We start from the raw sequence: 60,688 nt of genomic DNA, 5'->3' as shown, positions 1-60,688 counted from the left end.
ACTTTCTCCCCCATCCATATAGAGTAAGACAGGAAGCATCTCCCTGGGCACTGAGCATTGTTAGTCAAGCTCATGGGTATTTAGGGTTGGATCTAGCTGGGGCGGTGCTATTAAATTAAAAGACAACATGGCTTCCTGATGGCCAACCCTGTGAGAAATAAATCTTTCCACTGAGCTGTAGTCTGCCGGTGTCCACCCGCTCCGTCCACTTTCAGCCCCCATGCATCAGGCCGCTCAACCCTGTACCTTTGGAGTGGTCGACCTCGGGGCTTTGGAACCAAACCAAAGCTTCTGGCAAAGTGGGTTCCTGTTGTAACTGTACAAGTAGGTGAAGTGCCTGACTACATCTTATATGTTCCAGTGTGATCATGCCTGAGCATTTACACAAAACTGACCTATTATTTTATTGCTTTCCTTCAGTTTCTCTTCTATTTAGGACATTATTATTGATGTTTAAAATTATCACCTTGCTGAACGGGTAAACACATTCTGGTACACTCAGATAATGGAATACTACTCAACAACGAAAAGGAATGAGCTACTGGTACACCCAACAACATGGATAAATTTATAAATAATGACAAAAGAAGCCAGACCAAGAAGAGAGACGTATAGACTGCACAGTTCCATTTACAAGAAACTCCAGAAAAACGTAAGCTAATCTAGAATGACAGAGAGCAGATCAGTAGTTGCTTGGGGATGGGGGAGCAGGAAAGGGCAGAGGGAGGAATTACAAGGAAACTTTTAGGAGCGAGGAGATGTTCACTATCTTGATTATGATGGTGGATTCAGGAGTATATACATATGTCAAAAATTATCAAATCATACACCATAAATATGTAGCTTATTATATGTCAATACCTGAATCAGGTAAATTACAGTTACACACAACATAGTTTTATGAAAAGGGGGTTGTAGGTCCGCTATGGTTGAGAAGCCCAGCCTCAGTCTGATTCAGAAAACTGCGTCACTGTCTCCAGGCCAACTCACTGTGCAATCTACCCAGTGGCCACTAGAGGCCAGCAGTGGCCCATACACAGAAAGTGTACATTGCTGGACACCAACATTTTTATTTTTATTTTTATTTTTATTTTTAAGATTTTATTTATTTATTTGACAGATGGAGATTACAAGTAGGCAGAGAGGCAGGCAGAGAGAGAGAGGAGGAAGCAGGCTCCCTGCTGAGCAGAGAGCCCAATGCAGGGCTTGATCCCAGGACCCTGGGATCATGACCTGAGCTGACGGCAGAGGCTTTAACCCACTGAGCCACCCAGGCGCCCCTGGGCACCAACATTTTTAATTTCCTCCTCTGTGCTCCCTAGACAGGGAGGTGGGCCTTAATATCCCCACTTTACACAGAATTAGAGCTGGAGTTTGGGCTGTGGTCTCTTTGGGTCCCGATATCACCTTGTTGGTCCCTCAAGCCAAGACAACTCCTTGTGCTACCATTTCTTGTAAAAGGGGACCCCGTCTCCCTGGGGGGGGGGCGGTGGGGGGAGGCAGCTGGCCATGGCTGCAGGCCAGTTATCAGCAGGGCTGATGGGGAGTAGTTGCAGATGGCACCAATGACTTGTGATTCTCAAGGTGCCTTTGGAAGACCTCTAGGGCCTGGAGTAGCCTCTGTATTGATTCTCCTCCTTTCCTGAAATCCCACCCTTATAAAACAAGGCAAGATTCCATTAACCAACCAAGCTAAAGAACGCACTGGAATAATTTGCATAAGGGAAAGTAGGGAAGGTGCAATTGGGGGAGGGGAGGACATGGTGGGGCACCCAGCGCATGCTACAGTGGAGGCTTCCCAGTAAGATCTGTCGCTAACACATGCTGAGCCCTCCCAGTGTGTGAGGCATGACGCCAAACACTGCCTGCTGGGAGCCATTTTGTCTTCACACTGTTCTCGTGAAATCAACTGCTGAGAGGTTAAGCAACTCCCCCAAGGTCACAGAACTAGTGGGAGATAGAGCAAGGATTTGAACCCAGGTTTGACACCAACATGGTGGGTTCCATTGTCACTCTCTATTGCTCATCTTAACAGCATCATCTTTCTTTCTCTTTGGGGCTGGGGCATTGTTCGGTTCATGTGTCAGACTGGTTGGTGTTGGTAGCAGGTGGTGGGTATTTCAGTTGAACCTTCTGAAGATAAAGCTCCTGATGTTTCAAGAGAATTTTGAGCATCGCTGATGGTCCGGGAAGGAAGTCTTCCCACTTTCTTTGCCAAACATTTACACGGTGTGAGGCTCTGTGTTAAGACTGATGCTTTCATAGTGATGGTACTTGAAGGTCAGGTGGGCAGAGGCCAGCACCAAGGAATCAAGGGGCGGGTGACCTGTGGCCATGCAGTGGCCTTGTCCATCTGTGCCCACAAGAGTGTGTCAGACGCAGCAGTACCCCACCTTCGCTGGAGTCCCTAGCAGATGACCAGATCAGGATGCAGGTCAAGAGAACTCATCAGAACGCCCAGTTCAAAGCAGCCCAGTGAGCAGATAACTCATGCCCATGGTTCATGGGTAAGTGAAGTCCTCCAGAGGTTTCTCTCCTGGAAAAAACATCCCACCTCCCAGCGAGGTGCGTCGAGGAGGTGGCCTCTTCTGTTCTAGGTTCTGCAGGGGCCATCGGCTCTGGGCTTCTGCTCAGCCTGCCACTTTGATGCTCCTGTGGCCACATGGGGGGTGTGGATCCGGTACCAAGTCAAGGCTCTGGGGTTGCACATGTGTAGACAAAGCGAAAAGAGGCCAAAGCAAAACGTTGGGTCCATTGGCTTCATTTCCTAGATGGGGAAACTGAGGCCTGGGGAAGTGAAGTGAAGGGACTCGAGTGAGCCAAATGGCCGAGCTGGGGTAAGACTCCCAGCAATCTCTTCTCCCCACTCCCCAGCTGTATTTCATAATAGGTCCCTGCCGCTGGGTGCTCCTCTGTACTTTGTCAATTGTTATTCACACATTATCTCTCTGTGTCTTTCTTAAAACAATAATCTTTTAATGTCATAACACATTCAGTATTCAAATTTCCAATGATGTCATGTCAAAAAAGCATTTTCAACAGTCTGATTCAATCAAGATGGAAATAAGATGCACCCAGTGGTAACTGGTTGATGTCTCTTGAATATTTTCTTAATCCACAGGTTCCTCTTTCCTCTTTCTCTCTTCCCTCATGACCTAACATTGAAGAAGGCGTCGTGTATCCCATAGATTGTCCCGAGTCTGGGCTTTGACAATTACAAAGCTATGATGTCATTTAGTGTATTGTTCTGTTTTCTATATTTCCCGTATTTGAGTCTAGAGATTTGATCAAATTAGGATTTGGGGTTCATTTTGTTTGTTTGTTTTTTGTTTTCTTCTTAGTATGTGTTTGTGTTCTCCCACAGACAGGACACAATGTTTATTTGGCTCCTTCCTATGACTTTGCAGCCCTTGATGCTCAATGCCTAGCCCCAGTAATTCCCTGGGGGTTAAACATGGTGACATTCTGTCATCTCTTCTTCATTTATTAGCTTGATTGTTTCTGTAAAGAGAAACTTCCCTCATTCATTCGCAGTGACCTAGGGGATTATCTCATGGGTTCTTCGAGGATTCCGGGTACGTGTGATTATCCCCACTTTGATGTGAGCACACTGAAGTCAGAGGGGTAAGGGTGCTGTCACCAGAACTGTCCAGCTGAGCCCCAGTCAACTCATGGAATCATAGTAAGTAAAGGGGAGTCGCTTTATGGCCCCAACTCAGGCAGCAGCCCATGAGTAACAAAGCCAAGCTGAAGAGCTCCAGGGCCCTTTTCTCCTTTCATAGGAGGATAGACCTGTACAGAATCTTAAAAAAAAAAAGATTTTATTTATTTATTTGACAGAGAGAGAGAGAGAGAGCAAGAGGAGGAACACAAGCAGGGGAGTGGGAGAGGGAGAAGCAGGCTTCCTGTCGAGCAGGGAGTCTGACGCGGGGCTCCATCCCAGGACCCTGGGATCATGACCTGAGCCGAAGGCAGACGCTTAATGACTGAGCCATCCAGGTGCCCCTGACCTGCACAGAATCTTAAATGTCATTCAGTTCAGCATTGTCATGTTTAGATGGGAAGCTGAGGACCAAAGAGGTTTAGGGAACCATGCAGGCTTGCACAGGGAGCCAAGGTCATGGGCATATTCTTAAAGGAAACCATTGAAAATTCTTGTGATGAGTTCCAGTGTCTTTGATGGCTACATCTGTTATTCTCATTCTGTAGCCTGTGCCTGTACCCAGTGCACCAGGCTTGCCTCTCCCCTCATCTTACTTACTGTTGTGTCCCCAGTATCTGTTGAATGAATACATGAAGGTAGCTTTGTCTTTATATCTTAGGAAATGGCTGCTCCTTGGCCTGTCCACAGGGGAAGGTATTATAGGCACAGGACCTGTGGTAGATGCCCAGAGAGCACCCAGCCCATCAGGCACCAGGGAGGAGGCAAGGGTCAGGGGATGGGAGGGAAACAAGGCTCATTCTGGGAAAGCAGCTGGATAGGCTCTCCTCCATCCTGGCAAAAGGCAAGCCTAGCAACACAAAATACTGTCAGCAGCATGGATGGGATGCACCAGCAGGTGGCAGGGTTCAGTCCCTGAGCCAGGGTGGGCCGCAGAACCCCAGTCTGTAGGAACAGCAAGCCACACTGGGTGGGAACTCGGGCCAAAGATCAAGTCTGAAACCCTGAGTGTTAGGATTCAGTTGGGTTGACAGGAATGGGGAATCTCCATTACCACTAATTCATATAAGGTAGAAGCTCTTTTCTCCCTCATGTTATAGGCCCCGAGGTAGTCAGTTCACAGCCAACAGGATGCTCCATGGGGAGAAGAAGAGGACAGAGAGAGAAGACCCAGGCTCCCATCATTTTTTTCTCTTATCCTCAAGCATGACTTTTACTCCATGGCACAATATGGCTGCTGGAACTCATCCTTTCCATGCCACATTCCAAGTAGCAGGAAAGACCAGAGGGAAAAGAAAAGCGCTTTTCTTCTTAGGGCAATTCCCAGAATTGTGCAGATTGCTTCACTTACATCCTATTGGCCAGAACGGAGTCACGTGATGACACTTCGTTGCAAAGGACAATGGGAAATAACAGCCTTCATCTCACACACCCGTGGGCTCAGCTAAAAACTGGGGAGTCTATAAGTGAAGACCAGAGAACCTGTAACCAGTGACTTGGATTATGCTACAAGGCAGAAGTGAGCAGAGGACTCATAGCCACTGGGGTGCCACTGCTGACCTCCCTGCTGCTCTAGGTCCTGGGACTTGGGCCTCCTGGGGTTGTATGAATCCAACTGTGGTGGGGGGTGGGGCCGTAGTCCCCATCCATGGGGCCTGCCCGCTGATGAGGGCCGCCACTGCAGCCAACAGTGGGCATTCCAGAACTCAGCATGGCATCAGCCCAGCGAGACGTAGCAGCAGTAAGAAAGCAGGTGAGCTTGTTGCCAAGGACCAGCACACGCTCAAAGGCCAACGATGGCTTGATGCTATGAAAAGCATCCTCAAGGGGAGGAGTCCAGAGCCACAAACTGTGCCTTTTCCCAGGGGACAGGGAAGGAGGTGATGACAACTGCCTTTTAAAATTTCCTTTATTTAATGTTTTTTAAAAGATTTTATTTATTTATTTGACAGACAGAGATCACCAGTAGGCAGAGAGGCAGGCAGAGGGGGGCGGGCGGGAAGCAGGCTCCCTGCTGAGCAGAGAGCCTGATTCAGGACTCGATCTCAGGACCCTGAGATCATGACCTGAACTGAAGGCAAAGGGTTTAACCCACCGAGCCACCCAGGCACCCCAAATTTTTTTAAACTATAGAATAACATACACATAGAAAAGGACACAAATCATAAATGTACAACACAACCATTTTCTCAGAAGCAAACACACCCAAGTCTCCAGCACCCAGATCAGAAAGTTGAACATTACCCCCACCCCGGAAGGCCCTGAGTATCCCCTTCCAGTTATGACCTGTCCCCACCGCGCCCCCCTGCTCCCAACTCCACCCTTCCCACCCCACTGCTGGCATTTAGAAAATCTTTCCAGGTGATTCCATAGTCAAGGCTGAGAACCACCGTATATAACCGTATATAACAACAGACTGCGGGGAGTCTCCTTCTCCCTCTGCCCCTCCCCTGGTTGTGCTCTTTCCCTCTCTCTCCCAAATAAATAGAATCTTTTTTTTTTAAGATTGCATTTATGTATTTGAGAGAGAGAGTGAGAGCGAGAGAGAGAGAAAGGGAGAGTGCATGAGTAGCAGGGAGAAACAGAGGAAGAGGGAGAAACAGGCTCCCCACTGAGCAGGAAGCCTGAAGGCAGATGCTTAACGGACTGAGCCATCCAGGGACCCTTCAAATATCTTTAAAATCTTTAAAAATCTTAAAAAAAAAAACCAGTGGTTATCAAATTTGGCTGCACATTAGAATCACGTGGGAGAACATCTGCCTTTTGAAGTAGAACGTGGGACAGAGCTAGCAAAGCAGGCGGGTGGTACAGGAGAGAAACTTGGAAGACAGACAGGGCTGCCACTCACACTCACCAGCCGGGTGACCTTGAATGGGTTCCTTCGCCTCTCTGAGCCTCACCTGTGGAATGGGAATACTATCACACGGCCTGCAGAGGTGAGGCTGAGAGATAGAGGAGGTAAGCCCAGGCCAACACATGGCAATTTTAATTAAAATTGAGTACCCCCAGGAAGATTGAAAGCCCTTCGTTATACAGAAGGGACGCGATCTGGGGAGAGGGGATGCAGGTTCTATGGAGAAGAGGGTCAACAGGTAGTGTTGATGAGAACCAGGGTCTTTCGGGGGAGCTCGGGAAAATTCCAGGGGGAGCAAGGATTCCAAGCCAGAGCACCAGGGATCAGCAGCTGCGGATGAACCTGGATGGGCCCATTTTGGGCGAAGCCAATCCTTTTCCTTCAGCAGCAACGAGAAGGTTGACTGGCTGCAGGCTGTTTACTCTGGGAGCTGCTTAAGGAGAAAGAAGCAGACTTGGTTGAGCACGTACTTTGTGTCAGAAATTGCACACCCATGCCTTCGATCTCGTGAGGTGGGCACCCTTGCCCCATTCCACACTCGACGGGCTTAACTCGGGCTGCCCGACTTACAGAGCTGTGGGGTCTCCACGAGCCTGGGACCTGCGGTGGCAGCCCCCACAACCCCCCACAAAGGGCGTGCTGTATACACACATGACTCGGGAACGCCTCGCCTGATGAGGGGCTCATCTCCATAGTTTTTTTTGTTTTCAAAACAAGAAGTATACTTTTTAAGCTATCTTGTTTCATACTTGGTACAAGATACCATGTTCATTGTAAAACACATAGAAAATAGGGGCGCCTGGTGGCTCAGATGATAAGCGTCTGGCTTTCTCTCAGGTCATGATCCCAGGGTCCTGGGATGGAGCCCTGCATTGGGCTCTCTGCTCTGCAGGAAGCCTGCTTCTCCCTCTCCCACTCCCCCTGCTCATGTTCCCTCTCTCGCTGTGTCTCTCTCTGTTAAATAAATAAAATCTTTAAAAAAAAACACACATAGAAAATACAAATAACCAAAGAGAAAAAAATTAAGATGTCACATAGCCACTCTGTCCTGAGATGAGCACTGCTGACGTTTCGACATCTCTTGTTCCCACAGGTAAGTGTGGGTGTGAGTGCGTGCAGAAATGACCATAATGGGGTCATAGGGTAGACTGTTAGATTATGTGCTTTTCTTCCCTCAACAATACAGACTGGTCATATTTCTATGTTAGTGAACATTCCCCTCTAACAGCGGCTCTGCCTTAGAACCCCCTGGAAAAGCTGAACAGATATCGATGTCCGTGCCCAGACACGGAATTTTTTTTTTCTTTTGCTCAGGGAAGGGGCTGGACTAGGGAGGGGACTTTGAGACTCCCTGGGGTTCCACTATGGGGCGAGGTTTGAGAGCATCGTTCTTCAACAGGGTCCCGGCATTCTATTTGCTGAAGGGATGTACTCGAGTAATTTGACCAATTCCCTCTTCTTAGACATTTAGGTTGGTTCCAATTTTTCATCATTAAGAACCAGGAGTTAGCAAACGTTTCCTGTTAAGGGCAGATAATGCATGTACTAGCTTTTGTGGGGCCTGAGGTCTCTGTTGCAAGGGTTGAATTCTTCCGTTGTAGTGCGAAAGCAGCCAGGATACATAAAGGAAGTTATTTGTTTGTTTTTTTTTTGTTTAAATAAAACTTTACTACAAAAACAGGGGTGGCCAAATGTAGCCCATGGGGTGTAGTTGGCTGACCCTTGTTACAACAGAGCTGTAGGGAATCTCCTTGAAGCTAAACTTTCCAGAATGAAATGTTTATTTTCTTGGGACAGTGATTCTGTACTGTTTTAGAAGTTGGACCCTTTTTCAATAAAACTTTAACTGGAACTCATACACACAATAGGTCAGAGAAATATTTCATCAGCTACATGTATTTTACAAATGGAAATGTAAGTTGCATATCTCGAAAGTCAACTCAGGGTTGTAGATGATGGTTACAATTTTTTTTTTTTTCCTAATCAGCCTCAGCACCTGTGGCGTTCAAACCAAAGTTTTACAGAACCAACGTAACATCTCTGGGGAACCCAGGTGTTCCACAATGGACACAGTCTGAAAACCACTGCAATAAGATAAATTCCTGGTGCAAGCAACCAAAAGTCAGCTTCGAGGGAGCTTAACTCCTAATGAGGGATTTAATGGCTTCTATTACCAAACCGTGGGAGACCTCGGGGTCCTACCTGCTGGGACTTTCAATCATACCTGCCAAGCTGTTGCTCCCCGTTTCCCTTCTGCCAGCCTCTGGCAACCATCTGTCTTGCGTTTTGTCTCCGTGGACTTACTTATTCTGGTATCTCATGTAAACGGAATCGTAAAAGGTGTGACTTCTGTGTCTGGCTTCTTGCACTTAGCATAACATTTCTGAGGTTCATCCATGTCCCAGCGGGAACCAGGACCTAGTCCCTTGATTGGGAAGAGCCTACTGTACAGAAAGAGCACATTTTGCTTTCCCCCATCCATCTGTTGATAGATCTCTGGGCTGTTTCCTCCTTGTGGCTCTAGCAGATGGTGCTGCCTGAACATGAGCGTACACGTATTTGCATCAGTTTTCCGTCCTTTGGGGGAGACGCCTGTGAGTGGAGCAGCTCATCGTTGCCATTTACCTGCAGTCCTCCAAACTAGCCTCCATGTGGTTGTGAAGGTGATCTTTTTTTTTTTTTTTCCAAAAACATTGTTTTCCTTCACATACGTGAACATGCTTTGTATAAAAGGTATACATGTTCACGGTCAAAATGTTGAAAACTACAGAAAACAGTGAGTGTCGGTGTGTGTAATACAGGAGAATGTAATTGACACATATGGCTGATTTTCATAAAGTCTCTGGGATCCTGGTGCCCACCCCCTCCCGCCCCTCTTTAGCCTCCTCTCCTGAGTGCCCTCTGTATCACCACCTCACCTCTGGGTCCCTGCCCCACCCCAAGGCACTCCCACGGGCTCCTGATCCACAGCAGATGCTGTTTCTCTGTAGATTGCCTTTCCTTGCCTGAATTCTCCTACTTACTTCTTCCAGCTCCCCTCTCCCTGTCACCGCTCCCCCAGCATGTCACACATACCGGAAAGCGGCTGGGATCACTGTGCCCAGGACAGTGGGACAGGGAAGCTGATCCATGCGGGAGAGGCTGTTGCGTTCTCCTGCTTGACTCTAAATCAGCACTGATCCCAGCTCTCCCGGGACTACCTCTGAAATGCGCCCCACACTGGCATCTGAACTCAGCAAGGAGTCCCAGACTCTCCCCAGTCTTGTCGTTAGGGGTTGGCATCTCTCCATGTTCCCCTGTTGTGACAACTGGCAGTGAGGCTGGTGCACAAATGGATGATCCAGAAGGATCTTTCTCTTCCTTTTTTTCCTTCCTCTGGGTTTGCTCTTTCAACTCGGGAAGCCAGATGCTTTAGAGTTTAATTACATGCTGCAGTTGGAAGCCCAGAATGTCAGAGCTGGAAAGGAAGAACCTTATTATAAATAATAGCTACCAGCATTTATTGAACATTTACTCTGTGCCAGGCCCGTTTCCAGGCATTACCCCATTCAGCCTTCCCGACAATTCAGGAGACAGGTGCTATCATCATCCCTGTTTTACAGGGAAGGAAATGAGACTTTGGGGAGATCACAGGCATTTCCCAAGCCAGGCTGAGTGGTACACTGTGCAAAAAAATAATAATAATAATATATTACTTTGAGTTAGTTAAACCCTGAATCCTACATCCTCCCTGGGAAATTCATAATGCACACCAACAGATTATTAAAGGCCCTGAGAAGTCCTGTATTGATCAGACCTCTTTATTAGTCTGTGCCACCTCTGTTGAGCAGTTTGCAGAATGCAGAATTCAGGTATTAGTGTGCTCCTCGTTTTATGGATGGAGTCACGGAGGCCCAGCCAGGCCTTTAGGTGCAGACCAGGCACAGATCTTGGGCCCTATGCTTTCTGAACCCCACAGGAAACGTAAAGCAAAGCAGACTATGGCCCATCTGGTCCACTACCTGTTTCAGTAAATGCAGTTTTATTGAAGATTATCTGATCCAGGTCCCTTGATTTATAGATGAGCGAGCCAGTCAAGACCCAGGGAGGATGGCTGACTTGCTCATGGTCCTATAGTCAATTAGTGGCAGAGGCAGAAACAGATCCTAGATCTCCAAAACCCAGGTATTCTCCAGAACAGAAATCCAATAGGCAGTGGGAGGCGAGCTGGGGGAGGCAGGATGGGAAGCTCCGTGAACCCTGTGATATCGGTCTTGGTTATCTGCTGCGCGCCACCTACACAGGTGCACTGTCCCCTTCTACCCCTGCACAGACACCTCTGAGCGTCTCTCCCTCCAGCTGCTTTGGGTAAATCTCCCAGGGCCTGAGCTGCCTGGGGGCTCTCCACTGCTCTCCACCTGGTGTGGGGGACAAAGGCTGAACCGGGCAACTGTGTTTATTTTAATTCTGTGAGAGATGCAGTAAAACATTACGAACTTGCCCTCTGCCAGCATGAAACATGAGATCATCTGGACAGGAACCTGGCAGAAGGCAACCTTTGCCCGCTCCTGGGAGAGTTTGCCAAATGAATGAATAGTGTAAACAGAATCCTAGGGGGTTGTTCAAGACCGCTTCAGAAAATGAATTACCTCCGAAGGTTCTTAGACTTCCCCTGAAGTACGTTACACAATGGTCATTTATTTACATTTTTCGTCCCTGGGTGTGTGTAGTTTGAAGATGCAAATAAAATCATTCTTATCTCATCATTAAAATGACTCATGCAGGGGGTGCCTGGGTGGCTCAGTCGGTTGGGCATCTGCCCTCAGGTCATGATCTCAGGGGTCCTGGGATAAGCCCCACGACAGGCTTCTTGCTCAGCAGGGAGTCTGCTTCTCCCTCTCCTCCCCCTCCCCCTGCTCTAGCTCACAGTCAGTCTCTCTCTCTCTCTCTCTCTCTCTCTCAAATAAGTGAAATCTTTAAAAAAATGGCTCAGGCATAGAGTACTTTTTAATGTTGTTTGAAATGTGAACAATTTAAAATATCTGCAGATTTAAACGTTTTAGTCCAGAAAGGTCCGTCCAGTAAGTGGTACTCATTAAGGAGGTTTTACTGATCCCCGAGTCTAGGAGAGGGAGGCATCTTACTGACCCCGGGTGGCCACGACCTGCCAGAAGGCTAAAGGTTCATCTGGAAACAGCTGCAGGGGACAGCAGGGCATACACGGTGGCCTCGGGGTAGAAGCTCTTCCTGGGACAGCCAGACTGCCCAGATGGCCTTTCCAGAGCTGGGAGATGCAGACTTGTCACTGAGGTGGAGGGTAAAAATAGTCCTGTGTGGGCGGCAGCTGGGCCCAGAGGCAGTGGCTTCCCTGTCTCCAGAGCAGAGAAGGCAGTCCCAGTTGACAGACAGTCTCTTAGGCTCTTGAGGCCTCCTCCAAGCTCTGGGGGGTGGGGAGGGGGGTGTCTTTCCCTAACAATGAAGAACCCCCCCCACCCGTCCATACCAAGTGCTGGAAAGAGCTGGGGTCCGGTTTTAAGGTAGCAAAGGGCTTACATCCTGGCTGTGTCAGTCACCAGCTCTGTGTCCTCTGGCAAAATCGCCTTCCTGAACCTTTATTTTCCCATCTGTCAAATGGGGCTAATTGTTTATCTCCCTAAGGTGGCTGTGAAGCTTAACTAATTAAGAGAGCCAACACATTGTAGGCTGCAGCCTCACTCTTCAGCCCCTCTCCTTCCCACCAGTAGCTCTTCTTTGAGAGTGGCTCTGAGGCAAGCCAGCTGCCAGGTCAGCCCCGTGGAAAGGTCCAGAGGGGCGGGAACTGAGGCCTCGAGTAAGAGTGGTGTCAGGGAGCCGTCTCAGGAGCCAGTCCTCTGCCCCCAGGAAAGCTCTCAGGAGATGGAGCCCTGCATTGGGCTCCCTGCTCAGCAGGGAGTCTGCTTCTCCCTCTCCCCCTCCCCCCAACTCGTGCTCTTTCTCTCTGTCTCAAATAAATAAATAAAATCTTTAAAAAATATTTAAGAGTTGATGCACATGAAATAGCCACCAGACTTACTGGGACAGTGGCTCCAGAAAGGGCAGAAGGGAGAAGCAGAGGGAAGGAGCATGAGATAGGAAGTCTCGGTCCAGGTCCTGCTCCAGAACTCTGGCGAGCGGTCTCAGAGACCCACTATACCCACAGAGAACGGCGGTGCCATCTATAAAAACAGGACTCTGACCCACTCCCGGAAGCAACAGCCAAGGAGGCGAACCCGTGTCTCAGCGCCACTCAACAACTACCTCTAGCTCTCGACCCAAACACAGCCAAGACTGGGCCCCTAGCTGCAGCTGCCCCAATTTTGCCCCCATGTCCAATGTAGGACAAACTGGAAAAGTCCAGTATGCTCCCCTAACCAATCTCACAGTGCACTCCCCTTCTAGTTAGCACACCTACAGCTTTCCCACGCCGAGGCCTCTGATCAGAACCAGAAGCCTTCCCTTTGTCCCACCATAAAGCTCTCCTATTCCTCCGCCGGGCCTTCAATTCTCTGCCGAACTCAAGTGATGGTGGCTGACTCCCTTGGGGTCACAGGCTCCGAAAACAGCCTTTGCATCTTCTCATCTGGGTGGTCTTTGTTTATTTCCACAAGCCCGTGTTCTCTTTCTGCCTTCCCGACCCAAGGTCCAAAAGACAACATCTTCCTCTTCCCCCGGGGTTAGCCACAGAAACCAGCTCAAGGATGATGGAAGGGGGAGGGGAGGAATAATTAAGAACGTAGCTTTGGAACAAGACAGATCTGGGCTCGAATTCTGCCTCTGATGCTTAGCTAGCTGTGTGATCTTGAGTAAGACAATTAGCCACTCGGAGCCTCTATTCCTTCAAGTCAAGAGGACAATCCAGTGAAACCCAAGGGCTGGTGTAAGAACTCAGTGAGGTACAAATATATTTAATGCCCTGAGCATACAGTAAGTGCTTAATAAAGGAAGGGCCAGCCATCAGTCTCCTCACAGCCTCTTGCTGGTGTAGGCAGGCCTCTCTGGTCCCCACTGCTTTCTCTGCGCCTGCAGTCTAACCTCGGCTGCATGGAGTCAAGAGCCATGTCCCAGCTGTATGAAAGCTCAGGGGTTGGTCTCAGGAAAGGACGATGCACAAAGGACAGAACCAAGCATTTCTCTAAAGAAGTCCACTGGTCAAAAGCAGAGGACAATGGGCGCCTGGGTGGCTCAGTTGGTTAAGCGGCTGCCTTTGGCTCAGGTCATGATCCCAAGGTCCTGAGATCGAGCCCCACATTGGGCTCCCTGCTCAGTGGGGAGCCTGCTTCTCCCTCTCCCTCTGTCTGCTGCTCTGCCTACTTGTGCTCTCTCTCTCTCTGTCAAAGAAATAAATAAAATTGTTAAAAAAAAAAAAAAAAAGCAGAGGACAAAATATCTGGCCAGAAACCTGCTGTCTCCCTGTTCTCTCCAGGCTCTCAGTCGTGGTCAGGGCAGGGAGACCCTTGTGCCAGGCGGCCCTCCCAGGACCCGGGAGGTTGAGCTGGGTCTTCTTCCCCCAATCTCTCCTGCCTCTCTCTCTCTCTCTCTGTGTGTGTGTGTGTGTGTGTGTTTCTTCCTCTCTAAAATGAGAAATTTAACAGTTTCCCAGGAGGCACACACACGTGGATTAGTTCTAATGGTGGGGCAGTGGCTCTGAGATGTTTCATGTCGAGGGTGTCCTGAGTCCCCTTACTCCCACTTGCCGAGCCCTCTCCATCCCTGGGTCTCTCCCTCTACCACCACCAGCAGTGTCCAAGCCTCCTGCAGCATCTTCTGCCTGGATTATGGAAAAGAGTCCTAACTGCTTTCCCTCCTTCTCCACAGCTCAAACAATGCAAATTACATCAGGGTGAGAAACCATCCCATGTCCCATAAACTCAGGCAGATTTTTAAAATAATGACAATAACCAGGATTGGGGGCAATGCCCGCCTTCCCCACAGGGCTGGAGTGTAAACTGGTGTATTTCTAATTAATTTTTAAAAGATTTATTTATATATATTTTAGGAGAGAGAACATGTACACTCCTGGGGGGGGGGATGGGGAGACAGAGGGAGATTAATCCTCAAGGGCAACCCCAGCTGAGCAGGGAGCCCAGTGCAGGGCTGGGTCCCAGGACACCCCTGTCCCCATGCGCCCCCCCTCCAGATCATGACATGAGCCAAAATCGAGAGTCTCATGCTCAACCGACTGAGCCCCCCAGATACTCCCTAAACTGGTGTATTTCTGCAGAGCAATTTGGTAGGATGTAATCTTTTGATTCTGCAGATCCATTTTTCAAAATAAAAATAAAGGAAAAAATGAGACCATGGAAAAGTTTGCACAGATTTCTTACAGGCTCTTTGTGGTAATATTGCTTCCCACGCAAAAAAGGGGGACAACTACAATATCCAAAAACAAACACCTTGGTTAAATAAATTGTAGTAGTCTCCACCTTGAAACACCATCCCTTCCCTTTAGCTGGTATTACAGATCAGTAGTTCCCAAAGCACGACCAGGAGGAAGGAGCGTCATCTGGGAGTTTGTTAGCAATACACATCCGGGGGTCTCCACTCCCAGCCTACCACTTCAGAAACTCTGGTTTGGGCCCAGTTATCTGGGTCTTAACAAGTCCTCCAGGATATTCAGAACCGCTGCTGTAGAATATTTATCACTACGAAAAGATACACAAATGACAAAATGTTGCAAAACCGTAGATACAAAACCACAGGCATGAACAGTGCATCTTTATCTGAATATACGTATGTATTGGGACACACAAAGGAAAGAGGCCAGAAGACTTTGTACCAAGGTGGTAATGTCGACACTCTGGGTGGTAGGATTATGAGATTTTAGATTTTTTTCATTATGCTAATCCGTACTTTCTAACTAGTTTACAATGATGAGAGTTTTTCTGTAAAAAAGGAATGGAAAAAACCCGCAATAAACTTCTTAAATTAAAATAAACAGATCAAGTGAGGCAGGGTGGGGGCAGGGTGGGAAGGAGGCTGCACCATCCGCCGCCACAGCCTGCAGCGTGGGGACAGCGGGGAGGAGCGGGGAGCGGCGTGCGGGACCGCTGGGCACCCGGCGCCACCGCGGCGGTGGAGGAGAGGCGAGGGAAGCTAATGTCGGGGGAGGGGGGGTGTCACAGTTACTCCTCGGATGTCCAGGAAGAGTTACTAGGAGCCGGAGAGCGGAGAAGAGATTTAGGGCAGACTTCAGGAAGACCTTAACTGCCAGGAGCCCGGAATCCCGGAATGGGCGCCTCGGGGAGATCTTCCACCCCCAAAACAGCCAGCCGCTGCCCCCGGGGGCTCGACCTCCGCCGGCCCGAGGGCGGGGCTTCCGCATCTTCAGTGCCTTCCAGCCTCGGTACTCGGGGGGCGCTGCGCCTGCCGCCCCCGGGGCTCAGCAGGGGAGGGGGATGGCGGGGGCGGGGCCGTTGCTAGGGGAGGGGCGGCGGGACGGGCGCGCAGTACAGCCGGCGACCGAGGCGAGCGATCGGCTCTCCGGCTCCAGCTTCCGCGCCGCCTGTTGCTCGCTCCTCCGGGCCGCCGCTTCCAGCCCGGTGCCCGGGGCAGGCGGCCCGAGGGGTGCCGGCGCGCGGGCGCCCTCCCGCCTTCCCCTCTCCCCGCTCGCAGCCGGACCCCAGCGTCTCCCGGAGGGCGGGCGCCGGCCGGCCTCCCCGTGCGCCCCGGCCCGCGCGCGGAGACCCCGGGCGCTGAGCGGCGATGAACGCGACCTTCCTGAACCACAGCGGCCTGGAGGCAGAGGGCGGCTTGGGCGGCGGCGGCGGGGCCGCCCTGGGGAACCGCAGCCACGGGCTGGGCACGTGGCTGGGCTGCTGCGCCGGGGGCGCGCCGCTGGCCGCCAGCGACGGGGTCCCCGCGGGGCTGGCGCCCGACGAGCGCAGCTTGTGGGTGACGCGCGTGGCGCAGATCGCTGTGCTGTGCGTGCTCTCACTCACCGTGGTCTTCGGCGTGTTCTTCCTGGGCTGCAACCTGCTCATCAAGTCGGAGAGCATGATCAACTTTCTGATGCAGGAGCGCCGGCCCTCCAAGGACGTGGGCGCCGCCATCCTGGGGCTGTACTGAGGCCGCCCCGGCCCGCGATCGCCAGCCCGGCCCGCCAGCAGACGAGAAGGGAGACCGCGACCCTCGTGCCCCGCACGGGCTCTGCCGCCGCCGCCGCCGCCGGGCTGGCCGCTCGAGGGACAGTGACGGGCCCCGAGGGCCCCCCGGGACCGGGACACCGCGGGACTCGAGGCGGCGGCGCGGGAAGGGACTTCCACACCCGGCTGGTCCTGTGGGCGCCTCGGCGTGGCGGGGCGGGAGGGGTCGTGCGAGGCCAACCGGGCCCGAGGTCACCGGCGTGGGAGTTTTGTGTGTTTGTGGGTGGGCGGGGTGGGGGAAGTTGTGGGAGAATCCGAGTCGCTGCGCTTGTCGGCCTGATTCTGCTTTCGAAAAGAAACCTTATAATAAAACTGCAGCCTTCGGGCTTCCCGCGGCTTCCCACCCGCACCTCCGCGGGGTGTGTGTGCCTGTGTGTCTGGATGTGTGTTGCCTGGGGCAGGGCGCGGAGGGCGGTGTGCGCTCCCTGGGCCGCACGGCCGCCTGACTGCCGAGCCGAGCAGTGGGGGGCAGGTCCGGGGCTCCTGAGACCCCACTCCGAGGAGGCCAGGAAGGCTGCAGCTCCGGAGGGGAAAGGGCTGGTTCTTCAGGGTGGCCAGACCGCCGGTGAGAGTATTAAAATCTTTGGGAAATGTCAATCTATTCCGCGAGATTAGAAAAAAGTCAGTTTAAGTCCAAAAGGGACGAAGAGCAAAATTAATACATCAGAACCGTGAACAAGTAAAATTTAATGGAGGGGCTTGGCTAGATCTAGTTAGATTACAGAGCCAAAAGCCTCTATTAAGGGCTGGTTCGGACCCCACCCTTGTAGAGTGTGGAGTAGTAGTAGTACGCACTGAAAATATGTCCTTGCTGCATGGGGAGCGGGGAAAGCAAGTTTGGGAGAGGGCTTTGTGGTGCAAAGAACCCAGGATGTCTGAAATGCAGAAAATGGCCTCCAAATGCAGCTGTGTTGAGGGAATTTTGAATCTCACAGTATGAGATGCCCCCTGACGCCCAGAACCCTGCCCCCTCTTGCACATGCCAAATTAACTTAGAGCAGTGTTAATGGCTAAGAACCTTGGCACTCACTGGCCAAGGGGGAGTGGGCTGCTCTGCTATCTGGTCGGGGGAGGGCTAAGACAGGTTGGTGGAGGGGAGGCACAGAGGAGGAAAGAAAGCTGGGCTTTGTAGCCTATGGATAGATTTGGTGGTCCTAACCCCACCCAGGCAGGCACCTTGGTGTTTGGAAGATTGGGGGGTGGGGGAGGGGGCTGTAAGGGATTTCTCCCTAACCTCTTTTTTGCCACTGACGAAAGTGAAGGTGAATGGGAAGGAAGATGGCTGAAGCCTTTCTTGGCTTTGAGAGGAGAAGCAAAGGGAGCACCGTCCCCTATTTGTAGCACTGTGTTCCACCCCGGGAGAGGGAGCAGTAGCTCAACAAAAGCATCCATGGTCTCTGACCATGAAGAATCCAGAGTCTTGCTGGCTCCTGAGCCCTCCTGGGCCATCAGAATCCTCATCACTGAGACATGTCCCCTACCTACCCCCCCCCCCAGCTCAATCTCAGACCTGGGAGAGTTCCTCCAGTTTGACAGGTCAGGCCAGTAAAGGGGCCAAAGACTACCTGTGAAGTGTCCATGAGGCAAAACCCATCATGTGGAGAACATTCTTCTGATGGCTTGGACAGGAAGGTGATCCAGTGCCTTCTGGGGAGATCAGCCGTTAATGATCTGGGCAGCCCAGATCTGGCCTTTTTGTAGCCCAGGGGTCTGGAGCCTGGGCCGACCTAATGCCCACAGGCCATCGAAATGCCCACAGGACACAACTCCACCAGCCACAGGGGTTCCCCTAAAGCCCCAAAGCAACTGACAAGCGAGAGTTTCAGGAGGAACAGAGGCTTAGACACTTTCCAGGCTGACCAAATTAGAGCCAACACTTCGAGAACTTTCTTCTAATAACATGGATCGGCTGCTAACTGTGACCGGGGCAAGAGGAGGGCTTTCAATAGTTAAGGTGCCTGAATTTGCTGAAAAGGGAAAGCCTTAGCAGAAAAAGCCTTTATCTCATCGTAAAGAAAAAAAGGCTAATGAAGACACGTCTGTGTCCCCCATCCCATGACTAGTGCACTCGAGAGTGTAAATACACATACATGGGCACACGTGTATAAGGGTATGTTCAGGCATGCAGACACACTCAAAGACAGGCTCAAGCCTCAAGGAGGACAACAACTGGTCCCCCAGTGTCTGCTGTCCCCCAGAGCTGTCTCATATAAAGCGTGGGGACGGGAGAGTGGAAACGGGGACTTACATAAGAGCATATGAGGTCTAGTGCTCCAGGGGAAAGGTGCGGCCAGATCAGAATTCTGAGTCTGGAGCTTGGAGGATGGAGGAAGGATCTGCTTCTCCAAAGTCCTACCCCCACTATCGGGCAGGGAGAGCTCCTCTGACAAGGCCTGCCCAGGATGCTGGGGCCAAATCTCCAAAGGTCGCAGGTTCACAAAGATTACCTGGGACCCTGGTCTTTGAAATCTTAGCTTCCATGCTTCCTAGCTCTGTGATGCTGGGGAATTAACTCAACCTCTCTATGCCTCAGTTTCCTCATCTATAAAATGGGAAGTAATCGACTCCAGAGTTCCCAGGAAGTGATGTGTGTAAAGCAGCCCTATGTATAATAGGTAATAACATGGTTATGATTATTATGATTATTGTTCTTTTGGTTTAATGCATGAACTTTTCCCCAGTCAAATATATCTGGTTCTCCGAAATGAGATCCCGGGACAGAAAAATAGTCATTCGTATTTGCAACGCATTTTGTAGTTTCCAACCTACCTTTGTAAGCAGGACACAAACAATGTATCATGTTAATAATGTATTTGACAATGTGTCAAGCATGGAGCTCCCATCCCTGCTTTGAGGAGGGTTTCATTATCACTTCCATTTTACAGATGAAGAAACTAAGGCTCAAAAAGGTTGCCTGATGTCACATAGCTAAAAACAGGCAGAGCTAGGGTTCCACCCTGCCTGTGTGACTCGACTCGACTCTACCTGGTTCTGTTTGCTCTCCGCAGTAGCTTAGGAGGAGTAGACATTCTCCTGTGTGTGTGTTCGTAGGAGAGTCAAGTTAAACAGGCTTGCCCAAGTTCATTCATTCGCCCAGTGTCTATTGTGGATCTGCTGGGGACCAGTACTGTGCCAGGCACCAGGGTGAGCAAGGCGGTGACCTAGCAGCCTGCAGCCCACGAAGCCCGAGATACTCACATCCCTTCTCAGGGCCACTAGCCTCTGAGATGGCAGCTGGGGGAGCATCGGAGGCAGCACTTAATTACTCTTGAAGCCTTAAGCCTTTAGACCCAGGAATCTGCAATTCTAGTCCATAGATAGAAAGAGCTTCATCCATGGGGAACACTCTAGAATTTTCGGGAGAAAAAAAATAAAGCGCCCGTCAGAAAACTAACTCTTATAAGATTATCACCTGGCTTTCTGTGTGTTCTGTCATCTTGGATGAGCCAAAGCTCACACTGGCGGCTCCCGGTAGCCCCCCACTCGTGGGCTGACCCAGGCGGGCAAGCCAGCGGTCACCTCCTGACACAGACCCCCCTTCGGACACCAGGGGCCGTGAGTTTTTCTTTGCACCCCTGCTTGTGCTCTGTTCCACAAGCCAGAGTACAATAGAGGCAAACTATCTTTTTTCCCTTTTGTATGGTCACTCTGCTACTCACTTGAAGGGCATTATCTAAATTCATTCTCATAACAATCCTTTAAGGTAGCTATTAGCATTATTCCCACTTTATCTTTTACTGATGATGAATCTGAGGCCCGAAGAGGTTAGGTAGTGGGCTCAAGGTTACAGCGGCACAGGGGGTGTGGCTGACATGCAGACCTGGGTCTTATGAGCCTGCCCACCGGTTCCAGGATGGCCGGGTATGTCCCAGATGGCTCTCCTGGGGCTGCCGCTAAGGAAGCTAAGCTGAAGGCAGATCTGCCCTCGGGACACTAGTAACACGACCATGGAACAACCATCCATTGGGGTGGGGCTCAGTGGGGCCAGCTTCTGTGCCTCCAGTTTTGGGGGGTGGGTAACCAGCCAGTAGGGTGCGGGGGTCTGGTGGGAGCCTGCAGGCTGGCTGTGAACCTACGTTTCTCATGGGGCCCATTTGGCAGAAGGATGTGTGGGCAGAAAGCCCAGGACAGGGGACCTGGACGTTGAGGATGACACAGCCAGACAGGCAGAGGCCAGCCTCCGTCACCAATGGTCATGCTGAGCGAACTGCTGCTTCCCTGCTGAGCTGGCCCAGGCCGACAGACCTGTGCTCCAAAGGTGAAGTTCAGCTGGGGCTCTAGGGACCTCCTAAAGCAACACTCACCTTCTTGCTGGGGGTGCGGTTCCTGGTCTGCGTCCTGCTCCCGTAGCGACACTGAGGGGGATTATGGCGGGGCTTCCGAGAAAAAACAGTTACCTGCCTTCAGAGGGCTTCCCCCACCTCCCCATGCAGACTCTCCCCTCTGCCCAGTGTACCAGGCCCAGGCCTCGTGGGAAGGGTGACCTTCCCTTAAAGATGGGCCCTGGGCTCTGCCCCTTTCTCTGCTTCCCAAAGCTTCGCCCTCAGTGCTGGCAGGAAGAGGGAGGGAGCCCGTCCTGCTGAAACCAGCCCATCTCCCGGCTTTGCTCTGTGTGGGGAAAATGAGAGCAGTGCTCTGGCCTGGCATCAAGGGAGCAAATGGAATCAACCTGGGGTCTTGAGTCCTTTCCAGGAATGTAGCTGGATTGGCCCCTCCTGGGGCTGGGAAACTTTGGGCCCTAAGAAGACTCTGGAGACCTGGGAAGGGAGAGGAGGGGGAAAGGAAGGACTTGGGGACAGGACAAGGGACCCAGAGCAGTGGAGGGCTGGAGGGGGCCCAGCCGAGGAGCACCCCCCCACCCAATGGCCCAGCTCCCTGCTGCAGGAGCAGCCCCAGGCCTGAGGTCCTGGAACAGGTCTGGGGTAGCCACAGCAAGGGCCAGGCGTCAGCAGCCATGCTGTCAGTGCAAGGCTTCCCCTTGGACCCATGATTTCCAAACCTGGTGGCTCATGAGAATGACCTGACGGAGCTTGACAAGTCCTGCAATCCAGACCAATTACAGCAGAATCTCTGGGGGTGGAACCGGGCTTCGGAACAAGAAGACCCTTCCCTGTTCCATGACCGTCAGGTGGTGCTGATCACAAGAGAGATGCCCCTGGCATTTCAGGCGTTTGTAGTCCCTGCTTGCCACCTGTGTCCTCAAGCCCCCTGTGACCATCTGTGCAGGGGCGCTGGTGTTGGGGAGCAGGCGAAGGGGATGGAATGAGTTCAGACTTTGCAGAACCAGCTGTGTGTTCAGCCGCAAGTTAATTACGTGCTCTGAGTCACACTCTGCTCGTCTGTCAAATGGGGATCATAAAACCCACTTCCTGTGTTTGTTGAGAGGAGTCCATGGGATAACGATGGCTGAACTTGGCACAGGGCTCTGCCACAGTAGGTGTTGGTTAATTGGTTGAGAGTGTCATGAGGATGCTGGTTGACCTTGGAGGATCTGTCTTAAACCTCTGTGCCGGCCCCTTTCCCGACGCTCCTCTCTCTGCTCCCATGGTCTGGCCCCCAAGAGCCACTCTGAAAATGCCACAGAGTTCACACTCCATGCCTTGGCTCCTGCTGCTCTGCTTGCCTCAAATGCTTTTCTTCCCCTCCTTTGTCTCTTGATAACTACTTATCCTCTAAGGTCAAGCTCAAGTGCAACCTCATCCATGAAATAGAATTATGATCACTCCTGTCACATATCTTTGTACATCTACATAACATAACAGCTAATGTATATCAAGCCCTTCTATATGTTCGGCTCCATTCGTATATTAACTCTCCTAAGAGGTGCTTCTACTAACATTCTTACATTTGAGGAAACGGAGGTCCAACGAGAGTAAGAGACTAGTCTGACATTGTACAGCCAATAAGTGGAGCTGGGATCCAAACCCAGGCAGACTGGTTTCTGAGCTCACACTCCAAACCACCAGGCACACGGCCAGATTGTGTGGCATGTGCCTTGTTCTGCCTCGAATTATGGTTCCTGGTGTTCATGTCTGTCTCCTTCACTGCATTATCCCTGAGAACTGTCTTCCCTGTGGGTGTATCTTCTACAGCACCCAAAAATCACGCTTTATTCAATTTAGGGATATCACAAACCTTTGTGGAATTGAGGACACAACCTCTGTTTCCAAGGGGCCCCACTCATCACAGGGATCAAAGATATCTAATCAAATCAAACATGAGGAGGAGGGTGGGCACTCTTGTCAGTCAGATACAAATAAAATTTTGTGGGAATGATTCCCCTTTTAGGTGCTAATAAGCATCCTTGCCATTTTTAGAGAAGATCTTTCATATACCAGGAATGGTGTGAAGCACTTTTCCTATTTTATCTCATAATCCTTTCTGATTTTTCTATAACCCTTATCTCTCATCCCTGCAAGGCAGATATTGTTGTCATCTTTGCGTAAGAAGACAAGGCTCAAATTGCTTCAGTCACTCATCTAAGACTGCAACTTATCATTGGCATAGGATGAGAGTTCAAATTCAAGTCTGTCTGAGTTCATCTGGAAGATGATTAACCAGTACATTTCACAATTTCAATCAAAATCGTGAAATGAAACCAGGCCTTGATTTTTCTGTTTCATTATTCGTGATGTGGGAGGAATGTTTTTGTGAGCCCTTCCCACTTCTCTCTATTGCAGATGTGACGGTGACTCTTTCATCATGAAATGTATTAGCACTGATGGTGAAGATGCCAGGGAGAGAGAAACAACGGGTGCCATCACTGGACAGACTATAAGGTGAAAGCTCTTATAAGAGTAGAGAGAGAAAGAGAAGGGTTAGGTTAGAATGGTGGACAGACTACTTCAGCCGGCTCTGCATTGTTCTAAACATCAGGACTGACAGTAAAGAAAATCCATGGCATTGGTGGAAGACAGAAAGGATGCCCTCAGTGGACTAGAAGGGATGAAGATTTCCTAGAAAATAGATGGCAGATTAGGTCATGTTCAAGAGGGTGCCCACAGCCCACAGGTCAGGCATGCAAGGTCTGCCACAGAAATTGGGAACTGTGCCAGGGGTGCCCCTGACTGGGATGCGGGGACAAAGGAAAGAAGAGGGGGAATTCCTGAGTCCTGCAGAGGCTGTAGTCAGAAGGATCAGCTTCCTCCCTATCCCAGCCCTTCTTGCCATCAGGGGCAGCTCTGAGGTTTTGTCAGGGGCAGGACACCAGGGAGAAAACGGGAGAGGAGAAATTCTTTAGGCCTGTGGTGAGCTTAAGATGCACTGATCCGTAAAGATTAGGAAAGGTTTGCAATGATGATGAGAAGGCCGAGGCCGCAAAGACTGCTCTGGTTTCTTGATGCCATAGCCCTTGTCCACCCTGACATCTGCCTTGTTACATTCCCAACTGCAGACTTGGATAAGGAGATGCACCACTTCTAAAAATGGGATCATGTATTAATTTTTCTGCAATGTACATATGGGCAGTCGCATGTGCTCTTACCAGGCGGGTGAAAAGCCCCAATGAATTGCCATGGAGATGAAACCTGGGATGAGGTTGCCATGGTAACTAAATTGTTTCTAAAAGGCCACACCACCTTGGGGAGGTAGAAAGCTCCAGTCAAGGACTTGAAGTGAGAGGCCAAATCACAGACCTTCCCATCAGGGCCAGGTGCTCTTTCAGTCTCTTTTTACTTCTCTCTCTCTCTCTCTTTTTTAAATCCTTGCCTTTCTTTGCCATCCCCAAAGGCAAGAGATCTAGATTTTGGAGACCTAGATTCAAGCACTGGCTATGCCACTAATAAGTCGCAGGGACCAGGTATCTGTGGGCCCTGACGAGGCGTGAGGAGATGGGCTACAGGCCCTCCTCTCTAGATCTGTCCTGACTTGCCGTGTGACCTTGGACCAGTCATTGATCTGTTCCTGGCTTTCCTCCTGTGCCAAGTGAGGGGGGTAGAACGGATTGGCTCTAAGATCATTCCAATACTTTTTCTTTCTCAAGGCAAAGCGCTTCCCCAGGTGTAAGCAAGCTGATCTGTCCGTGGTGCTGAAATCCAGCTGCTGAGCTCTTGGGCCATGTCCCATTCTCAAAAGACCTGGTTGTTTGCAGCACCTTACAGATTTCTAGACTCTCCCCTACCAGGAGTCCAGGGCCTGCTTGCAGCTGGAGAGGAGACTCCAGAGGGTCTTGGAGTTCAGAGAGCACTGGAGAAGGAATCTCGAGAAGTGGTCCTAGCCAGACTCTGACAGCTCTCAATACGATTTTGATGCAGGCACACCTCCCCTGGGGAACTTTGTTTTCCCATCTATGAACGTGAGGTGGGGACCAAGATGATCTCTAACACCGTATGGGCCCAGAATGGTCCTGGATGCCTGCCTGGGCTATAGGGGAGGGGAGAGCCTATAAAGGCAGCCATTCCCCACCTGTCCCAAAGCTCAGGCTTCTCTAGTGGTGTCGAAGGGTGAGGAACAAAGCACATTCCTTGGTCAGGAACATGTGTTCTTTTGTCTGGAAGAAAAGACAGGCAGTGAGCAGATGCAGCATTTGCATTTTCTCAAATGACAACTAAACGCTGAGGATGATTAGTGCTTTTTATGAAACGCGTCAAAACTATAATAAAATCTCCGATTTATACCATCTGCTTATTGATCATCTTTCCAGAACCCCCTTCACTCCTCAGTAGTCCAGGATAAAAAAGACAATGAGAGGAAAGCTTAAAGGGAGCTCACGCTAGAGGAGACACAGACATTGTAATTCACTCCAAAATGATTTGTGTTTTTCAGCCTTCGACTTCCTCACTTGGCCAAGTAATGTGAGGGTTGGGAGTGTGAAGTCCCTACCAAGAAGGGCTCTTGATTCAACCCTGGCTTCTGCTCCTTCTTAGTGGTAAGACATTCTTTCCAAGCCTCAGTTTCTTCATTTGTAAAATGGGGGGTTATTGATACATATCTCTAAGTGTTCGTGGAAAGGATTAAATAATGTGATTTATGAAAAGGCTTAGCAAACACAGGGTCTGGAACACCTCAGAAATGATTGTTTGGTTTATCTGTAGTTGCTTAACAAACTACCTTCAAAAGTATTTATGGTTTGAAATAACTCTATTGTCTCTTCTGGCTCTTTCTTTTTTTTTAAGATTTTATTTATTTATTTGACAGACAGAGATCACAAGTAGGCAGAGAGGCAGGCAGAGAGAGAGAGAGACAGGAGGAGGCAGGCTCCCCACTGAGCAGAGAGCCCAATTCAGGGCTCGATCCGAGGACCCTGGGATCATGACCTGAGCTGAAGGCAGAGGCTTTAACCCACTGAGCCACCCAGGTGCCCCGTCTCTCCTGGTTCTGTGGGTTGACTGGGCAACTATGAGCCAGCTGGGCAGACCTCCTGTCAGTGAGAACCACAACCACCTGGGGGTCTTCTGGAGCCTTGGTGGGAATGTCTGGAAGGCAGGGTTCAGCCCAGATGCCTGGACCTCTTCTTTCCTCAGTCTCACGGCCTCTCCTTCTCCACCTGGCTTCTACAGCAGGACAGCTGTACTTACTACATGGCAGCTTTTGTCCCCAAAGTGTGGAAGCACAGTTGCCAGACCTTCATAAGGCTTAGGCTCAGAATTGGCATATTTTCTTCTCTGACACATCCTATATATTAAAGTGAGTCACAGAGGCAGTCCAGATGCATTGTGGGAGGGGAGGCTACATAAGGCCATGAAGACTGGGAGGCACGGTTCACTGGCAGGTGTCTTTGGAAACTGACCACAACATTGATCAATACATGAGTTTTATAATTGGAATTCCAAGTATGCTTCCCTCCCTTGTCTGTTTTTTCAGAAGTATCACTTTTTGCTGAGCTGGCACAGAGTCACTGGAAAGTATTTGTTGATGTTATAGAGTAATTTAGAGTCATGTGGATGCCACCCAAACCACAGACCCTTGGGATGGGTGTCATGTTTGTTTCTCCCGTATCACCCCACAGGCCTAGGACGGGGCTCTGCATACAGTAGGTATTCAATAAAAGCTGCAAATTTTGTTGAATATTAATATTCTATACCAGCTTTATTTTGGTTAATATTTTCTTTATGTATCTTTTATTTAACCTTTTCCTTGCACATTTTCCCTGTCAATATATGTTAGGCACATAAAATATAGCTGGATTTTAAAAATATAATCTTTTTTCGTGCATTTCATCTGTTTCCATTTCTTGTGATAACTAATATAGTTGGATCTACTTCTACCATCTTACTTGGTGTTTTGTTTATCACTTTTTTAAAAAAGATTTTATTTATTTATTTGACAGAGAGAGATCACAAGTAGACAGAGAGGCAGGTAGAGAGAGAGGGGGAAGCAGGCTCCCCATGGAGCAGAGAGCCCGATGTGGGGCTCAATCCCAGGACCCTGAGATCATGACCTGAACCGAAGGCAGAGGCTTAACCCACTGAGCCACCCAGGTGCCCCTTATCACTTTTTTTTTTAAGATTTTATTTATTTATTTGACAGAGAGAGATCACAAGTAGACAGAGAGGCAGGTAGAGAGAGAGGGGGAAGCAGGCTCCCCATGGAGCAGAGAGCCCGATGTGGGGCTCAATCCCAGGACCCTGAGATCATGACCTGAACCGAAGGCAGAGGCTTAACCCACTGAGCCACCCAGGTGCCCCTTATCACTTTTTTTTTTTTAAGATTTTATTTATTTATTTGACAGACAGAGATCACAAGTAGGCAGAGAGGCAGGCAGAGAGAGAGGAAGGGAAGCAGGCTCCCTGCTGAGCAGAGAGCCCGATGCGGGACTCGATCCCAGGACCCTGAGATCATGACCTGAGCCGAAGGCAGCGGCTTAACCCACTGAGCCACCCAGGCGCCCCCTTATCACTTTCTTAATTGCTTCTTTTCCCCTCTTCTTTCATGTCTTCTACTGATTCAGAAGTAACACATTTTATTTCTGTTCTTAGTGGTCACCTTCAGTTTTTAATAGCATTCTTGACCAAAGAGTCTGAAATTAATCAGTATCTCTGCCTTCATCCTAGACAAAATAAAGACTTCCAATGTTTAAACTCTGATGACGTCTCCTATCTACCAAGTTTTCTTGTCTAGTATCTTATTCCTGCCTTTAAACTCTCTCCAAAGTAGTCATCATAAATATGTATTTTTATTTTTAAATTTACATTCAGTACAATTTACTGTGTGTGTGTGTGTGTGTGTGTGTGTGTGTACTAAGAACCTCAACAAATGCTTGCATAATCACCAGCATAATTAAGATAGGCTTCTACTAGACAAACAAGTTTCCTCATGCTGCCTCTTTGGAGTCACACCCCCCTTCCTGCCCTTAGCCCCTGAGGAGCTCTGGTTTGTTCTTTGTCCCTATGGTTTTTCTTTTCCAGAACATCCAATAAATGGAATCATAGAATAGGTAGCCTTTCCAGTCTGGCTTCTTCCGCTTCCCCTCCCATAGTCACTTGCTGCAAGTGTCCGTAGTCTATTCCTTTTTATTGCTAAGCAGTATTCCATCATATGGATGGATCACGGGTTTGTTTGTTTTTTTAAGTTAACTTTTTATTTTTATCCATCTTCAGTTGAAGGACATTTGGGCTGAATCATGTTTTGGTGATTATGAATAAAGACAACATAAATATTCATGTACAGTTTTTGTGTGTATGTATGAACAAAAGTTTTCATTCTCTTCGGAAAATACCTAGGAGGAGCAATGCTGAGTCATGCAGAGAGTATATGCTTAACTCTATTAAAAAAAAAACAAAAAACCTGCCAAACTGTTACACACAGTGGTTATTACAGTTTGCATTCCCATCAGCAACGTACAAGCGTTCTAGCTGCTCCACATCCTCGCGAGCACTTGGTTTGGTCAGTTGTGGGTGTGTGTGTTTCCTTTGTTTGTACATGTTCCTTTCTGTGTGTGTAATGGTATCTCATTGTGGGTTAAATTTGTATTTTCTAATGAATGATGGCGTTGACCTTCTTCTCAGGTGTTTATTTGCCATCGGTGTATCTTCTTCGGTGATGTGTCTTTAGTTCATTTTTTAAGTGGGGTTGCTTTCTCATTGTGGAGTTTTGAGAGTTTATTATGTATTTTAGGTACAGTCCTTTGGAAGATAGGTGATTGGCAAATATCTTCTTCCCTTCTGTGGCTTGTCTTTCCATTTTCTGAACAGTGTCGCTCAAAGAACTCCGCACCTGCCCCATCCACTGGCTTTTCCCCTCCTGCTCCTGTGTCTATAGTACCTAGAGAGTGCCTGCTTAGTCTGTAGCCCAGAATTGTCTATTAAATGAATGAAGTAATGAATGAATGGGAGAGCTGAGCTGGTCCCTGAGGAGGTGACTATATATGTCATTCCCCAGAACAATGCCTCCTTGCTATGGTTTTTATTCTTCAAGCGATCTTCTGAGCTCTAGTTTGCCTTCCTTGGTCTCCTGACTCCCAGAAAAGTGTCCCCAGAATAATGAGTGTGAGTAGCCTACTGACTGAACAGGCAGCCTTCATCCCTCCCGTTCTGAGTTGAGGAAGCAGTGTTCTAGTGGCTCATCATTGAGTTTGGTCAGTCTGGAGAGGCTGGCCTCTTTCTGAGTGTCTTGACCCAGCTGAGCTTCTGGACTCTCCTGAAGCCTGGACCACGTTGATTGCTCTGAAATCCAGCCCAGGAAGTGCAGGACTGCAGCCTGAGGTTGCAGCCAACATTCCTCCTGCAGCTTCTCTCTTGTATCTCTCTCTTCCCTGCTCAGTCCAGAACTGAGAAGAATGGCTTTTGAAGACCTCCAGGGATGGGAGGACTTTCCATCATTAGGGAGAGTAAAAAGAAAGGGACAAGTTTTGGGGTGGAGAGTAGCATGGTACAGGAGAGAGCCCGGAACAGGAAAAGTGCTCAAGAAGTGGTCTAGGGGCACCTGGGTGGCTCAGTGGGTTAAAGCCTCTGCCTTAGGCTAAGGTCATGATCTCAGGGTCCTGGGATCAAGCCCCGCATCGGGCTCTCTGCTCCATGGGGAGCCTGCTTCCCCCTCTCTCTCTCTGCCTGCCTCTCTGCCTACTTGTGATCTCTATCAAATGAATAAATAAAATCTTAAAAAAAAAAAAAAGAAAGAAATGGTCTAGTTGAATCCGTTCTTACCAAAACTCAGCAGAAGGGGTTTGCACCCATGGGAGCTGGTAAAAAAGTTTTACTTCCAAATGCGGGTGAGACCCAGTGGAGCTTTTATCTTTGCTCTGAAGATAGTCAAGTTGCCCCTTCTCTTAGTTTCCAAAAGAAAGATGACAAACCTCTTCTTTCTCTAGAGTTTTTAATGCAGCCTGAACCGCAGAGGCTGAAAAATATCAGTGGCTCTGGAGCACTGTCAGACAAAGAGAGATAAAGGTAGAATGGGGGTGGGGATGGGGGTGGTGGATTTAGGTTTCTCTGAAGAAAAAGCATTATACTTTTTCCTCTGAGGTAAACTTCTTTAAAAAACTGGGAAAAAATGAAAAATGAAAAATTGGAGGTTGCATGCTTTGCTGCCTGCCTCTGAGTTCGCTCAATCTGTCTGTCTGTCTGCTAGTAGGAAGCAGATGATGCTTCTGCTAAGCCACTCTCTACCCCCACCTTCCCACCATCTTCCTTGTACCCCTCTCTGGTCGCACTCTTGGTTCCTCCTTGCATTCTTGACACTGACTCACTTGTCCTGGACCACATTTCTGCCTGAGGAGGAGAGTCTTGGGTGCAGCTAATTCTGTCAGATTGCCCTGCATGGCCCTACAGACATCTATCTTTGGGTTGGACTTGACTTTGGTAAAGCATTTCCCATCTCACGCTACTCACTCAGCCCTGTAATAGCTCTTCAAGGTAGGCTGCACATTTCACTGCAGGGGAAGCTGAAGAACCATTCAGCAAGTCAGAGGGCAGAGTGACTAGAGCTCAGTTCTCCCAATCCAGGTCATGTGTGAGATTTTTAAGGACTGGATTCAGTCTTCAGGCAAACTCAACCTCCCCAGAGCCTCTGATTTCCCAGGAAGTTGGGTCCATCTGTCGTCCCCATCCCAAGACCTCTGGAGGCAGGGAGAACTCCTCTCCATGAGAAGCTGGGGGGAGGGGAAGGGTAATGCCCTGCGGGCCCTGTCTCGTCCCCCAGCTAGCACATTCTCCTGGAGAGTTTCACAACAAAGCCTCAGGCTAGCTCATCTTTAAGCCTCGTTCCAGCTTCACCTTCCAATGGTTCTTGGCTTAGTCAGGCTCTGAGATGCCTTGGTTCCTGCCGTCAGCACTTCCTTCAGTTTAAGAATAAAAGGAAGCCATCCTCTGAGTCCCCACGCATGTCTCCCACCCCCAGAATCTTCTTTGCTAGCTCCTGCTGTTGCAACTGTCAGGAGTGGATTTTTGGGTAATTGTTGCCATGGAGACTCTGCCTTGAGTTATTGTGCAAATGTGTCCCATCTTCTTCCTTATTTGGTGTGTATATGGATGCTTGCAAAACGGCGAGGTTGAAGGCTCTTCACCTCTCCCCCTCGCCCTCCAAGTTAGTTCACCTGGGCCAAAGCTTTTTGGCAGCCTGCTTCCCATTTCTGTCTTCCCTATGGCTTCCTGGCCAGTCGCTGCCAATGGAAAGAAAGTCCTGACAGCTGAGGACAAGGAGACCTGCACTCTGTGGGTTGAATGGGGTGGCCCAGATCCAGTGACATTTGGTGGCAACTGATCTCCAAAGCAGCAGCCCAGATTCCCGGGGCCACCAGTCCCTGGATGGGGACAGGAGCCAGAGCTCCCAGCACCTTCCTCCAAGAGACAAAGCCTGTCTACAAGTCGAGGAGCTGCTCACACAGACCTCAACTCCAACCAGCTTCCATAACCGTCACCATGCCCACCGATCCCCAGTGCAGAACCCTGGCTTCACGCCTCTCCTCTGTTTCTCCTGAGTGTTCATCCTCCCACATGCAGATGATGGGATCATTAGCACTATTTTTAACATGTCTCTTTCCTATCCAAGATCTGCCCTTGTCTCCCCATGGCTTTTTCTACCAAACACAGACTTAACTTGCATTCAAGGGCTTCCGTCTTATACCTCCTCTCCCCCAAACCAACCAGCCCTTAATGTCCTCTCTGCCCTTCCCCTCTTCCCCTTTGCTCTCTGCTCTCAGTAGTTCCTTGCAACAGCTCTCCGAGAGCAGTCTCACCCACCTTGCTCACACTGCCTTTACTCAGGTTATCTGTCCTTCCAGAATGAATGACTTTCCCTGATTCTTTTGGGAATGCATCACCTTCAAGACCCTACCTATGGCAGCATCCTTCCTCCATATCTGCTCATTGCACAGCTGCTGTTTGAAAGGCTTCAGTGTTGGGATGAGGGCGAGGGGTTGCAGTGGCATTGCAACACGTTGAATAGAACAGGACGGTGGGACCTCGTCCCTCCGGTACTATCAGCTCTGCAGGTTACTCCAGGCCTGCCATCCCACGGGAGCCATGAGACAGTATACACACACCCGCCCCCTCAGCGTCTACTCGGATTTGACAAGCTTCCCAATAAAGGATTCATCATTACACAACAGCAGTGGAACAAGGGAACTAGGAAAGCTTGTAAGGCAGAATTCTGGCCTTACGTGGGGACAAGATTTCTGTTTACATGGCTGCACAGGAGGAGACAGAACCTGAATTAGAATATTGTATGAGCTGCTGAATAACATATCTGATCCAGGACTAACCTTAGGGGCTGTTCATCAGTTTTTCCCTGAAGGTTAAGATGGACCTTCCTGCTAACTACTCTTCCTCTTCCTCCGTCCACTCTCCATCTCTGCAGGACTGTAGTCCAGACCATATTTTCTTGTCCTGCTGATGAGCTTTCAGGAGGCATGAAGATGATTCTTTATTGTGCAGACCCTGTTGTGATGTGAGGTGAAGTAGCACTGGGACCCCCAATCTAACAGAGGAGTTAGAGCCTCTGGCCCCAGAATGTGCCTAGTCTGATGGTGGAGGCACAGCCCCTGCTCTAAAAAGCTCTTCAGTCCTTTGGCAGGAGCTGGGGTGGGAGGGATGACACACATAAGTTCTGCTTCAATGATACGTGTAACCAAGTACAGCTGGACCAAAGTGCCAATGCAAGGAAGGAATCACAAAGGTAGGAAGGATAATAGAGTTAAGACCTGGTTTGGAAGGCTTCCTGGAGGAGGTGAGTGCTGAAGGAATGGTTTGGTGAAGACAAGGAATGCCATACCATGTACTGTTACCAATGTGTGTTTGGCCTGAGCCGTCCATTAGAGATTGGAAATTCTGTTCCTGGTATCAATGAGTCTAGCTCAGATCTCAAGTTCTTTCACACTCTTATTTGACTCTTGGGGGGCTCCAAGTCCAAGTGGGGTTATTGGCTCTGGCTCCCCAAATTAGGAAAGTCTGAGGCTTTAGGCACAGCTCAGTCCAGGGGCTTAACTGATACTGTCTTCTCCTTCTCTCCCCCACCCTCTCTTAGAGGACCTCATTCTTCATTCTCAGCAGCCCTTCCACACAGCAGGAGCAAAGGCCTCCACGTGAGGATGTCTTCATCTCACAGAGGCAGTGATCACTTAGGATTACTGCTAAAAAGAGCCATGCATGCTGAGCTGGTTCCTTTGGAAATCCTTTCCCAGAAGTTCCTTCCAGTAACTTCCTCCCATACCCTATTGACCAGAACTGGGCGACATGACCATTCCTAGTGGAAAGAAAACCTGGAGAGGCAAATATTTTCAACCAGGCTTCCTGCTGGATTAACAAAACCACACTTTTGTTAGTGAGAACCAAGGGGAGAATGGACATTGGTCAGGGAACCAGCAGTGTCCATGGGAATACCAGGAAAGATTCTGATTGCCTCTGCATGGTCATGTAGTCATCCATGAACCAACCTCTATGGCCTCCTGATTGAGTCCTGAATTGACCGGGCCCATTTCAGATGTATCCTCCTACTGGAGGAGGCAGCCCTACCTCAATCCCATGGTACAAGTCTTACACAGGAAAGACAGACGATGCTGCCAGCAGAAAGGCACGTGGGCTTGTAGTCCAGAGATGGCATGCTGAGCAGATAAACATCAGACACCCACTATAAGAATTTTGCAGTACAGAAAATACACCAAAAAATAGCTTCATAAAGAAAAAAAAAAAAAAAAAGGCCAGGAATCTCCCCCTCTCCCTGACGCAATATATACAAAGTTATGTGCAGAAATCAAATATAGCCATGAGGAGAGGATGCAGAGAAAAATGGTTCAGAAAGGACAACTTCCTGGTGGGAGTGAACTTGGAGCTGGGGAGTCAAGGTGGTGATGGTTAGAGGGGGAGGCACCGCACAGGGGCCACGAACAGGGCTGGCTGGGAGAGTGAGGGAGGGCTGGGTGTACAGACCCCCCCTTGAGTGTTCTCTTGCCCTGTGGCCATGGAGGCTGCTTCCTGGGCCCCAGAGACTTGAGGCTTCCCTCACCCATCCCACCCACCCCCCCACCCGCCTTAGCAGCTGCAGCTGGCTTCGGAGCAGCCTTGATTAGCATTCTCTTGGTCTGGGAGGTTGGGCAGAGGGGAGTGGGGAAGATCTCCACTGCTAAGCTCCAGAGGAGAGGAGGGAGGTGGCCCTGACGCAGGAGCAAGAGGGGGCCACTGGGAGCAAGTTCCTAACCCAATTAAGAAGTGATTATATGGTCATTTTCAAGGGCTATGCCAGTTACCAGGCCCCTCCCAGGAGGCCCTAACTGGCAGCCTGACAATTTACCGTTAAACCTGGGGTCTGGAGCTGTGCCTGGTGTGGCGGCTGGGCAAGGAGCCCAGGCGCAGGCAGCTGGGGTAGGAATCTTTAAGGATGAAAATGATGGGTAAGGAGTTTGCTGTTACCATGGAAACAGACTCTGGGTGGATGAGATATAGTCTAACGGATAATAGGGAGAATGCCATCTACCACCAGGCTCCCTTATGGCGGCAAGTGGGCAGTGCTGGAGCCCACGATTCCAGCTGTGGGCCATGGGCTCTGTCCACCTCTGTCTGGGTCCCCTCAGGGTCATCACGATCTGGCAATGTGTCCACCAGTTCATATCAATATCTGAGGGGCCTTGGGAGATGCCCCCAGATCAGAAGTCTTTGGGGCTGCCACCCCAAGTTAGCTGTGCCTGATAAGAATAGAGCACAGCACCAGGCCACAGGGATTGTAGCTGGGCTGAGGGCCACCAACTAGGGCCAGGCCGGGGCATGGTGAGAATGTCCATGGGCAGCAGGATGAAATGGCAGGAGCCCTGGATCAGGAGTGGGTGACCTCCCCTCCGATTCTAGATCGACCAGTACCAGCTAGATGAATGACCCCTAGCAAGTCCCTCTCCCCGAGTGTTCCTTGCAGGTAGTGCTCCCTCTCCTCAGCCCTGGTGTCCCTGAGACCCCTTCCAGCTCCACTCTTCCTCTCTCCCGGGATTTGGAACCCCACAGTTTTCATCTCAGCCCCACATGTCAGCCCACTGAACTACACTGCCATGGCACAGAGTGGCACCCCCACCGCCACCCCACCCCCAGAGACACATCCAGGCTCTACTCTGCTTCTCTTCTGCTGCACAGAGTCTGAGATGGGCACGATGCTGGGACAGCCCCCGTACGGCCAGCCTTTGCTGCCCCGGGCCCTCCTGCCCTTGAGCTCCGCGGTATCTGAGCACACAGAGGGACGTTCCTGAAGCTTATGACTTGCCCTGCTTGCTCCGGGAGATGGACTTAATCCGCTGCCTGTTGCAATTACTCTGCCATTTCCAGTAAGTGCTATTTTAATTTGGGCCTTTCTCTGGGACAAGTGTCAAGGAAAAAAGCAACCTGTAACGTGGGGTTTGGGTTCCGGTACTGTACACACTTACCCACTTAATCTTCTGTCTCCTCCCTCCCCACCCCCTTCCTCTTGACCCTTTCACTCTCCCTCTGCCATCTCCATCCCAGGCTCCTCAGCCCGTGGCCTCCTCCCCACCCTAACAGGGCCAGCAGAATGTGGGTTGGGGTCCAGGAGGCAGGGGAAGAGGACCCAAGAATCCCGCCCAGGGTGAGGGACAGGAAAGTGAAGTAACTCGGATACTGCTACCAGCTCCCAGGAACTCTTTCAGAGACACTAAAAAATATGGAAAAGCCAGCAACTAAGAAGAAGGACCCCAGGTTCCTACAATAAAAAAGTGACTTCTTGCCTGTGATCATCCCACACCTCTTCCAGGAGGCCCACTTTGATATACACTGTTCACTCTGACTTCAAACAATACTTATTAAGTGCCTACTGCATGCAGAAGGGTGGGGAATGGAGGAGGGCAGAGAGTACTGAACCTAACTTTCAGGAACCCTGTGTCTGGCCTTCAGCCCCAAGCCTGAGCTCTGCCCCTCCTGGGCACACCTCTTTGTTCACACCCTTCCCTCTGAGCCCTTCCTCCAAGCCGCATGCCAGTCAAATCTGACTCATCTGGGGATTCAGCCCAAAGCCTCCCCCAGTGTCTCTGGTGGCCTGGTGGTAATAGAGTTTGTGCCATTTTTCTGTTGTGGCCTAGATATGCGTATTATTCAAGGGAGTGTGGCAGACTGTCTTCCAGAGACGGCCAGGCCCATGGGTTTATCCCAGCCCACCCGCTCTTCTTAACACTGTGACCCCCACTCTTCCCCCGAGACGCGGTAGGGGCCTTGAGACTAGCACAGCCCACGTAGTGGGGCAGAACTGAAACCACGTGGCTTCTGAGACTCAGTCATAAAGGCATACAGCTCCCACCTGGCTGTCTCCCTTGCGCTGCTCGCTCTGGGAGCCTCCAGGCTGGGAGGAAGGTGGTCCGCAAGGAGCAGCCCGTGCTGGCGGTCCAGGCACAGCCCCCACTGCAGGGCTCGTGGCCATCAAGCAGCGACGTGTGACCGAACCTACAGAGGATTCTCCTCCCCAGTCTTGGCATCTTCCAGCTGAGGCCCCAACACCATGGAGCAGAGGGGGCCAGGGCCCATCCTCATTCCAGGTCTTTGGAAACTGTGAGATTGAACAACTGAGTGTTGTTTTAAGCCCCTGTATTTGTGGTGACTTGTTACACAACAGCAGACCCCTCCCCCAGGTGGGACCTTGTGGGTACTTCAAGGCCCAGCCCCATGACTGGCACATGGTGGGTGCTCGTGTACTCGTTATTGAGTAAACTGAGGAACGTGAGCGGGCGACAGTGCCCGTCCGCCCTTTCAACCATCACTCTCAGCTCTCTTCCCTCCCTTCCCCAGAATTCCACCACCCCCAGGGCACCCAGGCCGTCCCTGGCCTGGCCTTGAGGCGTGCATAGCCCCGAGCCCTGACTCACCCTGCCCTGCAGCCCGCCGCGGCGCCACAGCTCTCAGTGCTTAGCTATCTGGAGTTGGGGAGGCTGCTTTTCGCAGTCCGGAGCCTCCTCGCTGGTCCCCACACGCCTGATCATTTTGTCCTCACTACACTGCTGAGGAAGGCCGTTCCTACCATCGCCGTTTCACACAGGAGGGCACTGCGGTCGAGAAAGAGATGGGGGGTTGATCAAGTGGGGAGCTGAACGCAGGGCTTCTGACACCAAGCTCAGTATGACAGCCACACGGTACCTATCCACAAACATGGTCCAACTGGAGGAGACTGGTGGTACTTTCTGTGGGGACAGCAGACCCTGGGCTACCCAAAACAGCGAGCTGAAGAGGGAGGGACCAGACTCAGGTCTTCTGCAATGCGGATGAACAACAACACAACCTCGGCCACTGGCTTCGCCGCCCGGCCGCGGCATGAGCACCTCACCTACCAGGCAGTGTTCACTGGCCTCTGCCCGCCTGGGAGATGGGCGCTATTCATCCCTAGAAGGGAAGAGAACAGGGGCTTGGGGGATGTGACTTGCTCAAGGTCACACCACTGATAAGGGATGGGGCTGGGCTGCGCACCCACGCCTGCTTGGTTCCCATCACGTAAACTCTCCCGCCACCTTACAAATCACTGCCACTTTCTGGCACATTCTGGAGTGCGGCCATAGGAACCACCATTCGGTAGCATTATTACTTCCGTGATAGACACAGAGAAACAGGTTAGGGTGATGAGGTCCAAGGTCCCCTGCCAAGGGCGGAAAAGTCAGGATTCTAAGCCACATCTCCCACCTGCACCCCAAAGAGCACGGCACCACCCCCAGCACCGTACGTCGCAGGTCAGAAAATGCAACAAGGTCCTTGGGCATCAGGTCCTCCCAGGGGAGCTGAGCCTGTCCGCACCCCGCACCAGGCTAACTTCTCTACTAGGTCACCATCCAGAAAATGAGCTGTTGGGGGTTCCCAGGCTGGGCAGCTGGGCCAGGCCCCTCATAGCCGAGCCCATTTATGGCTTCACCAGGTCAGGGGAGTCCTGCTTGCTGGGTGTTCTGAGACTGGCCACCCAGAGCTCCAGCACGCCCGCTCTCCTGCCCACACGCCAGAGGAGGCTGCCTTCCGAGCACGCATCCCTCTTTACTGAGCTTCTGGGTCCAGAGTCCAGGGCATGAGCAGGGCTCCTTCCCATAATTCTGGTTCCAGGAAAGAGGACAGCTAGGGATCCCTATGCTGCCATCCACACCAGCACCTCCTGTCACCCCCTTCTTGCTTCCCACCCAATACTTACCCACGTTCCACAGGACACCCCAAACCCAGCCAGCTGAGACTCAAGCGTTCCTCCCTGATTCCCCAGGAATATGTCAGTACCACAGTCTGGCCACTAATCCATTCTCTATACAGCTTGAGTCCTCCCTCCTCTAGGAAGTGCTCCATCACCACTCCTACCCGTCTGGACAAATAGTGTCTGGTGTTCAACCCACTTGTTTGGCCCTTATCACCACCCCGTGATATCTCCTGTACCACTTTTTTTTTTTAAAGATTTGTTTATTTTAGAGAAGGGGAGAGCATGAACAGGGGGAGGGGCAGAGGAGGAGGGAGAGGGACATGCAGAGTCCCTGCTGGGCATGGAGCCCAATGAGGGGCTTGCTCTCACAACCCCGAGATCAGGACCTGAGCCGACCCTCAACAGGCTGAGCCACCCCAGCGCCTCCTTATTATTAAATTGACTTTTTGTCATAAGAGGGTACAACACTAGGATTGACCTTTCTTCTCCCCTCCGCCAGAAGTGAATATCTCAGGCTTCCACATCTTTCACTAAGCGCTGTTCCCTCCCAATCGGGGGACCTCCGAAAATTGATTCCAAAGTGTTTTCTCATGGAAGGAGACGGCCACGACTTCCATTCTGGAATTCTGCTCTTAATCCAAGAGGCCCTTGGACTGTGGCGAGAGGCTGCCCTCTGCCAAGGGAGTATCGGAGGGAGAAAGAAGGTTCCTGGAAGAAATTCTCGTGGACCCTGAATTCACACCCACCCTGTGCCTATAGCACCCAGAATTTGGACAACACGCAGGAGTTCAGGGTTTTATTTGCTGATGTTCATGCTGACATGGAGAGGTCAGAGGGGCAGTGGTGAGTCTGCCCCCCTCCTACAGAGGTCTAACTCCCTATCCCTTGCCTCTGTCCCTGCACGTACCCTGGGCATAAGAAACTCTTAGCAGAGCAGGCCTGCTGAGAGGGGCCTAGAGGTGAGTAGAGCCAGAGGGTGGGCTCTGCCCACGCATTCCCAGGGGCAGGAACAGGGAGCCCACTGCCCTGGCTGAACGGGGGAGGGAAGGGATAGCATGGCCTTCAGTCTGCACAGGGCACACCTGCTCGCCTCAGAGGAGTTACTGCCCACCAGCCATCTGGCTCCGTTGCGAGCTTCTCAGGCTTCTGAGCGGCAACGCTTCTGCCAAGAAGCTGGGAGCCAAGTGGACGCCGCGCATCAAGCCTAGCAGTGCTCCTCGTCGCCTTCAGCAGCTTCAGGTGGTTGGAGCTCGGTAACTGGGCCCTGCGTGGGCTCCACCTCGCCCTCCCAGAAAGCTTCTCCCAGTTAGCCACTCTAGGCACTTGTCCCTCACCCTGGGCACATCTACAGGTCCCTCTGCCCTCCAATTGCTTCAGGTGAGCCCTTCCTGTCCTCCCAGTTAGACGGGCATAACCACAGGCCACACCTGCAAGGCATGTAGAGCAGAGGTCTCAACCTTGGCACAGAAGATGCTCTTGGAAAATTCAAACAAATACCCTGAGACCCAGGCCGCCCCCAGGATCAAGCAGTTTGCAGCTCTGGGGGCAAGATCCCGAATTTGGACTTGGTAAGCTCTCCAGGAAGCAGCTGTGACCCCAGTCCTCTGAGTCTCTACAAACACCAGATCACCTGGGCCCCACATCTGCTGTGGGAAGGGATGGGGGTCAGGGGTTACCCCCATTCTAGGAGGAGAAAGCTGAGACTGCTGCCTGCACCCTGGATTCCGGGCCTTCATGGCTGCCTCCTGTCTCCTCCCTGCAGCTGCAGAGAGACGGGCTGCATCCAACCCACGTGGGCCCTTAAACAGTGAACAGGGTGCCTGGCGCACGCCTGGCTGGGTCCTGAAGGACTGGGGCGCCAGGCGGGCTTGGCTGCAGGGCCCGGTCAAGGCTACATCCGCTCGCCAGGAGGCACCACGGGCGCCCAGGAGGGGTCGATGAGCCCCCACTAGCGGAATCTCTAGGTCAGAGGTCAGCCTCCAAGGTCACAGCCCCCAACTCCTGGGTGCTCTGCATCTGTCAGGGTGGTCTCCGCCTCTAGTGTAGCCAAGCTGGCCAACCGTCCCGATTCACTCCTGCCTGGGAAGGTCACCAGGAGTCAGGACTCTGGGCTCTAAAGCCAGAATGACTTGGTCCCCCAACTTGTCTCTCCCCTAACAGTCCTTCACGCATTCTTGCTCACCAAGTCCCAAACCTCTCTCCCTTTTACTTCAACCAGAGCACATGGCCAGTGGCATCAGGGGCTGTGAACCTTCTGGCTTCCTCCTGGCCTGGCCACAAAAGCTTTGCTGAGCCATTGTACCCATTTCTCAGAAATTGGTTATCTGAGAGGGCTGGGCTCATCAAGGCCCTCCTGCAGGCCAGTGACCTCAACTGCTACTGAACCCCTACTCCATACACAGGATGCACACACGTCCCCACAGTGAAGACACAGATAACCCGCGCCATTCCCCAGATGGGGAGTGCCAGGGGTATGTTGGGGTTAGGGGACAGGCTTCTTGGAGGGGACACAGCATCGTGGGGGTATCTGGGCACATCCCAGAGGAAACATCTCATGCAAAGATGCAGGTGTGCAAGAGTATGGGAGATTCTAAGACCAAGGGGTCCTGGGAGGATGCAGAACTGGGGAGAGGGAGGGTGGGAGGGGTGAGAGGAGCCCCAGAGATAACAGCGAGAGGCTGGCCTGTGACACTGAGGTGCTTTACTCAGGGGACGCAGACGCATCAGTCAATGCGGGGGGTCCACTGGCCAGGAAGGATTTGGCCCCTTCTACCCTCCCGAAGCCCACCCCCACTGGTCAGGGCAGTAGTACCCTGGTGTGGCCATGGGGAAGTTCACGGTGGGGACACCCTCACCTTGGGTTGAATGCTCTAGAACTAAAGTTGTCTTTCTCACTCTTGTCTACATGTTATGACCTTAGACAACCCTTAAAACTCCTCATGCCCAGGGTGCACCCCAGGCCAGTTACATCAGATCAGGGTAGGACCCACACGGCATTTTTAAAAGCTCCAGAAGGAATCCCCATAGAGCCAAGGTTGAGAACCCTGTGCCAGAAGGACATGGGAAGTCGGGGGTGGGGACAGAGGTAGAGTGTGGCCCCAGGGGGTTCCTACGGCAGGGAACTTACCACCTGCACTAGAGGGCACCAAGGACCTACCAGGTTCCCTTCCCCCATCTCATCTCCCTCCAGTCCCATGTGCCACATGAAATGAATGGACATAAAAAGGGAGGTAGGAACCAACACACATTTTGAGGAATGTTTTCCATGCTTGTTTACAATAATGTCCACGTGCTGAGGGAAAGACTGAACGGAAGGGGAGTCTGAAAATCAGAACTAAGATTTCAGGTCTTTTTTGGCCGTATCCTGAGAGCCCCAAGGAACAGCCCAGAGCCACTACTGGGCAGAGAATTTTGTATCTAAAAGGAACCAAACCAAGTGTATGGCTGTTTCCTCCCCTTCCAAACATACCGGGCCTCAGGGCCAGAGCCTGCCACTGGGCAGCCCAGCCACAGATAGGGTTATGCCGCCCCTTTGTGGCGAAGCCCAAGTACAGCATCCATTCACCACTTACAGAAACTTACCCCACAAATCCTCTCTGCCCCTCATTAAGGAAAATACTTTAGGACAGAGAACCTGCCCTTGTGAGGCACAAGTAATTTACAGCCTATTCTCAATCCTGGCATACTGCCTACATCCCCTTCCCCCCATCTCCGACACGGGAAGCACCTCGGTGCCATGGTTATGAACTTGGGCTATGAAGCCAGACAGATGTGTGGCCTGGAGAAAGTCACTACATCTCAGCCTCTTGCACAATGGGAATAACACAGGACGTGATCTGGAGGGTTTGTGAAGAGCAGAGGGGTGACCCAGGAGAATAACCATACCTGACTTCCAGTAAGGGCCACACACAAGCTAGCAGTATTAAGGGTCTGGGTTTTCCTCTGAGCAAACGACAACCCCACCTGCACTAAGACAGTAACAGATCCTGCTTCTCTTTTTGCTCTGGCTGCTGGGGCTCTGAACCAGACCCAGAAGAGTTCTGGAAGGGGTCGTGACCCGCATTTGGGTTTTTCTCCTTAGTAATGACACTCTACTCTGATTTGCTCTCGGTCCTCATTTCTTCCTTTTGCATTGTTCTAGTTCGTTCCTGCAAATCTCCTCAAATCTTTTCTGGAATAAGACAGAATATAAACAAATGAGACTTTATTTTGGACTTGATAGGTTTTGCTCTTTATACATATATGCCCACCTAGTTCAGTATTTTCAAATGAGATCATCTTTGATTAAGACAAATGCCTTCTAAAAGTCTAAAAGACAGTGGTTCCAAAATACACACATCAGAACTACCTTCGAGGCTTGAAAAGCACTCTACTTGAGAAGGTTTGGGATAGGCCCCAGGAATCTATCATTTCAGAAAAGTTTTCCAGCTGCTTCTAAGGCAGCCAGCCTAGGCCCTGGCCATGGAGCAGTGTTTGAGAATCTCTAGCCTGGAAACTATATAAAAGGAGTCATTAGTTATAAAAGGTAATTTTCTAAGTAAAGTAACAATCTCAACTTTATTTAACTGACGTGTTTCAAAAACAACAGGTGTGAATCCAAATGTGCAAATCAAACCCACCTAAATCCATCAGGGCAAAAGACTTTTCGGGAAATCCCAGCAGGGAAGTCTCATCTAAAAATCAAGACTCTCCTACTTACTTGGGTCTTTGAGTTTGGTTTTTCTTAAGGTGGTCGCTCCACGGAATGAAGATAATCCCAAGTTCTTTGACAACCCACCCACGTCCAAATCCTATACAAGGTCAAAGATGCTGTCCCCTGGACATTCTCGCACCTGCCTGACTTCAGACTTCACCCCAGCTCCACTAGAGGGTGCTCCTTCCCTGGCCTGGAACCCTTCCCTGGGTTGTGGTGGTGGGGGGGGTTGGTGCTGCAGAGACAGGAGCACCGAGTTAGGCCAAGGTGTGTTTCTCGCAGGACTCTGAAAGCCAGCTTGTGCCATCTCAGGGCCCCTGGGTCTCCAGAAATGCTGTGACTGCTGTTCCTTAGTCCCAGGCAGTAAAGACCCATGAACTCCCTTCCTAACTTTTATTACAAAGTAGGGAGAGTGGCTCTCAAAGTACAGCAGGACAGAAAGCCTTACTTCTGGTTCACCCAGACCTGTACTCACTGGGGAGGCAAGTGTGGAAACACGCTGGTGCACACTACAAACATATCGATCACATCGGCACTGCGGGGTGGGGTGCCGGGGGAGTTTCTGCGCCCGGCCCCTGCCCTGAGTCCAGGTCTGCGGGGCTTCGTTGTTCCTCATGCACCCTCCTCTAAAAGCTGCTCTTTGGCAGGATCCTCAGATGCCCAGGGAACAGGACAACTGGGTCTGTGCAGTTTAAAAATCCACTTTATGGAACCGTTTTTATGGACTGCTAAGGATCCCTGCGTGGGCCGGGGTGCTGGGCGTGCAGGAAATTTCACCTCCCCGAAGTCAGATCTAGGTCTAAAGATGCTGACTCTTGTCTACCTTCCAGGCCACCGTTCTCACTCTGGCAGGGCTCGCAAGCCACAGGTTCCCCCTTCTTCGGACATCCAGGGCCCCTGCTTAGCGCAGAGGGGTAAGAGCAACGGAGAGCCCAAGTGTGAAATCAGCCCCAGGGAAAATGCATGTTAAAAATCTGTGATAATGAAGACACATTCGCCAGAAGGTATGCCTGGAGGACCAACACTGCTGCACAAACAGGGGGAGGTAAGAAGAGAGGTGAACTGGAACACACAGAAGAGGAAGAGAAGACAGGTGACCATCCAGGTGACAAAAAAACAAACACAGGACGCAGGTGGGGCAGGACAAGCCCAGGCACAGTTAATACTGACCAAGGTTCCAGTTCTGGGAAATGCCGAGTGTTATTTTATGTCCTGCCATAAGGCTACTGAGCCCAGGGCGTGGTAGGGCCTGTGACAGGTGAAAACACATGCTGACCGGGTCCTTCTAGCAGCTGCAGTGCCTGGCCATGACACAGAGGCTGGCTTTACCATCAGTTCCACACTACAGCAGGTACTGGTACAGCCCTATCCGGGATTGGTCAGACAAGGAAAAAGGTCCCAGTCCCTAACAAAAGAGACTCTACAGGACACGAGGGACGTCTCCATGGTGGCCCCTGCCCATACCAGCTGGGCAGAATGGGGGTCTGGCTGGCAGCTACTAGATTTCAGAGAAGGGAAGAGAGCCAGAGAATCAGAGACACTAAAACTAGAAAAGATACCCTAATGGACCCAACACTAACCTTGGAGCAAAGTGACTTTCTTGGGGGCAGAGGCCCACCAGAGCCTGAGGGTGACGCCAGGCTACAGTCCTGGGAACTACAAAGCCACCCATTCTATTAACCTCTGGGGAAAGAGAAAAAAAAAAAAAATCAGTGATTAGGGTCTTCGGTCTCAAGACCGAACATTCTCAGGGAATAACACTGGCCTCACTTTAGAAAGGACCGACACTGAACCACTTTAATGTGGAAAATCTTACTTGCTGTCTTCAATAGCATCAGTGCCTCTGTCTCCTCTAGGTGGCTGCTTCCAAGGAAAGGGTGACAAGTATTGGCAGTTAGTCATCTGCATGTCACTGGGGGTTGGGGGGGAGCTAGTAGCAAGGGCAGGGAAATCCATGTGCTACAATGACGCAGGGAAAGAAGACCTCTTTCCCCTCCTTTGTTTTGCTTCTGCTCTGACCGACCCATTAGGAGCCAGAACGGCCAGGTGATGTCAAAGTAGACAGTCCTATCTGCAGGGCTCATGACGAAAGCCTTCCCAGGGTGCACATCAGCTACACGGACAAAACCGACAAAGCCATCCTTTCCCTCCTCCTTCCTTCTTCACCCCTTCCCCTTATGTCACTTCCTTCCCCCAAGTAAGGGCAAGAAAGAGAGAGAGAGAACGGGTACTTCTTTCATTTCCTAAGGACCGTGCATCTTGGTGGCACTCACTTCCCCCTCCGAGGTATCACAGAACACAGAGCAGGTTTGAAACCTCCATGAGGTTACAGATCACAATGACTTGCAAGTGGTCTTCACAGTGAAGAAGGGCATACATTTCGGAAGGCAGCCTCCGGGCCCCCCGTCTCGCTCTCGCACACACTCTCACACGGACCCTCGCGCGGTGGGAGCGATGCGCAGCCGCGGGGTGTAACTGGCTCACGTCAGGTACTGCACCACGAGGAACATAACCACACAGGTGAGCAGCATCCCACCGATCATGAAGTACTTGTCCTGGAAAGCCCGCTTCTCAATGAGCCGCATCACTGTGTTGGACAAGCCCAGCATGTTGGCAATGTCGAGGATCTTCTTCTGAGTCCCCTGAAGCAGAGAGGCAGAGAAAGAAAAACGATCAACTCATTTTTGCCAAAGAGTGGGACTTTACCAATACGCAGTCTCCTGGTCACGCCTGAAGTATATGAAAAGCAGCATTAATCAGAAACAGATCCACGCTTATGCTCTGATGACTTTTGATGGAGGTACCAGAGCAAAGCAAGGAGGCAAGAAAAGTCTTTTCCACCAATGTCCTGGGACACTAGACTCTAGCACACATATGTATCACGGACACATATACACACATCTCCTACGTATCTGATACGTGGCTTACGTGAGAAGAGTCTCAACTCAAATTATGCACAAAAATGAATTTGAGATGGATCACAGAATTAAACATAAAGCTTCTAAAAGAAAACAGGAGAAGAGCCAAACACTGGGAACAATCCAGGAGTACATCAACCAGAGAATGGGTAGACAATGTTCAGTGAATCGGCGTAATGGGGATACTACCTGACAATAAAGAGAACCTAAAGATTGACATGGAACAATGTGGAAGAGCCTGGAAAACACTCCCGAGAGGAAGAAGCCACACTTCCAAATACATCTATATGAAGTTCAGTAACAGGCAAAACTACTTTATGGCTGCCTGGAAGGAGGGGTCGCCTGGCTGGCTAAAGCAGGAGGGACTGTCCAGGGCTGATGGAAATGGTCTCTGTCAGGACAGAAGTGTGAGTTACAAAGGGTGTGTGTTTGCCAAAATTCAATGACCCGCACAAATCAGATCTGTACACGTGCAAGTACATTATACCTCAAGAAAAATTTTTTACATTGGAATGTTTTATGTATTTTTTTTAAAAGGGCAACATCAAAAAACTCTTCCTCTGCTCCCTAACTCCAAAATCCTGGCTGTCAGCCCGTTCACCTTGTAGAATAGAAACCTCTAGGATTCTTTGGCATGTAACATGTGGGCCAACATCCATGTTTACCAAACGGTCTGACATGGGTGATGTGGAATGACAGACACCAACACAGCGACCCCTTACATAAACGCTACCAAAACCAAAAGGGTATTTACTCCTAAATCAATAGCCCACACCACCCAGCCTGCCCTTCCTCTCTGCTAAGTTTTGCTCATAAGCACACTCAATTTCTTATGAAGTAACAAGTATAAACGACTCCTGGGGCAGACCCTAACCTCCTTCCACGCACCCCACCCACTGTAACCTTACGATGGCATCTGCCCTAATGCCCTCCACGGGTCTTTTAAACGAAGAATGCATTAATGAGGAGAGAAGAGGCAGAAGTGAAAACAACACGAGGCATCACAGACAGGAATTCAAAACCCAGGTTCAGCCCAGACAATGACGAACGAGCCTCACAGAGAGGGATCTCTCAAGTACGACCTCTCGAGTCCAACTTTACTGTTGGCTGAGGAGGGTTTTTTCCATGACAGTGATGGTAAAATTTAGGTCTCACTAGGCTCTGCTTAACTGAGAGCAGGTGATTTCATCACTGTATGAAGCGCCCTATCAAGCTTCTAAAATCACCTGAAAGTGAACATAAATTTAAAAAAGAAAAAAAAAGTATTCCTTTCCAACCACAAATTTCTCCAGATCACAGCTCAGTTCCTTCATGCTCTCCACTATGTTCCTTCCCAATGGTTTAGATGGAAAACCCCTAATGGGAGCGGGGTTGGAGGTGGGTGGTGGAAATCAAGAGACAAGAGACAGGTAGGCAGTAGTAGGTGCACAGAGGAAAACAAATTAGAAACCTCACATTCCAACCCCACCCGCCTCGCAGGCTTCCCGGCACTTCTTTCTGGGGACAGCTTGGACTCCCCTGTGACACCAGACTTCACTGGGAAGTAAATGCTGGCTTCAACCAGAAGCCTCAACTAACCCCCACCAGGTCGATGTTAGCGCGACTTGGTGAGTCTTGTCCTAAAAAGGGTTTTCCAGGGGCGCCTGGGGGCTGAGTTGGTTAGCGTCCAACTCTTGATTTTGGCTCATGTCATGATCTCAGGGTCATGAGATCGAGCCCCTGAGAGGCACGGGGCCTGCTGAAGATTCTCCCTCTCCGTCTCCAAGCCCCCCTGCCCCCACCCCCTGCTCTTGCGCACACTCTCTTAACTTTAAATAGACAAAAGGGTTTTACTGTTTTTCTGGGATATGGGCAGTTTTCTAAAGAAAGGGCTGATGAATCATCATGTATCAGTTGTGATTACCGCAGGTGGCTGCTTGGAAAGAGGGCACCTGTGAAGCTATTGGAGACCACGCTTCCAGACCATCAGAAGCCCCGTGGCCAGCGACAGGAGGACAAGTGTCCCTCAACAGCCCGCCTGACCTTGTCCCCAGTAAAGATGGCCGGGGCTATTCGGCTCCCTCCAAAAGTCCTGCAGAGCTGACAGGCTCAACGCCGTCCAACAAAAACTAAGATAAAGCTCACACTTCCGAGTGACTGTTTCTCACAGCTCAGTGGCTGGGAGTGCTGCGTTCACAGGGGACCACACCCTGATAACAGGCTCGGCCCACACCCCATTATCCATCAGGGCTGATACAGGAAAAGGGCTGAGGCAGAAACACCAGGACTGACATCAGAATCTGTGTAATGTTTCTATAAACCACTCCCGGGGGGGGGGGGGCAGCATTGGGGGGGCAGTTTGAGTCTCAGCCAATGAGGCAGGGCTTCTAGAAACACCTGTGACTAAGGAGAGTGCTGTGGGTCAGCACCCGGTGCTCTAGAACTGGTGACCAGGTGCTGGTCAACCAGGGCGGCCCTAAGACCCCACCAGCGGGGGATCAGTTACAGGAGCACAAAAGGTCTCGGTTTCAAGGTGGTCCACAGCGGGGGCTCTCCGGGAAGCCGCAGGAGGGGGAGGCACCATGTACAGCCGCATCTACCGTCTTAGACTCATGGATTCTGTCATCTCTAAAACCGGAATTTCTTGGTCTTATTGGTTCCTTTCGTGGCAGCCACTTTCATGATGGGTTTGGTAAATGGAAAAGGACCTAGTTACCAAGAGAGGCCAAATTAGGTTTTGCTGTGAGTGCAAGAAATAGCTACTGGCGAAGGGAGCGTGGTGACCTGTGGCCTCACAATGATTCAGCTCCAACAGAAGGATCCCAGACTCCGTCAAAATCTCAGAATGCGAGGATATGGAACCACAATGTAAACACAGGTACCAAACTATTGGATGAGGCCAAAACCAGGGGCCTCTTCCCTGTCCCCCAGAAGGGCCCCCACCTTCAAGGTCAGTCTCTGGGCCCTCAGTCCCTCCAGAATACTGTGCCCTCCTCCAATGAGGTCATCCATGCCGTGGTGAATTTTCTGGAGGGAGGAGTTGAACTGCAGCGACTCATCCATTGGGATGGTGGTGTCAGAGTCCTGTGGGAGAGACGCAGGCACCGGGTTAGCGCTGCAGGCTGGTCAGCTCCTGGGCTCCCGCAATACCTGGACGCTCTGCCTTTCGGCCAAGGCCAAGTCGGAGGAAGAGCAGAGGGACTAACACAAGAATCAAGGTGCCTCAGAGAGAGGAAAAACCCAAGACCTGGGGTGGCCTCTGCTCGCGCCCAGGAAGAACAGCTTTCCTCCGACTTGGCACTCTGCGGAGGAAGGTCGCACCCAAGGTCCGTCCATTCCTGCCTCTCCACCGGCTCCACCGTGACCACTGCTTAGGGAAAAGCATCAGTCCTTCAAGGCCTCGCTGGCCTTCTCCTAAAGGCTTTCTCTGACTACTTCTCTAGGAATTTAGCTGGTTCCCCACTTCCTCTCCTTGGCTTTCTCTGAACTCAGCACTAAATGTTCACTAATGTTTGCTAGATGGAGACTCAGGATAGAGAAGCCCGGGCTTCCCGTCGAAGGCCTAACGGTGGCCTGAATGGGACAATTCTCCTAAGCAGGCAAGAAAGGGCTGTAAAGAAGGGGAGGGAGGGAAGACGGACACAATGATCAAGCGGTTTCCACTCTGCGCGTGCGCTACCCTGAATTCACTTAATCCTCATTCTAACATGACGACATGGTTACTACAGTGTCCCCATTTTAGAAGAAACGGAAGCCGAGAAGTGGAGTAGCTTGCCCGAGGCCATGGTGAGCTGCTAAGTCCGGCGGGGCCTGCAGCCCACTAGTGAATGCGGAGCCTGGCCCCCTCTTAACCCTGAGATCGGTCCTGGGGCTCTCAGTTTACACCACAGGGGACTGTATACAGAAGTCATTTGGGACTGGCCGTGCTTCCATTCTCTCCTGCCTCCTGACCACGGCACACTCTTCGGTCTGGCAAGCTGTGCCCTTCTCACCTCTTTCAATCACCACCAAGAGGCTACACCCCCTCTCCTCTGCTGCACAGGTTCGGAACCATTTCTCACGCACCTGCACTCTGTCCCCGCAGCTCGCACAGGAGCACCTCATAGGGAGGAGCCCCGGCCCGGGTTTTTTTTATGAGCTTTACTCTCGGCATCTTCCACAGCGTTCTGCACACAGCCAACGCTCGCTCGGCAGGGGCTGGGGGGCAGACACAGGACTCCAGGGTTTGAATGAATCAACGAATGTCCCTTTCTCATTTGACAAGCATCAGCAGAATGCCTTTTATATGCAAATCGTTCTTACCCTCTAACAGCTAATGAGCATTGACCAGTAAGTAGTTCATCTGGCAAGTCAGTTTGTGCTAAGGACGCCCTGTGCACTGCAGCTCACCAAGCTGGTAGGCAACAAGAGTAATTCTGAACTATTGTCCCTGGCCTTAAAACAGGCCTGAAGACCCAACGCCATGACTACCAAAGGCCCACACACCTTTCAGTGTGCTGTATAGTTCATTATACTTCTGAAAGGCAGCTATGAAAACGTAAAAATACAAAAAAAAAGGAAAGGCCACTATGCTTACAGCTCTACCACCAACACGTCCTCATTGTGTTGTCGGATTATTAATCACCGATATGTGACTGCTTACCCTAGAGGAGCAAAAACTATGCAGGCATATTCTGGAACACTCCGCAAACTTTATTGCCAGTGGGGACACGGGAAAGAAACAGATGCCTGTGAAACATGGATTGATCTGAACTCTGACAGGCAGAGAAAGCTAAGACCTCATTAGAAAATGAAGAGAAAATGACCACCAAGCCCACCTCGCCGGGTGGAAACATCGGCTATAGGACATGAAAAAGGCCAGTGTGCTCTACAGCCATGTGCAGGAAATGATCCTATAGACACTCAAGGGCAGGGCCAAGGGTGTCCCCAAAATCAAACATGCACACCAACAGGCCACTTTCGAACAGGCTCAAAGTTAAGTAATCCGTCCAAAACAAAGTATGTGTCTGTTAACGAATTCCTCCAAATTGCTGCTCAGACTTGGGGCAAAAACATTTCCATGTGTCCGACCCTGGAGTCACGCACAGACATGGCACAGCGACAAGCACTTCCAGAAGGCAGCTTTGGAATGTTGCCCTCCTGATAGACCATCTCCATTCTCATCACCGGCTCTATCTGATCAGAAAAAAATCGCTTCCACCATGTGAACTTCCACCTTTCGGTCGAACCATTTTGACCTCGGTCATTTTCCCCTCTGCCCATTCCCTCGACATGACTGCTTCCTTTTCGGGCTTTTGTATTAGCAAAGGAGATTCCCTGTCTAGGTCTCGTGTGAGTGGCAAGGCACGAAAGCCTCTGTCATTTCCGTTTAGGCTCCTCCTCCTCCTCAGGGGGCTTCAGACACCCCCTGGAAAGGATGAAGCTCCAAGACCCCCGCCGCAGTGCGAGGGAACTGCCACGGACCCGCGGATCCCCACCCCAGAGCCTGGCTTACGTTGGTGGTGAACGTGCGAGACAGAAGCTCCTCTCGCTGTCTTTCCTGCTGTTCCCTGGCGTATCGCCGATGCTGGAAGTTTCGGAGAGCGGTCTGCAGGTGCTGGACATCATACTTTAACTGGTCAACACGACTGGAATTGATGGAGAGAGATTACATTGCAGGAGCCCGGGGCCGCACACTTGCTGTGGCCAGGCGTTGTATTCAAGATGTCTCCTAGCTTCTCCCTACACCGCTGCATGTTACCCCCGCCAAAATCATCTGATTTTGAGGGAGGATGATGAGAATAAGAGCAGCAGCCTGTGGTTCCAGTTGGGTGTAGCCCACGAGACTCCAGCAGCTTTCCTTAAGCATCTGCTGGTCTCTGAGTCTGGATGCCTGACAGGGAACAGGTGACAGGAAGCAGGCTCAAGGACCTCTCCCTGACCTTCTACGGGTTGTATCACTTTCCAAGAAGAAGCCCAAGGGCATCTTTCCGGTAAAGCATCAACAAAGTTTCATAAAACTTCTGGGAGCAGGGGCTGGGGTGGAGGTGGTGAGGGGGGTTTCAATTCAATTTCATGGGGGGGTATCAAACATGAGACCGGCATTTCATTATAAACAGACTGATTCAAGTGATTAAGGGCAAGATTTCATTTCAACCCAAGAAGGCAGCGGGAACCAAAGGCCAGAGCCAACCTCTCTGACGGCAGTACACTTCAAGAGGCCTGGGTCTGGTCAGAAAAACAGCACTGGATGTAAAATTTCCAAACGACCCAATGTGAGGAGACACGAGGCTTCTGAGCCGCTAACCTCACAGGGTTTTTAATTCTGAGGAAGCATCACTGAAATGGAATCGTGCCCTTTAGGAAAACTGTATCTTTACAGAGTCTCAGTTTTTCAATCTGTAATGGATTTTCAAGAATATTCGCCAGCCTCCCCTGATGGGCTGAGGGTATCAGAGCACTCACAGTTTGGCATTCTGTCTTTTGTTAGGGGGCTCCTTGCTGGACAGAATCTCCAGACGTTCTAGATGGCTGAATATCTGGTCTATGCTTGCTTGGATTTCATTCTCTACTACTGCACCGAAGAGAAAAAAAGAATAATTGCCAGAAAAGAGACAGTGAACTGAAATGAGAGGGATGCATTAAACACATCTTTTTTCCATATCCAATAAATTCAAAGAAACACCTCTTAAAGGGAGAAAAACGCACATACCAGTGAGTAACTGGAAAAACTTCAAGTTATACTAAGTGACTCTGTAAATGTTGTTCTAAACACAGACACACACACACATATACATAGCTGTTAGAGCCCTAACAATGCCAATTTTTTAAAAAGCTAGATAAATCTACAGAAATAAATTTCTTGACTTTAGAAATGAAATATTTTAAGCAAAATGCAATATCGTCTGAAACAGAATGAGGTCTCTTTTCCCTTGAGATTATTCTCAGATACGAGTTATAAATATCTAGTCAAAAGGCTACCAAGTGAATTCCCTATAGTAATGAGGTTAAAAGAAAAAAAAAGCAAAGGGGAAGATTAGTGTGTGAAAGACAGACACCCACTCCCGGAAGGCTTTCCGTAAGACTGGGCAGACTGATGCTGACATTCCCAGATAGACCAAATACCACTAGGAAAGGCCCAGGAAAGATTCTACAGAGGTAAAGATATGATAAATACACTCATTTCCCTTATTCCTTTTGATAAACGGTCAAAATGCCCGCTTTTCCATTTTTAATCGTGTGACAGTGGAAATACTGGGAAGGCAAACAGAGCCCGTGGACACTAGTCTGGGCACAGGAGAGCACCCAGACCACTTGCCCCAGAACTGTCCAGCCTACAGCTAACATACACAGTTTTGATGAGAACAAGGTGGGCATAGAACCCAGAGATGCGTTGGAAGCTGTGGAAAAGAGGCACGAGCGGACAGAATCGGGCATGCTGACAGCCGGGCAGGGAGGTGAGGGGGTGGCCTCCATGGCGTGTGGGGAACCAGTGGAGCCTATCCAACCAGCTTTGAGAGACAACCTTTTCTTTTGACAGCAAAGAAACTACAAAACAAAAAACAGCACTTGTCTCCATAGAAACCTTGGTGTGGGAACTGAACTAATTAATATTGCTATTTGTTTCTGAGTAATCCTCCTAAAAAGCCACAGCCCTCAGCTTAGCAGAAATGACCAATTCCAGTTAAACATCTCCGAATTGGTATGGAGTACATTCCTCTAAGGGCTTGGTAATTAGATTAAGATAGATGGAGGAGAGAAGAACGTCCATTCCCATAGGGGCATGTCAGGTTGAGTGGAGGGGTAATGGGGGATAAGACTTGTGGGATTCCGCAGGGAGCAATCAGGGAAGTCAGGGACTTTGCCAGAGGGTTTTTCTGTCCACCCTAACAACAGAACTCATTCTGCGTTGAATCATTAAGCTCCTGAGGCAGAAATGCGGTCAGGAAACCCAGCCCATTAGCACCGTGTCATCAGAGAAAGGACTCTGGCCTCCATAGTTAATTACTCACAGTGCAAAGACTGCTTGTCTGCCGTCTCCAGGCGTCCCATGTGAGACTGGATCTCGTGGACCTGCCTATCAAAGGAAGAGAGAGGAAATGAGTGAGACGGGAGTAATCAACAGTGCTTCGGTCAGGAAAGACACGTTTTCTGATGCCAACATGTAACTGATCTAAATTGACAGCATCGCTGAACTGTAAAATTTGTAAGTGGCACTTTAGGCCACACGTTTTGGCAGGGTTTCTAATATTTTAACATGAATATTAAATAATAATTCCGACCAGCAGCATTTATCGGACGCTTGGCGCATCTAAGACATTCTGCAAAGTCAATAACCCCACGAGGAAAGAACCATTATCATCTTCATTTTGTAAATAAGACAACTGAAGCCCAGAAAGGTTATGTAGCTTGTTCAAGGTCACACAGCGAGTGATAAACCTCAATCTGGACCCAGCCAATCCCACTCTCTGTTCTTTGACCCAATGTACTGAGCACTGGCCTATACTAGGGAGAGTCAAAGGGCAGGACAGATATAATCCTTGTCCTTGAGAAACAATGTAATTAGGAATGAGAGGCCAGAGAGACATGACAAGTCCCAAGAAGAGCTGAGAGAGCACTCATACACAAAAGTATAAACAAAAAGGAAGCTGAGGAACAGTGGTGCCAAGCAATCTGGGGGGTACTGGGGGGGTGGCAGTGGTGAAGCGAGTTCCAAAGATCATTCTGAAGATGGGAGACATGATCTGGTGAGAGAAGAGATGAAGAAAACGATATGTAAAATGGCATGTCATGTAGATTACAAGCAGGGTGTCTGGCCTGAGAGTTGGGGTCGGGGGCTGAGGGGAGCCAGGGAAGAAGGGATGAGGCGATTAGCTGGAGAAAATGATCAGAGAAGGTCCTGAAAGATAGGGATCTCCTGTTTGGTAAACATCTTTCCCTGGCAATATCAGGTGATAGCTATCTCGTTTGGAAATGCAACCCTGGGCCCTGGCTCTCTAGCATGGCCCCAGACATCAGGCCCTAGGGCGCTCTCCAGAGGCTCCCCTGGACTTGGCCAAGGTCACCCTCGGAGCCCTTCCTAGCGGCCTCTGTGATCAGGCCTGGAATATTGCTTATGCTGTCCCCGACAACCACCTGCTGGGGCTTCTGGTCTCACCACCTTAGAGGCACAGCGAAGGAGTCTGCTGCGCTCTTGTATCATCGCCAACCCTTGTGGGAAGGGTCAGCAGCCATCCTCCACCACGGGCACCACAAACAGTGAACCCAAACTGACCAATGCAAGCAAAGGAGCCCAAATTTGGTTTCAACTTCCTCTTGTCTTTTCCAGGGCTTTCCTGCAACCTCTAAACGTGACCCATGCGCCAGAAGCAAGGCCAACTCTCTAATGACTCTGAGTGTACTGGGTGAGACCCATGGCCCAGGGAGGAAATTAGAAATCACTACCAGAGATGGAGGGACCAGACGGCAACTCCAGTAAGGAAAGCGTGACAGTTTAGAATGAGGGTGCGTGGAGATCTGGAGGCAGATGTAGGAATTTGGCTGGACTTAACCAACATCTGGATCAGGGTTCCCACAAAAGCAGCAGTCGAGGACCGCACGGCAATGCTGATGAAAAGGAGAATTAGGATTTCACAGAAGGCCTGCGTGCAGGCAGTGAGGTGGATTTTCGAGGGTAGCTTCACAGAGCAAATCTGAAAATTAACATAATAAAAGGGGGGGCAAAGAATACCCAAGACAACTCTGAAGTAAGTATGAGAGAGATGACCAGTCCCACCTGCTACAAGCACTCATTAAAAAGTCGTAATAATAAAACCAATACAGTAGCAGTGCAGAGACAGACAGACAAACCCTGACCCCAACGCTGACCCAAGAGCAAAGAACTAAGGCTAGAAAGAGTCTTCCGTGTTTGGGGACTCGGTGACATGAATGAGTGGGGAAAAAAAGTGACTACAATCAATGCCAAAGGCTTGGTTGGTTATGCATGTAGAAGACGGTATCTCACATAATACACAAAAATAAACTCAAGATGGTTCAAAGCCCAAATGGGAAAAAGCGAGGCTTCAAAACTTTCTGAAGAAACTCATGAATTCTGCCTCTGAAACTGATAATACACTAGATGGTAATTAATTGAATTTAAATTAAAAAAAAAAGGCTTTCTGAAGAAAACACATGTATGTATTATGTATTATGATTCGGTTTATGTATTATGTATAATACATAATGTGTATTATGTATAATACATAATATGTATTATTTATTATGATTTGGGTTAAAGAATTTCTTAAACAAGACAAACAACAAAACTATCCCCCAAACCTCACAAACCACAAGGCTAGTAAATCTGACTACGTTAAGGAACCTCTCTATAGCAAAAGCACTATTTAAAAAAAAAAAAAAAAAAAAAGACAGGCGGAGACTGGAAAGTATATGGACTAGATGAGAAAGGACTAACGTCTAGAACATGTAAGAAAAATGCTGTGAGTCAATAGGAAAAGTCAAACAAAGCACTTGTGTAAATTGGACGACAGACGACTGACCGAAAAGAAAACCCAAATGGTCACTAGATATATAAAAAGATACTCCACTTGACTAGTCATCAGGAGAACGCAAATTAAAAATAATGAGATATTGCATTTCTCCCACTGGATTGACAAGTATTTTAAACTGTAAGGATGAGGGTTTCATGGCAGGCTACATGATGGTACCCAAGGAATGCTAGGGAAGGTTCCCAGCGTTCTACCACAGGACTGTCTCTAGCTCTATGTTTTGTTCATATTTTTTTTAAAGAACCAAGTTATGTGGGGAGGGAGACAAACCATAAGAGACTTAATCTCACAAAACAAACTGAGGGTTGCCGGGGGGAGGGGAATAGGGAGAGGGTGGTTGGGGAGGGTACGTGCTATGGTGAGTGCTATGAAGTGTGTAAGCCTGACGATTCACAGACCCGTACCCCTGGGGCTAATAATACATTATATGTTAATAAAAAATAAAAAATTATTTAAAAAACCAAGTTATGCTTATGAAATTTGCACATGACTCTGTGCTATAATGAGTGATTAGGAAATTGTACCACAAAACAAGATTAACATTTTTCATTTAGGCCAAAATAGTAAGATGAAATTGGTCAGGGATGAAAAGTATTTTGACTTGAGACTTTTTTTAAAAATCTGATATATGCTATCAAATGGCACTTCATTCTGGGAACCATCTGTTAAAGGACCCTGTCTATCAAAGGTTTCTCCTAATGGAAGATGAATGAACAAGATGACCAGGAAAGAGTCTAGAAGTCAAGTCACGGAGAGGAATGGTCAAAAGAGCTAGTGACAGTAAGGCTCTGAAGAAAGAAAAGGGGGGGGGGACACCTAAATTAAACGGGGCAGCTGGTGCTCTTCAAAAATCTAGAGTTAACATACACAAAGAGGAACGGATTTGTTCTCCACTGCTACTCCTTAAGAAAGATCCAGAGCCAAAAGGTCCAAATTTGAAGGTGACAGATTTCAGCTCGGTGTGCTCTTTTATTTCTCTTAATTTCTGGAGAGTGAGTGAGTGAGCGAGCAAGCGGGCACGTGCACAAGTGAGGGGTGGGTGCAGCAGACAGGGAGAGGGAACTCCAAGCGGGCGTGGAGCCCAACAGCAGGCTCAATCTCACAATCTGAGCTGCAACCAAGAGTTGGACGCCTAACCAACTGAGCCCCTCAGGCACCACCACCCCCACTTTCAGTTCCTAAATTCTATGAAGACAGAGGGAGAGAGGATGGCAACACCCACCCTGTAGACACCCTTTGGGTGGCTGTTAATATTTTCTAAGCTAAAACAGATAAACTTTATTTGTAGGCAAACATTACTGTCTTTTCCCATCTAAGCTCTATCATATTTGAATGAACTAGAAGAGATAGAGCCAAGAAAATGATTCCAATCCCTATATTTCACGCTTGAGATGAAATAAATGCAAAATAACAAAGCAAGTATGAATGGGACGGTGGGAACTACTATATGCCAGGTGGGAAATGTGTTTTAAACTGAACTGGGAACTCAGACAGAACTTGAAGCCAGTAAGGAACAAGTGATACACAGGTATGACTTAGGGGTGTGGACACTAGAAACCGGAAGTGCTAGCCCTGTCCTCGCACGGGGGCCGTGGAGGGCTTGGGTAATAACATAAACAAGCAGAGGGATCTGATAGCAAGTCACTGTTGCCGACTTAAAAAAAAAAAAAAAAAGTCATGGGATGCCTGGGTGGCTCAGTTGGTTAAGCGGCTGCCTTCGGCTCAGGTCATGATCCCAGAGTCCTGGGATCGAGTCCCACATCTGGCTCCTTGCTCGGCGGGGAGCCTGCTTCTGTCTCTGCCTCTGCCTGCCTCTCTGCCTGCCTGTGCTCGTGCTCTCTCTCTCTCTCTAACAAATAAATAAATAAATAAATAAAATCTTAAAAAAAAAAAAGTCTGTAGAAGATTTAGGAAGAATTTTAGAATGTAATTGCTTTTTAAAAGTCCATTAACTACCGTCATCCTCCTTCATATACACCCACTTTGTATCCACACTGCATCTGGTCACTGTGAGTAGGAAACAGTTCTAGAGTTAAGTTACTGGTTCCAAGTTCTGGATCCACTAGGTAGTGGCTGAGGGACCACAAACAAGCAACTTAAATCCTTGGCACTTCCGTCTTAGGTAAAACAGCGTACTAATAATCACAATTATTTAAAGGCTCAGAGACCCAAATGAAGTATGAAACTGCTGTGTAACCTACATAGCATCACATAAACCTTTACTTAAAAGTAGTGGGAACCATCTGGTCATTCTCATCTCCCTGGCCTTGACTCTCCTACAATTAGCCTCTCACCAGAAGGTAAAATCAAAAAAAGGAAGGACTGGTCTTGAGATAAAGTAATGGTTTTTATACTGCTCACCAAAATCACTCAGAGAGCTTGTTAAAAATAGAGCTTCTTGTGTTCCAGACTTAATGAATCAGAATCTCTAGGGATGATAAGATGCAGGGCATTGTATGAGGCTGGACGATATAAGGGACAAGTATGCGCACCTTTACAATCACTGGAATATCAAAAATAGAAGCCTGGCCACTTATTCCTCTATAAATTTCATCCGAATGCAGTACTATTTAAGTGTTTATTCTGATTTTCATCTTTTTTTTTTCACTTGGTGCTCAGGTGGTTCAGGAGTTTTCAAGATACATAACTTTAAAATATTAATCTCAATGTACTTTCAGGGACACGCAAGAGATAACCACAAACTGGGGTCAAAGTTCCAGTACAATTCATATGCTCAGTTACTGCTGTGTCAATTCAGCTACAATCATTAATTTCTGCAACTACAAAAGTTAATTGCTGATGCTCACAGAATTGTGTTTCCTCTTTAAGACATTCAATCACCAGTAATGAAGCTGAAAGGAGCCTCGAAGTTTAACCGGCCCCAAACTAATACTATATAGACCAGAAAAACAAGGCAAAGAAGTCTAGAATCAGAACTCCCAGGTTCAGCACTCGAGGGGAAAGACAGACTATAGAAGAGACAGTCTGTAAAAGACAGACTGTAAAAGACAGGCCTTCCTTAGCATCATGAGAACTGTCATTCTTTTTCCAACTGACTCACAGGTGGAAATTTTAAAGTCCCTTCCTATAATTTTTATATAAGACTAGGGCTTCCAGGGTGAGAGCAAATCCTGTCATTTTAACACCATTACAAATAGTTTCTCTATTTTCACTCGACCAATCAAACACTTCATCATTATGGCCTCTAGTATAAACCATATCAGAATAAAAGGGAAAAAAGTGTAGCAGCAACACTATTAGTGTGAACGAAGAGTAGGGGCTGACAGCATTTAGGAGCTGTGAGCTACAATGAAGCTTAGAATTTCTGACGACCTTAGTCCAATGATGGATCTTTCTAAATTGCTAAAGAAGATTCCATTTGTCCTGCTCATTTACCCTCCATCCCATCTTGTCACATCTTAGATCTTTCTTCGGACGTCTCTTAACTGTTCTAAATAAATAGTAAACTATGTGAAGGGGCTCTGACTCCCCACCAGCTCTACCAACCAAGAGCACCGAGTTGGTAGGTGCTAGACGAAGTAGTATAACCTGTAAGTGTGACTCTCCCTTCTCCTAGTCTACCTGACAGGTAGTCACTGCCTCGGAGATCCCAGGAGCCGTCCGGCCCCACGTCCCCACGCATCAGGCGGGAGACTCTCCATCCGCCGCTGAGCTGGGCATCCCGCCAGAGACTCAGAGCTTCCCCGGGCAGCGCCCCGGCGAAAGGACTCGGCCTCTACAATGGCGGACGCCCCGAGGCCCCACCCAGGGGAGCCGGCCTCGCCCAGCCTGACTGCGCCCCCACCCGTGCCCCAACGCGGCCCTCACTTGTGCGTTTGCTGGTAAAGCGGTTCCATGTCGCCGGCCCCGCCGGGTCCGGCCCTGGCTTCCTCGGAACACGTCCTCACAGCCCCGCTTCCGGCTTCCGGCTTCCGGTCCCAGGACCCGCCCCTCCTGCCGGCCAGGGCTGCCCCCACGCGCGCCTTGCTGGTGGTGTTGGCGAGAGAGGAGGAGGACAAGGGGAGGAGAGCCCCGGACGAGAAGGCCAAGTATAGTCAGAGGGACTGCCACAGATCGGGAACGAGGAAGCATAGGTTTGGGCCGAGGGCGGTCTCCAGCATCGAGTCAGGCATTGGCAAGGGCAGTCGGAGAGGACGGACGTGAGGTCCTCAGAGCCAGGCTGTGGGAAAGCCGGCGGTTATCTGCCCTGCCTTGGGGGTGGGCTTCGCTGTAAACTGCGCAACTGTGCGTCTACGGATTTCGTTCTTCGTTGGCGTTTGTGACCCAAGCTTCTCCTATGTCAAATCTGTCCGCTTACAGCAACCCCCCCCCCCCGCCATGTATCCTTTCAATAAACTCACAATGAATGAGTGGTTATCATGTGTCATGTGTGCTGTGGGAG

At 50.1% G+C, this 60,688-nt stretch overlaps 2 protein-coding genes across 7 annotated transcripts; one reads left to right on the top strand and one right to left on the bottom strand.

Annotated features, from left to right (window-relative positions):
• The first annotated feature begins 15,532 nt into the window (after nucleotides 1-15,532).
• On the top strand, nucleotides 15,533-17,003 carry RPRML (reprimo like). The gene has a single exon (XM_047707926.1). The coding sequence runs from the start codon at nucleotides 16,215-16,217 to the stop codon at nucleotides 16,575-16,577; it is 363 nt and encodes a 120-aa protein (XP_047563882.1). The 5' UTR covers nucleotides 15,533-16,214; the 3' UTR covers nucleotides 16,578-17,003.
• Nucleotides 17,004-42,359: 25,356 nt separating this feature from the next.
• Nucleotides 42,360-60,482, bottom strand: GOSR2 (golgi SNAP receptor complex member 2). Of its 6 annotated transcripts, none has more exons than XM_047708019.1 (6): nucleotides 60,115-60,231; nucleotides 53,752-53,816; nucleotides 52,205-52,313; nucleotides 51,255-51,387; nucleotides 48,704-48,844; nucleotides 42,360-45,505 (listed from the first exon to the last, which is right to left on the bottom strand). In XM_047708019.1, the coding sequence occupies exons 1-6, from the start codon at nucleotides 60,141-60,143 to the stop codon at nucleotides 45,344-45,346; spliced, it is 639 nt and encodes a 212-aa protein (XP_047563975.1). In that variant the 5' UTR covers nucleotides 60,144-60,231; the 3' UTR covers nucleotides 42,360-45,343. The 6 variants fall into 6 exon arrangements, with proteins under 6 accessions (XP_047563975.1, XP_047563976.1, XP_047563974.1 ...); XM_047708020.1 differs by having other exon boundaries at nucleotides 52,205-52,310; XM_047708018.1 differs by lacking the exon at nucleotides 52,205-52,313 and having other exon boundaries at nucleotides 60,115-60,432.
• Between the last annotated feature and the right edge of the window lie 206 nt (nucleotides 60,483-60,688).

This window comes from Lutra lutra, chromosome 16 (genome assembly GCF_902655055.1).
Source record: "Lutra lutra chromosome 16, mLutLut1.2, whole genome shotgun sequence".
In the NCBI taxonomy this organism is placed as follows: Eukaryota; Metazoa; Chordata; class Mammalia; order Carnivora; family Mustelidae; genus Lutra; species Lutra lutra.
The sequence above is the reverse complement of the archived record's forward strand: the minus strand, read 5'-3'. Positions and strand labels throughout refer to the sequence as shown.

Bases quoted from the DNA above. Each gene is read 5' to 3' on its own strand.
- RPRML (XM_047707926.1), top strand. From the start codon at position 16,215: ATGAACGCGACCTTCCTGAACCACAGCGGCCTGGAGGCAGAGGGCGGC.
- GOSR2 (XM_047708018.1), bottom strand. From the start codon at position 60,378: ATGCTTCCTCGTTCCCGATCTGTGGCAGTCCCTCTGACTATACTTGGC. The intron at 51,388-53,751 runs GTGAGTAATTAA...CATCAATTCCAG, and splicing joins AGACAAGCAGTCTTTGCACT to TCGTGTTGACCAGTTAAAGT. The intron at 48,845-51,254 runs GTAAGCCAGGCT...TCTCTCCCACAG, and splicing joins CTCGCACGTTCACCACCAAC to GACTCTGACACCACCATCCC.